Source organism: Silurus meridionalis, chromosome 20 (genome assembly GCF_014805685.1).
Source record: "Silurus meridionalis isolate SWU-2019-XX chromosome 20, ASM1480568v1, whole genome shotgun sequence".
NCBI lineage: Eukaryota > Metazoa > Chordata > Actinopteri > Siluriformes > Siluridae > Silurus > Silurus meridionalis.
This window is the reverse complement of record NC_060903.1, coordinates 3496572-3567942: the sequence shown is the minus strand read 5'-3', so window position 1 is coordinate 3567942 and position 71371 is coordinate 3496572. Positions and strand designations below refer to the sequence as shown.

General features: G+C 39.1%; 4 protein-coding genes and 1 long non-coding RNA gene across 14 annotated transcripts; 3 read left to right on the top strand and 2 right to left on the bottom strand.

Annotated features, from left to right (window-relative positions):
• The first annotated feature begins 13171 nt into the window (after window positions 1-13171).
• Window positions 13172-18429, top strand: them6 (thioesterase superfamily member 6). Its single transcript, XM_046877159.1, has 4 exons — window positions 13172-13214; window positions 13299-13372; window positions 17300-17804; window positions 18074-18429. Coding segments are annotated over exons 2-4 (615 nt in total). The 5' UTR covers window positions 13172-13214; window positions 13299-13370; the 3' UTR covers window positions 18182-18429.
• A 626-nt stretch (window positions 18430-19055) lies between these two features.
• Window positions 19056-25467, top strand: si:ch73-52e5.2 (protein THEM6). 3 transcript variants are annotated; one of them, XM_046877161.1, is made up of 3 exons: window positions 19056-19178; window positions 22075-22579; window positions 23116-25467. In XM_046877161.1, exons 2-3 carry the CDS (start codon window positions 22079-22081, stop codon window positions 23221-23223), a joined length of 609 nt encoding a protein of 202 aa, XP_046733117.1. In that variant the 5' UTR covers window positions 19056-19178; window positions 22075-22078; the 3' UTR covers window positions 23224-25467. The 3 variants fall into 3 exon arrangements, with proteins under 3 accessions (XP_046733117.1, XP_046733119.1, XP_046733116.1); XM_046877163.1 differs by having other exon boundaries at window positions 19056-20059; XM_046877160.1 differs by lacking the exon at window positions 19056-19178 and adding an exon at window positions 20646-21585.
• Window positions 25468-26144: 677 nt separating this feature from the next.
• Window positions 26145-40528, top strand: LOC124403375 (E3 ubiquitin/ISG15 ligase TRIM25-like). Its single transcript, XM_046877094.1, has 15 exons — window positions 26145-26941; window positions 28029-28124; window positions 28639-28872; window positions 30304-30457; window positions 30698-30757; window positions 31811-31906; window positions 32001-32052; window positions 32996-33102; window positions 33859-34454; window positions 36003-36089; window positions 36322-36555; window positions 36778-36937; window positions 37330-37377; window positions 37485-37550; window positions 39063-40528. The coding sequence occupies exons 1-15, from the start codon at window positions 26258-26260 to the stop codon at window positions 39611-39613; spliced, it is 3225 nt and encodes a 1074-aa protein (XP_046733050.1). The 5' UTR covers window positions 26145-26257; the 3' UTR covers window positions 39614-40528.
• Window positions 40529-40625: 97 nt separating this feature from the next.
• LOC124403422 (elongation factor 1-delta-like) lies at window positions 40626-53969 on the bottom strand. 7 transcript variants are annotated; one of them, XM_046877155.1, is made up of 9 exons: window positions 53812-53969; window positions 46547-46667; window positions 46127-46198; window positions 44370-44435; window positions 42632-42719; window positions 41533-41633; window positions 41205-41393; window positions 40845-41039; window positions 40626-40754 (listed from the first exon to the last, which is right to left on the bottom strand). In XM_046877155.1, the coding sequence occupies exons 2-9, from the start codon at window positions 46658-46660 to the stop codon at window positions 40716-40718; spliced, it is 864 nt and encodes a 287-aa protein (XP_046733111.1). In that variant the 5' UTR covers window positions 46661-46667; window positions 53812-53969; the 3' UTR covers window positions 40626-40715. The 7 variants fall into 7 exon arrangements, with proteins under 7 accessions (XP_046733111.1, XP_046733107.1, XP_046733112.1 ...); XM_046877151.1 differs by lacking the exon at window positions 53812-53969 and adding an exon at window positions 49404-49837; XM_046877156.1 differs by lacking the exon at window positions 46127-46198.
• A 499-nt stretch (window positions 53970-54468) lies between these two features.
• On the bottom strand, window positions 54469-60769 carry LOC124402860. 2 transcript variants are annotated; one of them, XR_006928802.1, is made up of 5 exons: window positions 59992-60769; window positions 58396-58483; window positions 57228-57597; window positions 56035-56135; window positions 54469-55765 (listed from the first exon to the last, which is right to left on the bottom strand). It is a non-coding gene; the product is annotated as an uncharacterized LOC124402860 (long non-coding RNA). The 2 variants fall into 2 exon arrangements; XR_006928803.1 differs by lacking the exon at window positions 56035-56135.
• Window positions 60770-71371: the final 10602 nt, after the last annotated feature.

Sequence of the window (71371 nt, the reverse complement as noted above, 5' to 3'; positions counted from 1 at the left end):
GGAATCTTATAAGATTTGTCTTGAAGGAATCATTGCCAAAACCAAGCAGAACTTTAAAGTATGAGCTTCATAAAGTGCTGCCAAATAATACGCCCAGAAGCCATAGTGTTAAACCAACTTTGCAGCAAATAATGCAATGATTCCAACAAGGATTATTTATACAGCAAAATACTGCAAAACAATACACTCCTTTTTAGACGTTTCGCTCATTGTTTGCATCTTTTCGATTATTTATCATTGTATTTACAGAGAAAATAAAATCTAGTTGCTTCTTTAGTCTGTATTTTCTGTTTTTTTGGTTTTCAGGATATTTGCTTTTTTCACTTAAGATCCATATATTCTTTTTTTTTTCTTTTTTATAACTGGCACATTTTTATAACCTGAACACTGCACCAAGAAAATACTGAAGAGGGTACAAAACTAAGTCTGAATACTCATAACCTTTGGAATAGGTTTTTGGACTATAAAAACGACCCCACTGTGAACATTGTGTCCATTTTAAACAGTGTTACATTGTGAACTTCAAGATTCTGAACCATACAACCAGAAAAGTGTACAAAATGCTATTAGTTCTTTTGTACACCAAACATCAGATCATCAGTGTAAAGGACTTTTTCCTTGCTGGTTTGATCTCCGGTTACATCATTAGTGATCTAAATCTACATTTAGATTCATATAATGCTTTAATTTTTTTGACAATGCAAACTTTCAAAAGTGTTAGATAAATAAAACATGACTGAATTTTGAATCAGGGAGGGAAGATGTCAATCAAACTCAGTCATTAAAAAATATTACCTTCACTCTTGTGCCGATTTTTCATTCAAACTTTTTTGGACGTTCACAACACTAGATCTAGATCGCTGCTCTTTAATATTTGATATGCACATGGTAGTTTGTGGACTTGCAGCTACTGCGTTGCCCGGGAAAGAGTACTCTAGCGGCGATAAAAAAAAGTGGAGATGTCAGAAAGACAATCTTTTATCTTCATCTTGACTATCTCTGCTCTGGGGGCTTTGAGAGTTTTTTCCCCTAGCTGGAGGATCGTTAATATTTGGGTCACATCAACGTCTGAGTGCAAGCAGGCAGGCAGTGGTGATCGAAGCCTGCCAATGAGAGATGAGCTGACCCACATTTGAAGCTTTCGAATGTGGTTTCTTGATAGTTTGGGCTCTACTGGGGGTCGTGTGTGGGATATGAGATGAGTTTAGGCTTTTGGAAATCTATGAACATCCTTTGTAAGTGTGTGTGTGCAGTAGTAGACAATGAATAATTACGTGATGAAGTTTGGTTTATACAAATCTCTGCATGCATGCAGGACATGTAGCGTGTGTGGGTGTATATATTAGTCGAAGTGTGTGTGTGTGTGTGTGTGTGTGTGTGTGTGTGTGTGTGTGTGTGTGTGTGTGTTTGTGTGTGTGGGTGTGTGTGGGTGTGTGAGTGTGTTTGATAAGAGCCTGTAAAGCCCCTGGGCTGCGTTGATCCATGTCAACCCAGATCAGTGTAATTAACATCAGATATAAATGTCAGGAGGACATGGAGGCGGTGAGACCCAGCTCAGCATGATGCGCACACCACATTTGAGCCACACACACACACACACACACACACACACACACACACACACACACACACACACTCACACTGAGCCTCCCTTTTTTCTGCATTGCCCACAGGATAGTGTTATCAATATCTGCAGAGACCTGGAGAGAGAATATGGCTGTGTGGGCGATTAAACAATAAAATTGCGCATGTGTGTGTGTGTGTGTGTGTGTGCTTGCTGTAATGTGCATATCCTTTTTTTTCTTCAGACAAAATGGTTTCAGGCATTATAATCCTGCCAGAGTAATGAAGAATTAATGACTGCAGTCGAGGCAGCGAAAGGTTGGGCATAACAAAAGGCGGACAATGTGAGCAGCAGTGGGCCTGACAGATGTTTCTCTCTTCAGTAATCTTGGTTTGGGGTGGAGAAGGAATTACAGCCCACACATGCACACGCACACACACATACATATGCAAATGAAATAATGGATGTCAGTTAGCCAGTGACCTTAAAAAAGGGCCAAGGATTAGTGTGTGTGTGTGTGTGTGTGTGTGTGTGTGTGTGTGTGTGTGTGTGTGTGTGTGTGTGTGTGCATATATATATAAAAAAATGAATCAATATATGTGTATACAGTACAGACCAAAAGTTTGGACACACCTTCTCATTCAAAGAGTTTTCTTTATTTTCATGACTATGAAAATTGTAGAGTCACACTGAAGGCATCAAAACTATGAATTAACACATGTGGAATTATATACATAACAAAAAATTGTGAAACAACTGAAAATATGTCATATTGTAGGTTCTTCAAAGTAGCCACCTTTTGCTTAGATTACTGCTTTGCACACTCTTGGCATTCTCTTGATGCCTACTTTGAAAACCTACAATATGACATATTTTCAGTTCACTTTTTTGTTATGTATATAATTCCACATGTGTTAATTCATAGTTTTGATGCCTTCAGTGTGACTCTACAATTTTCATAGTCATGAAAATAAAGAAAACTCTTTGAATGAGCAGGTGTGTCCAAAATTTTGGTCTGTACTGTATATTCCAAAAAACTGATAAATATAAGAAGCCTACAAGTAGCCAAAATGGCAGCTATTTTGCAAAAATGAGATGTTAGGAGATAAATAATATTTTGAAAAAATAAATTTGTGGACTATTTCTTTTCAATCAATTGCTATATAACAAATATATATATAATATAAAATATATATAATTGTACTCAAGTTCAAGTTTGAAATTGTCTTCTTTGAGTGGAAAAGTATTGGGCTGTTTCTTTAAAAAGTTGATTAGAATTAAATTGAGTAGATATCTCACTTTAGATTTAAGAGGCTTTTATTTGGTATAAACTTATCATTAGAAAATGCTTGATAAATGTTTCCTTTATTCATGAGATCTTAACTTTGGAAAACGTGATTTTATTTGACAAATAATTACATTTATAAACCAATAAAAATGTAAAAGAAATAAAAATCTTTATCCAGTCATTAGTAAAAGCTTTTCTGGTTGGGAGTGTGTTAGATCCAGAACCTAGATGTGAGTAATAGATGAGGATGAGGAGGAGGATGAGGAGGAGGAGGAAGAGAAGGGGAGAAGGAGGTGGAGGTGAAGAAGGATGATAATGATAATGATGATGCTGATAAAGATCAGGATGGATTTTATTTGCCTTAAGAAAACTAATTGTTAAGGTAATTATCTAGTCGGCCTTTTCTGGTCAGAATCTTGGTGGATCCAGAACCTGGATCCACCAAGGAATGGAATATATACTGAATAGGACACTCAGGATCAACCCAGAGACCCTGTAAATCTCAGGAAAAAATTACATAATAGATGATGATGATGATGATGATGATGATGATGATGGTGATGACGACGATGATGATGATGATGATGGTCTGATTTTTTTTGCCTTCAGGAAACTAGTTAGTGAGGCTGTGATTACCTGAAAAAAAAATCTACTGCATTGTGCCTGCTTTTGGGATTTCTAGAAAAGGAGAGAACTGCAGCTCAAGGCCAATATGAGACATGCTATGGAGGGGAAAATGCATGAATAATTTGCATACAAAGTAGAACAATGTTCTGTAATACCTTCTAAAAAAAAGTAATAACTCATCCAACCAATTATTTGGGCAAAGTCTGAGGATATAGGACTCTTCCTCAGGTAACCGCTCTCAGAAATAACAGAAATTGGTACAAAAGGGACATTCGTGCATTTCAATGGGCTCTTTGTGAGAGTATGGTCAATAAGTGATAATAATAATAATAATAATAATAATAATAATAATAATAATAATAATAATAAAGTGGTAATCATGTGGTAATAATGTGCAGTGGATGGCTAGTCTCTGCATACCTGAACATTATTGATCTGTTGTACCATGATTGGAAGATTCCAGATTTCGAAATCTTTTGGCAGGAGAACTCTGGTGGAAAAATGTGGCTAGCCAGAATACAAGCCATGCTGCATGGTGGACGTAAAGGAGTGTCCTCCCAACTTCCTTCATTCATTGTCTAAATCAATTTGAGACTAGCATTGGTATTACATTTCCATCAAATAGCTCTTGAAGCAGTGTGTTATTCCATGAAGCTGTTTTATACCCACCTATGCTTTGGCAACTGGTAGCCAGGAAACAAGAAAATCAGCAACATCTATAGTTCCTGCTATAATAAATGAGCTACATTACGGATTTGTATTACAGCGCATTCCCAATCATCAGGCAATTATTCGGATCGCCGACACAACACAAACAACACGTATTAATAACTCCTGCATCGCTGCACCACCCCCCAGAGTATCCTTTTTCAGTATCACCTCTTCATCCTCCACACCAGTACCAGTGCCCGCAGGACCACACACCGTAATTGGCACGTGATGAGGGTTAAAGAAAACACAGTGGTCCTCTTTGCGCACGGCAGCCCAGCACGAGATGCAAAAAAATCCGTGTGACAGCTCCTGTAAAGCCCCAGGAGAGAACGGTGACCTTTTCGAACAAGGAACGTGCAGCGTCAGTACATTGCATTACATTCGTCTGCAGGGAGCCGGTGGAGGTGGTTAAGAAATACAAATGTCCAAGCGGTGTCTTTGATGACAAGTTATCATCCGGGGCCAGACAGAAGAAATGTCACAGACGTCAATACATTTTGAGAAATTCAATTATAAGCCTGTCAGGCGAGAACATCGTGTAGGGAACTTTACATAACATTTTCTTTCATTTCCTGGGTTTAATGATTTGCGCTCCAGAAAAGAAAAAAATGTCCTGGGAAATTACTTCCTAATGTGTGAGTATGATAGTGGAATAGTATCCATGTTTGTAAGTGTTCCAGTATATTTGAATTGAAGTATATAAGCTTACTTTACTATTCGTCTAGTATTATATTATACTATATAGACTACTATAGTACTATTGTAGTCTACTAGACTATATGGACAAAAGTTCTGGGAAACAATGATAAGATACAAACTTAAGCAATAATCGTACAAATTCTTTTATCTTTTATTCTTTTATCCGGTTTATCTGTGTAAAACTGCTTTAAAACAAATCCACTGTGAAAAATTTTACAAATTTAAATGAATCAAACTGAATGAATCTACTTGCATAGTTGTCAAATTGCACACTAGCCTACAAAAGTATGTTACAACTAAAATATTAACCTTGTTGTACTACATCATAATTGTTCACTTTGCATACTAGCATTATTAGCCAATTAACATATTTTTAGCTTTTAGACATGCTTGCATGCTAGTTTACTAGCGCAATAAGCTACTAATACTAGCATTACAAACCTACAAAGAAGAAGGGCGCTTGTCACATATTTTTTTTTTTTACAGGTTAGTGAAATTTTTTATTCGCATATTCCAGTGATGCTAGGAAGCTTGGGTGGAGAGCAGGGCCAGCCATGAGACAGCGCCCCTGGAGCACAGAGGGTTAAGGGCCTTGCTCAATGGCCCAAGAGTGGCAGCTTAGCAATACCAGAGCTTGAACACTCAAGCCCAGAGCCTTAACCACTGCCTAATTGAATATTTAATTGCTAACTTGTATATTAACTTACTAATGTGCTTGCATACTAGCATAGCAGCTTAGCAAAAATAACAAGCCAAAACTCCAGACTAACCTAAGTGTATACTAGCCTGCACAAAAATCAACAAAACTTGAAAACTAGTCTATGTGCACAATAGCCTACTTGCTTACTTACAAAGATTTGATCCTACTTGCAAACTAGCCAACTTATATACTTGCTTACTAGTTTAAAGCCATTTGACTACTAGAACATTTTCCTATGTAAGAAATGAAAGACTGGTTCAACCCAGATTTCACTCCGAGATATATGGCAGAATGAGCTAAGCCCTAAACAGCTCAAATATCATAGAGGTACAGCAGTAATGTAGGTGTGTCAAAACCACAAGTGTTTGGGTGATAACGCCTATAAAAATATCAAGCAATTGTGTGTGTGACTGTGATTACCATTTGCAGACGTCCGACTACACAATAGTATCACCCATTTGGGTCATTACTTAATTCTGACACTTAATTTACATTTAAAAGCTAAAACTCATTTACATTACAAGCGAGAAGAACATTATAAAATATCAGAGCAGGAATTGTCCTGTTCTTTTTTTGACTCCAAATGAACCTAAAGTCCTTAATGTATTCTGTCACTGCTACACTGTAATAAACTTCTTCCTCTTTATTAAAATCTTTATTATGATAATTGTCTTCTTTGAAGGTTGGGGAATTGCCTACTTCCATAATAGCATTTTAACTTGATTGCATACAGGCATCGTAGCATTCTGTTATAATTCAGTGTATTTGCCTATCCGATCTATTCAACACAATGCGATTTAATACAATACAATACAATGGAAAAAATTCAATACAGTTATAGTTCGATTTAATTTTTTTGGTTTAGACAGACAGCAAATCATCAATTCTGACTTCTAACACATGGCCCTTTCACAAACACGCCTTTGTAGTGCAAAATAAATAAATAAATAGACAAAATAAAAGCAGACGTCTCCTGAAACGTGCAGCTCTACCTCTGCCATGTTAATCTGTATTCTATGTGACTCTTAGGAAACACCTCAGTGTGATATGTTATATTTAAATAGCAGCAGTGGTGCTGAGAGAACGTGCCTCCGAAAGTTTATTAAAGAAAAATCTATCTAGATGCAAAATATTGGTCACTTTCTAATAAAAGTATAGCTTATCTACTAATAATTATATAGAATTATTTATTTATTTATGCATTTATTCATTCATCTATTTTTTATTTATTTATTCATTCATTCATTCATTTATTTATTTATTTATTTATTTATTTATTTATTTAAATAAAACTACTAGGTATATATATATATATATATATATATATATATATATATATATATATATATATATATATATATATATATATATATGTATATATATATATATAAATATATATATATATATATATATATATATATACCCTAGTAGTTTTATTTAAAGAGAGAGAGAGAGAGAGAGAGAGAGAGAGAGAGACATTTTTTATTCTTCAGTCAAACATGAGTTGCATACTCTCGCTTTTGCTCTCACTCTCTCTTTCTCTCTCTCTCTCTCACTCTCTCTCTCTCTCTCTCTCTCTCTCTCTCTCTCACTCACTCTCTGTCTTGGGGATTAGGAGAAAAAAACCCTGGGAACCTTGCTATCACCAATGGACTCTGTCAAGTACAGGAGTGAAAAAGCAAAATCGTTCTGTTGCTTCTGAGACATGAAAATTGGGTAATCGCTGAGTAATAGCTAAATTGAGGAACATGAGGGCAATAATTGACGTTTTCCTCCAGAGCTATACAGGAAATGGCCCCGCAGGCAACACAGTGAACTTGACTTCTCTGATGTACATCGTGTTGAAAAGCTGAAAGCTCAAACAAGAGACAATGAACTCATTGGCACCTCAGATTCTTAAACTCGTGATTCCCTTCCCCTATTGCATTATGGGGAAACTCCAATATCTGTGCAGTAGGAGTTCAGTTGCAATTGTGAATTCTGTGCGTATATATTTATTCCTAATTCTTGAGCAAGAGCAAAAACACCATCCGCAAAACAATATCTATCAACACAGCACTGGAACGTTGGGTCTCTTTATTGCTTTCCAATCTGCGATTTCTCAATTCGCTTCATTACTATTTCAGAGACACGTTGCGCCACAATCGATGCGTCCCCATTAACGTGATGAACGGCGGCTTTTCAAAAGCTCTTCAGTCGGCGGCTGATTAAGTGGCAGGCAGTCAAGGCCGCACTGTGAAGAGCTCCTCGTGAAAGAACCATCTGAGCGATGAATATGCGCTTTATCTCTTCCTGAAATGACGTTTGCCAGCCTTGATATTTAAAGGGGTGTTTAATTCAGCCGTTTCCGGAACATTGGGCGTAAAAGCTGTGATTAATTAGTAGTTAGCGATGCAAACAGAAATCATACGCTAAAGGATTTTCAATTAGTGATACAATATGCGTGTGAAATCCACGTGTCTTTTTGTTGTTCAAAGTCATTTCATAGCAAGTGTTAATCTGCTAAGCATATATTATAACCTTCGGTTTTATTGATGAGCACCAGCTTTTTATTTCTGTGGCATATTTTCATTACTTTAATTATATATTATCATCAATATAGTACTATATACATTCATATAAATACAATGGTTTCATGGTGGTCTAGTGGTTAGGATGCGGTGCTCTCACCGCTGTGGCCCGGGTTCGATCCCCAGTCAGGAAACCAACCCCAGCCATTAGGGTTGCACAAACCTTAGTGCCGGTCCCAAGCCCGGATAAATGGGGAGGGTTGCGTTAGGAAGGGCATCCAGCGTAAAAACATGTGCCAAATCAAACATGTGGATGGTCCGCTGTGGCGACCCCTAATGGGAGAAGCCGAAAAAAAGTTTTTTACTATATAAACATTTCTATAGTACTACCTACATAAATATGAATATAATGCTATATACAAAAACATTATTACAAAACTATATACATTAACATTACTATAGGACAACTTATATTAATGTATATCATAACTGTATTCTTAGTCTGTGTCTTAATCAACCAGTACCACTATTTATCAATTAAGACTTGTAAGTCTCTCAGGATAAGAGCGTCGCCAAATGCCATTAATAAAAATGTAAATATGCTCGATTAGAGATGATATACAGTATCCCTCTTTATTTATAATATAACAAACAAATAAAAGACTATTGTATTATTGGAAAATAATCAAAAACGAAATAGTGTGACGATAAATGACACTAACTATATAACTATGACTGAACAAAGTTATAAAAAGTTATTATAAAATATATTTTTCTGATAAATGCACAGCCCAAAGTGGTTGATCCGTCTTTTACTACAACACTTACAATTACTATTGTTTTTGTCCTTTTATTGATACCTTTACAAAACAGATTATCCCTGTCATCACTTACATTATAGCAGTGATATGCATTCACACTCATCCGTTTTTCCCTTTTTTGCTCTGCAGATTTCTTTTTTTTATATATAATCAGACAAAAAATCTAGCTTGTCTGTTACACTAAAAAGTAAAGCCTCATTCCTAAAGACTAGTTTGTGACAGTAAAAAAAAAGAAAGTGCTGACATTGAAGACTCCTTCCATAAACCCAAAATAAACATCTGTACACAGTCTTTGTATCAATAATTACACCTTTGCAAGTCCCTTGTTTAGTAAGTTGCTATTGTGGAAATTATACTTTATATAATCTAAGCAAGTAGTTTAGAATGTTATAGAAACGACTCGAATGTCAAAATATGTTTTAAGTGTTACTATATACTAACATAATAAAAAATTTAATGAATATCAATATACTCTACAATCACCATAATCTCTTGACTGGCATAGTGAAGAGTTATTGTAAAGTAATACAGTATCATCTGCCAAAAAGAACATTCATTTATATGTTGTGCAGCTGCTAGATGTAATAGCTGTACCATAAATAACAGATGGTGTGAGGGTGAGGGTTGTACAGCTCAAAGTGTGCGAAATCTGTGCTAGAACAGGGAAACGCACCACAACGTGCAGTGCAGGAGACGCAAAGAGACATGACTGAGAAAGACTGCACTATGACAAGGTCAGAATTATATCCGGTCTCCTCTAATGCATCAATCATTCTGACGTCCTCTCGATTTTAGTGGATGATGTTCGGCTTGTCCAATTATTTTTCCCAGCGTAGAACGGCAGACGCTGATCAACTCAAGGTCACAGTGTTTGGAAAGAGATCATAGGGTATAGTGAGGTGATTTGGAGTTCTTATATATAGTGACGGATAAAGGCGAGAAAGAGAAAGCGGTACACTGTATATCTGCCCTTTTTATGAACTCATAAACTGGTGTATGTGCGTGTATATTCACACTGAGCTACACTCCGATCGGCCAATCAAGTAGCAGGAGCACAATGCGAAAAAAATCATGCACACAGGAGTCAAGAGCTGCACTTAAGGTTCGCATCGAAGATCAGAATGGGGGTGTTTGTCAATTGCAGTGGCATAGTTATTAATGTCAAATGATTTGATTTGAGTACTTCAGAATAAGCTCATAAACTGTAATTTTCACACACAAGTCGTTTACGCAGAATTGCACACAGAAAAACATCCGTCAAGTGGCAGTTGTACAGGCCTAGTTTTAGTGAGTAAAAGACCAAAGAAAAAAGCCAGGCTAGTTCAAGATGACAGGAAGACAATAGCAAATAAAAAAATCACTCTTTGCATCTGCGCTGAGCAGAAAAACAATGCAAAATACACAACCGCACTGAAGAACTGCACAAGGCTCTACTCCTGACACCTAAGAACTGAGAATGTGAGGCTACAGTGGATACATGCATCCTGAATATATTGAATATCTATTAACATTTGGCTTTTATTCTACAGGGAATGTGTTTCAAAGAATTTTATATCAAATGCCTCAGTATGGGTGTTAGTGATGGTAAAATTCACCAATTTGCACTGGAGATTTGGATACAACTTTAAAAAAAAAAACAATGTATTTATATATAGTTATTAGTTGATTTGCTATACTTTTATTATTTAAAATGTATGTAGATTTTTCCTCACTTAACTGTTTCTCAGGCGCGTTCTCTCAGCACCACTGCTGCTATGTGATTATGACGTATCACAGCGCTACGGAGACTGTAGTTCAGGGGCCTCAAACGCTAATTGCTGTGATTGACATTTCATTGGAGGGCGATTTTTTCATTTAAGCAAAAGTAGAAAGCGCAATATTTCTGGAAATGTACTTTATTTGTTAAAATGTTAGCTCTCATTTACTTCAAAATGTATTATTAACATATTTTTGTCACACTTAAAAAATTTGTGTGTGTTTATGTGTATATATGTTTTGAACTGCAGTATCAGCATCTTTTTTGGCTTCATGGAAAAAGCTGGGACGTTCGCTCTCTCTGCATCTGAGTGGTTCGTTTTTGTCTCTCGTTTTCCTGGTACTTCTTATACAGTTCTCCGTGTTTAGTCGTGTAATGATGCTTGAGATTATATTCCTTTAGAACGGCGACTTTTTCTCTGCACATCAGACAGGTAGCATTTCCACTTTTCTTTTCAGGTTTGGAAAGAGACATTTCATATTTTCTTTCGCAGCCAAAACCGAAGTCAAATCTGCATGCGCAGGTTTTTTTGTTTTACGAGTTCACATTTATTTATTTATTTTTTAATAGAATCATGCTTTTGTTTCAATTTAATATGAAGGGGTCATTTTGGGGGGGAAGTTTGAGACCACTGCTATAGCAAGACTCACATAGAATATAGATTAACATGGCAGAGGTAGAGCTGCATCTTCCTGCAGACAGAACAGAAAAAGTATGTAATGTATGTAACTGTATGTTATCTTTTTTCATATTTTCTTTTAGTTTTTGCACTATAAAGACCTGTTGTAAAAGAGGTCATGCATTAAAAGTCCAAAGGCAAAATGATTTGTCGTTTTTCTGAACCAAAAAAAAAAAAGCTAACTATCTGTAACATACTGACTAGCATACAGACTAGCATCGTATTTTTTCAATTGCATCATATTGCATTGAATCGCATCGTTTAGCTGCTTTATATGGGTTTTAAATCATATAATAATATAATATAAATAGTATAAAGACAGAAATAGAAAATCTTCGTATTTCTATTTTAAATCGGATGTATAAAAAGTGTGCATCATTTTTGTCTAATCTGTTTAAAAGAATCACTTAATTAATTTAATATAGAGATAGTTACGCTTTTAGAGTTAATTCAATTATTCATTCTTGTCCTGCCTCATTGCTTTTATAATGAGTTACATTTAATGAGGTGGATTCTATAAGCCCCCTTTTCCCCTACACAGCACATAGGGCTAAAAGACCCCATTTATTTAGTTGTTCAACAAGCTTCCACCTGTATGAGCAACAAATCTCCACTGAAAGGATTTTAAATCGTTTTTTTCACACCGAGACATTTATTAAGTACATCTTTCAGATGAGAAAGTACATGGTCATGGTTCTAAAAGTTGGACAAAGAGCCAACAGGAGTCTTTGAAGCAGACTTCTGAGTCTTCTGAGCCACATCTTTGTCAAGGTGGAAATCTGATTCCAAATAATTGCTCTCAAATGATATTGAAATGGAGATTTTTTTGGACAGTCAGTCTTAAAGCCAGCTGGAAGGACCCTCAGGGACAGTTAGGCATAGCCAATGGGTCTTTATTATAGCGTTATGATTTTTATCATTATTTAACATGATTTTCTGATCTTATGAACAATACCAAGAACCCACCATCAGCTCGGATCTGCTTCCAAAAGCACTAATGTTAAATGAAACGTAAACCTCACATTGTCCTTTCATATGCGTTCCATTACAATGCGTTACTGCAAGATTGCCTCACTTTTACATACCCTGCACTAAATGTATAGTTAATGTCTTTATCTTTATTTATTACTCTATCAATTTATTTTCCTAGTTTTTATAGTATTTTTTATAGCACCAGCACACCATGACAAATTCCTTGTATATGCAATTCACAATACTTAGCAATAAAGGTGATTCTGATTTTAAAAAATATTCATTAAAAAATTATTTTTAATGTACCTAAATGGATCTTAGCTGTTTTTTAAGTGTAAATCAGACTTTGATTCATTAATGCATCTATTTTGTGATTGTGAGAAAATTTTACTTTTTGGTATAAGACACATGAAATGGTTCAAAAACTGCTGACTAGACATTTTACTTTCTCTCCAACTATTTATTTGTTAAACTGTAAAACATCAAACTTTTCATTCACACAAAGAAAGAAAGAAAGAAAGAATTGTGAACGCTTAAACGAAGTAGATAAATAAATTAAAAATGAACTATGAGTAAAAAAAAAACATAAAAAAATCAATATATAGTATAATAAATTAAATAAATGTTAAAGAGGTCATTGTTTTTAATAGTTTTTCATGTAGATAAAATTTATCTATAATAATTTATTTATAGTGTACATCTGTACACTATTTTTGGTTTGGCCAAAAAAAAAAACATGGAGGAGGAGGTGGACTTTTGTGCATTGTAAGCCACGCCCCTTGTGCACTTTTAACCAATCAAGTTCTTGATCGTCTTGATTCAGGAAGTTCTTGAGAATTCTGAGGAGTCAGCATGGGTTAGAAGAAGCTAAATCTGTGACTGTCAAGGTGTGAATGCTAATCTAGTGTCTATGTGCACTTTTACAGGGTGTTATAACCCTTAATCCTGACTTCTGTAGTGTGCCTATATATGGAGCAGGATCTGTTTGTGACCTGACCACAAGCCTGTGTGTAGGACAGACTGCTGAACTGCTGAGTGCTGCAATGTAAGTTCGGTTTCTGAGAATGGGTCTGTTCTAAAATTGGTTTTTATTGCGTTTATAAATTGGTCTGAAGTTTCCTATAATGGCAAGGGGGTGAATTACAGACTCCAAACTAAGCTTTTTGGTCAAAGTCTAAACTCATTTGGGCTCGCGCACGCTTTAATATTGCTGTCGAAGCCGTGCTGCCGTCCGGTTTATTTGCCCAATAAACCCACAGGTTGGAAAAAGAGATCGGAGTGCAAGCCTGGGCATTAGTGCAAATTGGAGTGATGGGGCTTTTATGGTCGATATTCAGACCGGCACGTGCTTGTGTGCCTCATTCGGCTTGTTAAGCCTGGGGCCAATTATAATAACCCTGACTGTATTTGCGCGCGAGCGCCCTTTTATGCAGAAATCTGCTATTATTGCACATATATATTAAGTCTTCTTCCTAGAGTATTCACACGAAAAGTAAAAGCACACAGCCGTCTTTTGAGAAGGCTTTCAAGAGAGGAAATTTTCTGGTGAAAATCCAAAAATGGGCGAATATAATGATTTCCAAATAATGTCTGCACCTTGAAGTTAAAGTCTCCTTGACATCAGAGATGGTGTTTTGAAAGTTTCTGTACCCACGTGCAAAATCAAAGCATGGATTTGCATGATTCATCCTGTATTCCTCCAGCAAACATCCAATCAGAGGCTCCCTAGAAAGTGTATGTTCCCCCCAGGAGCCTATTATCAAACTGGGTTGGACAAATTTCTCAAATTTTAGTAGCTACGTAGCATCAATTTTGGTCGATCCCCAACCATGCACCAATTTCATGCACTTTGATTTTTCTATAGTCAGTGGGGGTGTCGCGTGCATAACTAACTACAATAACCTGTGTTGCTATTATGTTTAATTTCAGCTTTATTTTTTATATCGCTTTTAAAAACAGACATCAGCTTTAAACAGAGAGATTTGAAGTTTGAATGTTTAGTGCATAAAATTGTTCATTACAATTTTATTCCTAATGTGCGAGCCAGTGGTGACTGCGTCGAGGGAAAACTTGTATCTTTCCATTGATTATGAATGTGCATCCATTACAGTTCCATCTTCGTTAAGGTCTATTGTTTATAAATAGGTGCTTCTGTGCACAATTGTTTATGCAATCTACAGTCCTCGTTTTGGGTCCTCTTGTAGCGGATCCAAAATGAAGAAAGGGGCCGCTACAGAGGTTCCTGGTACCTCAGGAGTGTTCTATGTATTCATACAGGTATAATGTATATGAATACATACAGTATGTGTTCATATGTTATATGTTCTAGTCAAACCAGAAGTAAATTTTACAGGTGGCTAGTGTGGTGGTACTACATGCAGTACTAAGTGGCTAATGTGTCCGATAATCGGCGGACATGTCGCGGGCAAATCCAGAGATCTTGAATCAAGATGGCAGACAAATGTTAGTGAATGCATGTGGTGAATTTTTTTGTGAAAACTTCAGTTTGGTGAGGACGATGGTCGTATGTCTGTCGGTGACGATCCCGGGCCGTAGTGGTTTCCTGATGACGAAGTGAAGCATGCCGTCTTCGGATGGTTCATGCAAATCTTTCAATGGCGAATTTTTCCAGGTGTTTTTGCACTTTTTTGTTTTCTAAACACACAAAGTCCTGGTTTGACTTGTACGCCCCTCATAAGTGCAAGCTAAATTTATTGATGCATAGAAATGTTGAAAAATAAATGTGTCAAAGTTTGTATTCCTTCTGTGCGGTCGGTACTAAATGATCCACAGCCTGGTACCGGTCGTGGCCCCGTGATCGATTGCCATTGTTTTTAGACTATGGTTTTATCATGCTTGTTGGAGAAAGATGGTCGCATTGTTTTTCACAAATTTTTGATATTGACTCAAACGTGTGCATTTATTAGAGACTGAACAGAGTGCTGAGTTGTGTAATGTGTGTATGAATTAATAAGAGTGAGCAATTGGACCATTTCTACACAAAAACAGGTTGAGTTGTGTGAGAAGAGAAAGAAAAACGAAAGAGATCCAGTTTCTTGATCGCGTTTTAATCTTTAACATCAGTCTTGATGTTTGTCCCTCCTGCTATGGCAAATTAACGTTTCCTATCACTTGCATTTCCATACAGAAATGTAAAATAAGCTTTTGTGGGGAGGTAAGGAACGAGTCGCAGCACGGTACCGGTCCGAGGGACGGCGGAACAAATCTCATTGCGTACGCTAATTGTGAGTGGACTGCTAATTTTTCGAAACTTGAATACCGGCGTCCCATTTTTCACACGCCTCATTCCGGCTGAACTCGTCCGTCCTGTGCTTCTCACATCCTCCTCCGCTTCAGCGCGAGCACCGAGCGGTGTGGAATGCTCAGTGGACTCATTAACCCAACAAGCCTCACAAGTCGTGTTTAAAAATGATGGATTGGTATATTTTTTTCGTCAGTCGTGCATCAGCAGATGGTGGAAATGAAATGTAGTCTTGCGTCTGGATTCAGTTTTAATTCTCACTAGGGGCTGAAGATTCACTGATTTAATTCGGTGCATGGATGTGCTAATAAAAACGCAATACCGCGATTTGAAACAACATTAATCAGGTGGAATCGAAACCTGTTCGTGTATCAAATCTGACACACGATTGTTCCTGGTGTTTGTTATTTAGCAACATTAGCGTACAAATGTAGTTCTTGCTTTTCTCCATTTTATTTCCTCAGAGAAGTAGGTGCGTCCTCTGTGTCAGTTCCAGTAAAGTGGGCGTGGCCTCTGTCTTAGTAAAATGGGTGTGGTCTCTGCCAGTTCCAGAGATAGGTGTGTGACCTCTGGGTCAATCCATTTGACGGTGTGTCAATTTGAATAAAGGAGGTGTGATCTGTCATATCCAACAAGGGAGGTGTGGCCTGTGTGTCATTGCTAATAAAGTAGGTGTGGCCTTTGTCAGTTCCAGAAAAATAGGTGTGACCTTTGTGTCAATTCAAAAGAATGTGTGGCCCCTGTGGGTCTGTTCCTATGAAGGAGGTGTGGCTTCTGTGTCAGTTTCAGTAAAGTGGGTGTGGTCTCGATCAGTTCCAAATGAAGGTGGTGTGGCCTGAGTGTCAGTCTCACTGAAGTAGGTGTGGCATCTGTGCCTGCTCCTGTAAAGTGGGTGTGGCATCTATGTTGCTCATTGTAGGAGGCATGGCCTCTCAGTCTCAGTAAAGTGGGTGTGGCCTCTGAGATCAGTTCCAGTTAAGTAGGTGTGACCTCTGTGTGTCAATCCAAATGAAGGTCCACACTGAAGAACTGTGTGTCAGGCTCAATAAAGTGGGTGTGGTCTCTCAGTTCTAAGTAAAGGTGGTGTGACCTGCCTGTGGGTGTGGCCTCTGTATATGGCCCAGAGAAGTAGGCATGGTCCCTGTGTTTGTCTCATTGAAGGAGGCGTGGCCTCTGTGTCGGTTCTACTGAAGGTTATGGTCTGTGTCTCTGTCCCATTAGAGGAGGTGTGGAATCTATCAGTTTCAATAAAGCACATGTGACCCTAGTATCAGTCGTGGTAACGGTGGTGTGTTTCACAGGCACACATTATTAAAACAGTTCTAAATTGTATGTCTTTGATTTATAAATGTATATTTTTATGAATAAAATTTCTGCTAGCATTTATTGAGAAGCAAAAGCTTTGGGGGGGTGGAATCAGGTTTTGTAGAAAGATCAACATTTTTGGAGGTCCTTTTATAAATCGGTTATTCTTTAAAACATAGAGATGTTGCAGTGAATTTTTCTGAGTAAAGGAGCAATTTACAGTGTTTCTGATTTAAGATTTCACAGTTTCACCCCTTTACCCTTAAAAACCAATTAATGAAGCAGACTGAGGAGTGCCAGAGATGGTGAAGGTCTAAACTACAGACTGTTCTTTTAAAATGTCATTTTTTTTATTTTTTATCTAGTTTCAAGGGAATTATTTTTTTTTTTTCTTGTTTCTTGTAGGGGAGACCTGCTGTTGTGGGTGTTGGCCTTCTTGCTGGTGCTCTTCTGCTTCTTAGATGTGTGGTATTACCTTCGCCTGGTGGCTGTGTTACTCCGAGCCTGGTTTCTCTCTCCGGTGTTTGACATCACAGCAGAGCAGTCTGTCGGAGGCCACGTCCTTCTCCACGACATCGACATGTGCCACATGAACAACGCGCGCTACCTGCGCGAATGCGACTTCGCTCGCATTTCCCTGTACTCCCGCAACGGCGTTCTGAAGGCTGTAAGGGCCCTCGGGGGCACCATGGTGGTGGGTGCGACCACCGTGCGCTACAGGCGGCCCCTGTGCGTGGGGGAAAAGTTTCAGCTGCGCACTCGGATCGTCACGTGGGACGAGAAGGCATTCTATCTTGAGCAGCGCTTCGTGTCTAGTAAGGATGGAATGGTGGCTGCAGTCATGTTCTGCAAACAGAACGTGCTGCGTTCCAGTCCGGATAAAATCCTCCAACACCTGTGCAAGAGGAAGGTGGGTAATGTGGAGACATTAAGAGAAGGAAACGAGAGAATGGAAATGTTGACAGAAAAGAACAATGTGAAGGAGGGGACAATAAAACAATCTTCTCCACCTTCATCCTCATTGTAATCTCACACATTATTTGTGTGTAAATTAGCAGCAAGCTTTACACACTGGAGCGATGATCCTTAACATGACAAAGAAATATCTGGTAGCGTTATTGCAAAAGTAAAGGCACCAGACTCTAACTTCCTGATCCTAGCTTCTGATTTCTTCAACAGGTTGAGGTTCCTGATTTTCCTGAAGAGCTGCAGCACTGGATCAGCTTCATAACAGCCAGTAGTCAGGCTTTAAAGGCTGAGAGCAGACTAGAGAAGAAAAGTGACTGAGGATCAGCATTGAGATCTTTAGCAGACACTTACACGTTTACCTGCTGGACGTGAAATTCTGATCAATATATGAAACGTGTTAATGAATGTTAAATGTAATTCAGTAGATCATTTACATGAATCACACTGACGGGATATCGGATTCATTTTTGTCCATTTCTGTTTACCACATATGTTTAATATGTGGATGCCTTTATGTATTTCTACATTTTTGTTTGTTTGTTTAGTAAATATTTCTAGATTAATTTGATTTAAATGTGCAAAACGTTTCGGTTTTATTGGCGCATTAAAATAGCGGTCGTGCATGAACGATTTGTTCGTTTTAAACGAGTTTTTGATGTGACTTAGACGAACGAGTCGACTCGGAGTGATCCTTACATTTTCTACTGCGTAGGTTATGTGCAGGAAACCGAATCGAGTAGTTTATCTCTTGATTCTTATAGTCAGAGTCGTTCTTTCTTTTATCACGTGCCTCCCATTTACGCTACGCAAAGAAATAAATCAGGTTGGTTTTTTTTTTTTTTGTCGTTATTGTTACAATAGTTTTTGGAGTCACATGACAAAAGAACCAGCGTTATAGACCATAAGATATGAGGTGAAGCTACTCATTTAGTTTTTGATCATTTGTCCTTCGCTGTGTTGTCATGTTTTCATTATTGGAAGTATAGTTCAAAGGTTGTGTATGTAGATTTTGGGGATCTGGTAAATGAAAATTTTACATTTGAATGGCTTTTTTTTAATCAAAGAAACGAAAAAAGGAAAATTCGTTCATTTTGATGAACGAGATTCAAAGAACCGAGTCACTAAAATGGTTCTGTTTTCCCATCACTAGCATTGTACTGATTAAAACCTGTAAGAAAGTGGGGGGCGGGACTTTCAAGGCTGAATGAGAATGTTGGGAGCTCATTGGTGGGTTTGTAGTTCACGTGACGCGCAGGTTATCCAATCGCGAGCAAACGCGGAAGTGTTACCGTTCCGCAGCCGGCGTTTCATTAGCGTGAGTACATCAAAATGTTCTCCTATAACAACGATTTCTTGCAAAATAATTCAGATGGAGTTTAGTTTGAGCAATTTGAAGAAATATTTATATATATATTTATATATAGTATGTATATTTTTCATCGCTGTGTAGTGGATACAGAGGAATAGTGTTAGCTTTCATCAGAATGCACGAGCTGTTTTGACTAGCATGGACTTCCTCTCCTACTGTATCCTGATGCTGCATGTGTAATGGAAATGTTATTTGTTTAAACAAAAGAAATGTCATTAAAATACGCTTTTACATTTATATTTAACGGTTTTGCTCTGTAGGAATTAGTGTGCTGTTTTGGGAAGAAATAAATCCTGAGCTTAAACTCTTTAGCTACGTATAAAGATGTGTTTATGAATGCTAGTCAAGAAGGGTTTTCAAGGGAAGAATGGAAAGAAAGACTTTCTCATATGTGATCGAGAGGAAGAGGTACAACAGATGTTTTTTTTTTTTCCAATCAGCAAAAAAAAGAAAATGGCCACAGATGTGAGAATATAGTGGTGTAGATCATTTATACTAAACTAATTCACTATACAAACCAGGGTATTTTCATATTTCACAAATGTCATATTTTAAAAATGTGTATTTCCTGCTCTTCTCTCTCTCTGAGATAAAAGTACTGACTGACTGTACGTTTCTTTGTTGCTCCTCTGATGTTATTAACATTTGTGCCTTTAGTACATGGTGAACCCAGAGTGAGTGTTTAGAGTCAGCACTGAAAGCAGCACCAGGAGTCATCATGCTGCACAAATGACTTAAAGGCTGCACAATGTTCCTGTTTTATTCTGAAAAGGACCTGTAGACTAAAATAGGTCCTCTTGATGGTACCAATCAGGTGACAAGAAGAGGTACAACCTGTTCCCCCTTTTATATCATGGGTGAAGAAAAAAACACCATCAGCAGCAGACTTTCTCATAGGGGTGGGTGTTGTGTGAATATCACATGACTTACAGGTGTTTTGTACAACCGAGATGATATTTATGAAGGTTTCATGTGCAGTTGGTGGGAAACTGGGACTCGAGGTGGAGTTTTGAATGATTTCTGTCTTTCCTCACACATTCACCTGCTTCATGAATATGCAAACTTTTAGTAATAATGGATGAAGATGTGGAGGGGTGTTGGGGCTGAGCTATAAAAGAACTGACAGGAGTATCTATCTATCTATGAATATGTATCTAGCTAGCTAGCAAACTAGCTTTCTATCTATCTATCTATCTATCTATGAAGATGTGAAGGGGTGTTGGGGCTGATCTATAAAAGAACTGACAGGAGCATCCATCCATCTATCTATCTCTCTATCTCTCTCTCTCATTTCCCACACAATTTATATTAGTACCAAATCCTTTTTATTAAGTTCATTTTACATTAAAATGTCATAATTTGAATATATGTAATATTGGAAAGCATATATATTTATTCATTTATAAGTTATGATGGAACAAAATAATCATGTTCTTCACTGTTCTGACTTCACGAGCTGCAGATCAGTTTATAATTATTAGTGACGGGTCGTTCATGAGAAGAACGAGTGGTCTTAAAGAGTAATTCGATGAAAATCTCAGTAGATCATATGCAGGAAACAGAATTGAGTACAAATTATTTCGAGTTGTTCGTTCTTTTATCACGTGACTCCTATACACGACATGCACTGCACTACACAGGAAACAGAATTGAGTTCATCTCACGAGTCCTCTGGTTCCGAGTCGTTCGTCCTTTTGTCACGTGACTCCCATTGACGCTATGAAGGCGATTAAAGGGAGGAAATAAAGTTATTAACTCGTTCATTTTGATGAACGCGATTGAAAGAACCAAGTCACTAAATGATCCGATCACTAGTCAGCTGCGGTGAGAAGCTCAGGAGACCACAATTAGCAATGTGCTTTAGTATTGGCTTAGAGAAGGGTATCACTGAGTAACAGACAGGAGGTGGAGCTGGAGGTAGCAGATCTGAAGATGTTGAGGTTTTTATTGGGAGTGACGACGATGGACAGGATTAGAAATGAGTTTATTAGAAGGACAGCGCATGTAGGACATTTTGGAGACAAGGTGAGGGAGGCGAGATTGAGATGGTTTGGACATGTGGAGACCTCTGGAGCCAGCAGGAAGGGGAAAAACCAAGGAGGAGGTTTATGGATGTGGTGAGGGAAGACATGCAGGTAGTTTGGAGACGGATGAACCGATGTGGCGCCCCCTAGTGGGAGAAGCCGAAAGAAGATGATGAATTACGAGGCCATGCAAGTGTGCATGACGTACTTTAACCTCCAACGTTACCATAGCAACGAACCAAACAGAGGATGTTTTTGACAGCGTTTGACACTCCCGTCTCATTAAACACAAGATCAGGCGCATAGTATGATCACATTTTTTCCACAAAGTAAGTAATTGTAGACTATCATTAATCTTTAAAACCTCGTTCTCTGTCTCATCCAGATAATAATAAATGGCAGGATTTGGTACTCCAGGCATGTGTAGTGTTCTGATTTAAGAGCTGCGGTAATTCCATGTTATCAAATATATATAATATATTTTTAGCTTTTATAAATATTATAATATATATATATATATTTTTATTTTTTATTTTTTTTTTACTTAAAAAGTACGTGTTACTCATTTTGTTTTGACAAGTCGTTGCTTTAAAAATGGCATTCACAACCCCCCCCACTTCACCAGTCATAATGTAATGCCTGATCGGTGTGTGTGTGTGTGTGTGTGTGTGTGTGTGTGTAGGTACATATATATTAGGGTACATAAGGTGTTTTGCCTAAATCTTTTATGTTCAGGTTTGATATTTTGATATTATGTTCATGTTTCAGTGTCTGATTTGAGAGTCCACTGATTAACTCAATGCCATGTTTAATTTCAGAGACATGATGCTGTGGGTTCTGTCCGGCTTGCTGGTACTCTTCAGTACCGTTGACGTGTGGTACTTTGTGCGTGGAGCCTGGGCGGTCCTGAAGTACCTGTTTCAGGACCCTGTCCGAGACGTTCTGGCCGAGCAGGTGGTCCACGGCCGAGTTCTCCCTCACGACATCGATTACATGGGCCACATGAACAACGCTCGCTACCTGAGAGAATGCGACTTCGCCAGGCTCTCGTATTACACACGCACCGGCATGTTCAAGGCCTCCCACATGCTCGGGGCACGGATGGTGGTCGGAGCCTCGACCATCCGCTACCGTCGCTCGCTCGGACTCGGCGAGGCGTTCGAGCTGCGTAGCCGCATCGTGGCCTGGGACGAGAAGTCATTCTTCGTTGAGCAGCGTTTCGTCTCCAAAACCGATGGCTTCATCTCTGCTGTCATACTGTGCAGGCAGAACGTTCTTCATAGCACTCCTGATCAGATTTTGCAGCAAATGTGCAAGAGAAAGGTAGGTTCACTTTACATTTATGACATTTCAGCAGACACCTTTATTTTACTTATTTCATTCGTACAACTGAGCAGCTATGGGGTTGAGGGGGGCTCTCGGGGGTGGCTGGGATTTGAGCTCATGACCTTTAGAGCCAAAGCCCAATGACTTAACCACTATGCTACCATCACCCCACAAAAGCAACATATCAATACAGAATAAAAAAAAACAACAACAAAGATTTATATATAAAATAAAAACTTTAGTAGAGGCTGAGAAATAATTCCTAAATGCTTTTCTCAAATTCCACCATAATACTTTGGCAATTTTTTTCATGTACTAATATTTTTAAAATGCTCTGATATACACGTACGTTACAAATGTTATTGTATTTAATTGTTGAACACACATTTTTTTACATTTTGATATTTAAATTCTTCCACAAATTCCCTATTATTTTATAGTTTCAATTTACGGACGAAAGTCCAATGCCACTTTCAAGCCAAAGGTGTTTTGTTTTGCCTAGCTTAGCGTTGCGTTTGTCTGTCTGTCTTTAGGTGGATTGTCCTGATGTCCCCGAGGACCTTCAGCACTGGATCAATTTCATCTCGGCTAACAGTCAGGCACTGAGAGCCGAATGCGGCTTAGACGAGAAGACCAAGTAACGGGTCGCAGCCCGTTTGTTATTTATTAGTCTCAGCACTTTTTCTTTACGATATTTATTTTATGTTAGTATGTTAATAGGCGGAAAAAGGAAATCACGAGAGACCAGGGATGCATCGGAACTGGGTATGGGGCTGATCTTATGGGCATTTGCTCATATGTTAAAATAAATGCTCATTTACACAAGGCCTAGTATTACATTATCATATGAATAAACAGACAACAAGAAATAACAGCCACAGTCATTGTAATGTGAAAAAACATCAAGATATGCCACAACAGCATTTTTAATGATACAAGTAACCTGATATATCACTGTAATTAAACAGTAAATGTAATGGAGAGCATGAGGGTGAAACTCCTGACATGAGAGCAGTTCAGTTGTGCGAGCACTGAGCACCGAGGACGAAACTCAAGTAATGGCATCCTGCGCTCATTTATAATGGCACTGTTTTGTTTTTACTTCATAACCTATTAAACATGGCACTGATAGGATATGGCAGCTACCAGTTTAAACACAGCCACAGTGTGTCAAAAGTGTTTTTTTGAGACATGTGCATGTTCCTTTTGTTTCAATCAGTAGAAAGTAAAAACACAAGAATTGGACTATGAATGACTGGAGGAAAACTCTGTGAACAGATGAGACCAAATTGGGAATTTTATCTCTAATAGGAGAACTGATGTAAGACTGTGAATTAGCAGACTGCCTCACCCCCACAGCCAAACGTCGAGGTGGAAGCGTAATGGTTTGGGGTTGTTTTGGAGGCTTATTCCGGGTGAAAGGAACCAACATGGCAACCATTCCATACTTCAGCACCATGCGATTCCGTCTGGACTGCAGCCGAAGCGTACGTTGTCCAAGCTCTTTAAGCGTTATTTATAGACAAAACAGTATCTTTAGTGTTTTCCTGATGGAATGACCTGCCCAGTCACCGCACCTAAATCCTGTTGAACTGCTCTGGGATGAACTGGATTAAAGAAATCTCCAACCAGTGAAGAAGTTTTATAAGAGGCATGGCAAAGTATTTCTGATAACTTTCCGGATGCCCAGAGTGTGTAAAAAGCTGTATTCATGCTAAGGGAGGATTAAAAGGAATAAAATTGAACATTTGTATATATATATTTGATTGGGCAAAACTGATGATCTACCATTCCATGATCTGGTTTGTTGCATAGAAGCAAAAGGAACATGCACACCTCTCTCAAGAACCATAAAAGACTAGGTATCTCCACACTTTTGACAAGGCTCTGTTTATAAATATTGATATTTTACACAGAGTGACGATTATAGCTATCGATCATCCCCAATAGACGTTAAAGATTTCTACCTGTTATTTATTGTACTGAAGTCCTAGGAGGCCATGCCTTTTTTTTTCCTTTCTTGTTTTTTCACGTGATCGCGACTTAATTTTCTAGTGATCTCGACATAACAAAAGTTGTTTTTTTCTCGTGACCCACGTCGTGGACGAGCTCGCTGCCACAAACGGAAAATAAAAAGTATTACGAGAAAATTGTTTGTCAAGATCACGAGATTTGTCGTAACAAGGAAACAACTTTTGTTAAGATATACATTCGTGCGTCCCACAGTGGGGAAATTTTGGTGTTACAGCAGCAAAAAATGTGCATGTCGAAATCACGAGGAAATCAAGTCGTATAATAAGAAAAGAACAAGTCGAGATCAGGAGAAAACAAGAAAGAAAATCTATTATAATGCATAGCCTAAGTAGGATTGGGCATTATTCCGCTACATATAAGGAAATATAGTGATGTACTTGGCTGTTTATAAATCAGAATAAGTGCGTTTTCTGGTACTGTATTTGACACGGTTTATCTTTTTGCTGAAAAGGTAACGATTTGACGTTAGCACTTACTACAACACTGAAACGGCACCATGTATCGGGTCCAGATTTTTTTTTTTTGGGTCAAGTTCTGTATAATTAGACGATCCCAAGTTTGAAAAAGATGTATTTATAATCGACATTGGCTGCTGGTATAAAACCTGTCAGTCTGACTGTATTGTTTGTTGACTTTTTTGGGGGAAAAGAAGATTTGAATGTACCGATCAAATATTCTATTTATTTTAAATTATTGGCGAGAATGCACTGAAATGCGGTTCGACAAGACGTTAGCATGTTTTTAGCTTTAACGCGCACTATTATTTGACGCAAATGAGACGATGACCAGAGTTTCGCATTGTGAAATAAATGTTTGTGATGAGCTTAATAAAGATAATAGGACTTATTTTATGATTGTTTCACATTGTTCGCTTATTGTATTTCTTTTTGGGGTATAAAATATATTATTATGGACCTGAAATGTAATTTCAATGTTAATGTAGCAAAGCACGCACAGCTCAATAAACATGTACTACACGATTATAAATCTGGTCTCTCTGAAATCCAGAAAGAAAGAAAAAAACCCACCACCTCTTGGGTTTTGTGATTAATGCTGCCCTCTAGTGGCAGATTTCCAGGTTAGCTAGGTCAGGTACTGTAACTGCTCTTTTAAAGTGTTACAATATTAGCAGAAAAACATCCAACCCGCAACCAGACTCGTCTTATAAAGTCAAATAAATCGGATTTAGTTTGTCGAATACGCCAAATCTGTTCATTCTCAATTCGAATTAGTCAGAAGTTGTGGATCAGTTTTCTGGATCAGCAGCTCAGACAGGAGCTTCACATGCAGGGCAGCGTAGATGCACATCTGTATTGATTGTTAATGATCAGTAGATCACGCCACCTAGTAAAGTTTATTATAGATAGATAGCTAGATAGCTAGATAGATAGATAGATAGATAGATAGATAGATAGAGAGAGAGAGAGAGAGAGATGGGTGGGTGGAGAGAAAGCTGGACAGATAGATAGATAAATGTAACTCTAAATGGATAAAACATCTCACTCCCTCTTTCTTTCTATAATTTTTTTGTTTCATGTTTTTCCCCCATGTCCTTCTTTTCACATTCCTTCCCTTCTTATTTTTTAAGTATCGTATTCTTGGCAACAGGCTCCTCCCCTTGCTCCGACTGGCCACGCCCTCATGCGTCTGACGCACATAAACAAAGCCGTCAGTCTGTCACACGCTGAGACGCTGGTGTTTGTGTGTGAAATGGCGCACGCGGGGGTTTTTCTGGAACATGACCAGTTTAACTGCTCGATCTGTCTGGATGTGCTGAAGGACCCGGTGACGGTTCCCTGCGGCCACAGCTACTGTAAAGCCTGCATTAAAGGCTATTGGGACCAGGACGACTACCTGGGTGTTTATGGCTGCCCTCAGTGCAGGCAGAGCTTCACTCCGAGGCCCGTCCTGGGGAGGAACACGATGCTGGCCGACGTGGTCGAAAAACTGAAACAGACCGCGATCCGTGCAGCTTCTGCGCCGAAAGCCGAGCCGAGTGAAGCCGAGACGAGTGAAGCCGAGCCGGGGGAAGTGCCGTGCGACGTGTGCACGGGGAACCGCAGCCTAGCTGTCAGGTCTTGCCTGGTTTGCCTGGCGTCCTACTGCGAGGACCACCTGAAGCCGCACTACGAGTCTGCCGCTTTCCAGAAGCACAGGCTCACGGCTCCGACCTCCAGCCTGCAAGACAGCCTCTGTCCCCGCCATGACAAGCTGCTGGAGGTCTTCTGTAAGACGGAGCAGCGGTGCATCTGCTATCTCTGTTTAACCGACGAGCACAAGGGCCATGACACGGTTTTAGCCTCCACCGAGATAAGCGAGAAAAAGGTGAAGCTGGAAACAACGCCGTGCTTTTATTTGTGTTTATTTCATTTAGAAGAAAAAAAAAATACAAGTTTGAGTTTTCGCTGAATTTCACTTTCACAATGAATCACCATCCCGAATACAAACATTATCCGAATAAACAAACCAACAGAAATTTGATCGGACTTTATTCGATTCGATCGATTTCATTCACGCGTCCGATTAAATTCCTGTCTGCTGATTTAATTATCTCTGAACCCTGTAATAGCAATACGGGTTCCTTGTATGTCAAATGTGGACCAATCACACGACGCCACGTCACGATCTTTTTTTTATTATTATTTATGGACATTTTGAAATCGATACTATTTCTAGGACTCGCTTCGAAGAGTCGATTCCACGTACTTTTTATGATTCCTCGTTTGTAAAATATGTTATTTCCATACGACATTGAATTTTATTTTTCGGAAAGGGTTCGAACAAAATTATTTATAAAAATGTAACATTTGTAAGTGATTTTCACTTGTTACGTCGACTGTTAAACCAATCACACGATGCCACGTCATCGGCCTGTTATTGCGGACATTTTGGAATCGATTCTTTTTCAATGACTCGCTTCTGAGAGTCGATTCTACTTAGCTCGTTCTAAAAGATATTTCCATAATACATTATTACATGGTTTATATGATTGGACCCTAATGTGCTAAAGTGATATATCTGGACATTTCATTGCATGCAAATCTTTTTTTTTCTTGTGAACTCCGGGCCAATTACAATTAATAATAATTAAAATGTCCTTATACTGTGTGTAAGCTATTGTGCAACACAATTATACTAACAATTAAATCAAAGTCAAACATCTCCCTCTTAATTTTTTGTAATAGTTTTCAGGAATGGTAAGTTTACAACTTGGAATCTTTCCAAATTCCATCTAGATGAAATTTCCCATGAAACATGCGTCTCCCGTGGTGCCTTCTGAATAAAACATCTCAGAATGGTGTGCTCATCTCACTTCAGAATGCTCGTTGCAATTCCACTTTCTCGCACCACTTCGCTCACACCGCTGGCTACGATTTTCCAATATAACGTACGTATTACTGTGGATTTACAGGATGCTCTGGCGGAAACACAAAGGAAATTCCAGCAAAGAATTGAGGAGCGAGAAAAAGATTTGGAGGAGCTCAGGCGAGCCACTCAATCGCTTACAGTGAGTCTGACCAGGAAGTGCATCTCCTTCATGATCTCTTTAATCATTCTCTCCAGCTTCTATCTTTTAAGCATTCATTTAAAGAGCACATTGTCAGCCCTGAAAAGTTTGTTGACACCTGAATGTTTTTGAATATCTCAATACACAATTATTAGTAATGTGCTGGTAGAATAGCCTCCACTCTTCTGAGAAGATGTTCCACTAGATTTTGTGGGGATTTGTGCCGATTCAGCTATAATAGTGTTCTTAAAGTCAAGTAGTGATGTGGAGGCCTGGGGTGCAGTCAGAGTTCACATTCATCCCAAAGGTGTTCAATAGGGTTATAGAGCTCCAAGATCTTTCACTCCAACCCATGGAAAGCATATCTTCACCAAGCTGGCTTTGTGCATTGTCCTACTAAAACAGGTTCAGCTCTCCTAGGTCATAGTCCAATTCTTTTGTCAGTACAGTGTAGATTGAATTGATCCAGTTTAGACGTTTTGCTTTATTTTCCTTGTATTTCCGTCACCTCCAGCGGTCGGCGAAGGCGGCCCTCGAGGAGAGCGAGCGCATCTTCACCGAGCTGGTTTGCTCGATCGAGCGGCGGCGTACGGAGGTGAAGGAGCTGATCCGCGCCCAGGAGAGAGCGGCCACCAGCCAAGCCGAGCAGCTTCTCCGCCAGCTGGAGCAGGAGATCGGCGAGCTGAAGAAACGAGACACCGAGTTAAGCCAGCTCGCTCAAATCGAGAACCAGATCTCCTTCTTGCAGGTAGAACTTGCAGGTAGAACTTCTGAGACTTGTAGAGGCTTGCTCTGGCCCAAGCACGAGCTAGCAGAACATCTACAGGGTTGTAGTTTTTATTTATTTTTTATTTTTAATTTTTTTAACCAACTAGTAAATAGAAATGCACAATTCTAGAAACATTTATATAAACATACAAAAAAAAATAAAACCAGGGAATTTTGTACAACGGCTTTTTAGTGCTACGTTTAAAAAAGATGACGAGGAAAGAAAATGTCACGTGCCGGCGTTCAACTCCTTCAGGGTCGATTTCCTTGATGATCATCTTCAGAGTTGAGAAACATTTTCTTAATGTCTGTCCGATTTTTTTATTATTTCTGAATACATTGTTTCCTACAGAACTGCTGCAGTGTTCGTTTATTAAAACTGTAACTCTGAGCTGATGTGGCAAATAAAAAGGATTTATTTATATTTTCTATATTTCAGTTTCATTCAATTTTTTTTTTCTTTCAAAATATATTGACACTTATCGTTATTTAGCCTTTTTTTTATAATATTCCAACTTTATCATCATAATTTGGACTTTCTTAAAATATTTAGAATTTTTTTCCTCGTATTTTCACTATTATTGTAATTTAGACTTTTATTTTCTTGATATTTCAACTTTATTCTAATAATTGTGAAGTATTTCGACTTTCTCATAATTCTGACTATTTTTTAAAACATTTCGACTTCTCTCACAATTTTTACTTTATTTTCTTAATATTTCAACTTTATTATTGTAATATGCACTTTATTCTCAAAATATTTAGATTTTATTCTTATAATTTTTCATTTTTTCAGATTATTTTTACTTTCTCATAATTTTGACTTCATTTCCTTAATATTTCAACTTTATTATCATAATTTGGATTTTATTCTCAAAATATTTCGACTTTCTCGTAATTTTGACTTTATTTTTCAAATATTTCAACTTCTCATAATTTCAACTTTATTATCGTAATATGGACTTTATTCTCAAAATATTTCGACTTCATCCTCTAAATATTTAGCGTTTATTCTCACAATTTTTACATTATTTTTCAGAATATTTGGACTTATTCTTGTATTCGTGGTCTTAGATCTTTATATCTTTTTAATGTGGCACTAAAACGCCGTCGTAAAACTCAGTGATGTACCACAGAGCGCAGGAAAACCTGTCTGCCTGTGGATATCAACACTTTAATCTCATACTGTGAGCAACTGCAACCGGACCGTTTCCCAAAGAGGATCATTTATTTATTCAGATTCTGAGTTTGAAATGTACTAAAGGTTTAGATTGGTTTATTAAGTGTTCACGGATACTTGGATGTGGATGTTCTCTGTAAACAGGAAGAGATTATTTGCCTTCATTGGCATTTACATTTTTATTACCGTAGCTCAGCATCACTAATCTATAGAACCATTCTCTCTGCTTAGAACTACGGATCAGTGTGTGTCCAGCCGGTGTGTATGGACGTTCCCTGCATCACCGTGGACCCCGATTTCGGTTGCGTGATGAGCGCCTTGTCAGAGTTCCAAGCCCTGATCGACGACGTGTGTCAAGGTGGATTTGTGAATATTTCTGAAAAAGGTAAGCAGATAAAAAAAATAACGTGACTCCGACCCACGTGTCAGTAAATCGGAAGTCTAGTTAGTAAATTATGATGTGTTCCTCATGATCATAATAATGTTCTGTAGTGTAGTTTAAGCAAAAATCAAAAGATTCTGTCAAGAAGTCTGAATACCCCAGTGAACAAATACAATGCTTTTTGGTCATAATTGGTAAAAAAAAACATTGCTAACGTATGTAACAAATGCCTTTGTTTTGAAGTCAGTGACGTTACCATCATTCAGAATGCCATCCCGAAAGCAGACTCCGAGTCGAACACAGGTGAGCGTGCAGGAGACATCAGTTTCTCACGATTTTTCTCATGATTTATTGCTGAAAATAATTTTGCCACGTCTGAGCAGCTTCCAGTGATCCTAAAAAAATCCTCACAAATCGTATTGAGTGCATTGATGAGCAGATTTACAGTATGGCTACAGTGATGTACTGATCAGAATCAGCAGTCCGAATCATGTGTCTGCTTAAATGGTGATGGTGGTCTCAAAGGCTTTATTTGCAAGGCACTTCTGTTTAGAAATGTTCTCCTGGAAAACTGCGTTTGTGCTGCGTGTTGTGTTGCTTGTTTTCTGCCTGAAATCATGTTGCTGTAAATGTGGATTTCTCGCCAGGAGTATCAGAAATGAAGGTCAGGGAGTTATTTTTGAAGTACGGGAGTCTGAATACGGGAGTCTGAATACGGGAGTCTGAATACGGGAGTCTGAATACGGGAGTCTGAATACGGGAGTCTGAATACGGGAGTCTGAATACGGGAGTCTGAATACGGGAGCTTGAATCGAGCATTTGAATTCAAGATTGAGAAATCAGGGAGTAGGAATCGGGGAGTCTGCATACTGGCATTTGAATTCAAGAGTGAGAATTGGGGAGTCTGAATCGGGGAGTCTGAATACTGGCATTTATATTCAAGAATGAAAATTTGGGGGTCTACATACGTCTAAATAATGGCATTTGAATTCAAGAGTGAGAATTGGGGAGTCTGCATCGGAAAATCCTCATACGGGAGTCTGCATATGGAAGTGGGATTCAGGGTGTATGAATTGGGGAGTGTGAATACGGCAGTCTAAATCCGGGAGTCTGCATTTGGGAGTCTAAATATGGCAGACTGAATCTTAGCATTTGAATTCAAGAGCAAGAATTGGGAGTCTGAATATTAGGATTTAAATGCAAATGTACACTTTTTTTCATTAAAACGTCAACACCATGTACAATTCTTACAATATTTAGTAAGCACTGTACAAACCTCTTACCGGATGTTCAGTAATTCACTGTGATCCTATTAATACAACTGCTCTTTTATTAATACATGCTTCTCCTTTATAGTTCTCCAGACACCCCCAGTCTTTCAAGGGTTTTTTGGCCAAAGCACTTTTAATGTTCCCATGGCATTCGGTGCTTTCACAATATCATCACCAAATGGTGAGTGTGTGGAGATTTTATTTTTTCAATTTTAGTTTTGGATCTATACAGTACCATCACTCCTTTATTTCTTTCTCCTCTTTTTCTGCTGTAGGCTGCAGAACGGCTCCTCGACTGAGACTCCATCAGCGGAGAAGACGGCGATAGCGACGCAGCCGACCCGTCTAACACGCGCATCAGTATTCAGCGTTTCAGTGTCACTGACAATTATATAATATATGTTTAAAGATGATTCTTATTTAAAGAAAGAAAATACTTCAAAAGATTATCATGTATTATAAATGGTGAAAAGATTTACGAGTGATTATTTTTTTAAAAATCGCAAAAATTGAAAAGGAAACGGCACACAGGCTTTAGGAGAACCTGTAGGATTCTGTTTCAAACGTCGACGTGAGTTATTTATCTGCCGTGAAACGATTATTGCGGACAATTTATTAACGATTCTAATGCGGAGTAACAAAAAAATTGCTTTGTTTGCGTTTTAATTCTGCCAAGTTTTAGTCATTAAGCTTGTGGTACGTGCTTTAATGTTTGTGAATTATATTTTACAAATTTTTTTTTTATATTATACGTATATAAAATGACAACACCAAATGCTTATTTTTCACAACATGGAAAATAAAGTGTTTCTGGAAACAGCTTTGTATTTGTACAAAGGATTTTTTGGACAAATTAACTTTTATTTATTTATTTTTTATTTTTTTAAATAGTCATCTATGGTTTTATGGTTAATTAATTTCCTTATACCTGTGCATCGATACATTCATTGTTGTAATCGAGAAATCTAGATTAAGGAGTCATAATGTGAGAGTCTGAATTATAGAGTCCAAAACAAGGAGTCTGAATCTGGGAGTCCAAATCATGGAGTCTAAAAGTGTTTGTTTGGATCAGTGACTCTGAAATCAAGAAGTCAGAATGCAAGAGTCTGATTTACGAAGTCCAAATCAACAAGGATGATTTTGGGAGTTCAAATCAATAATTTTGAATGTGATCATTCGGATCAGGAGTCTGAAATCAAGATATCAAACGAGGGTCTGAATTATGGGGTTTAATCAAGGAGTGTGAATCTGGGAATCTAAAATCAAAAAGTGAAAACAAGAGTCTGAATTGGAGAGTCCAGATCATGCAGTCTGAATCAAGTCAGAGTTCAAATCAAGTCAACAGGAAGTCTAAAATCAAGAAGTCAAAATGCGAAAGTCTGAATTACGGAGTCTATATGTGCCATAGAAGTTAAAATGTGATCGTATGGATCAACAAATCAGAAATTGAGAAGTCAAAATGCGAGAGTTTGAATTACGGAGTCCAAATCAAGGAGTGTAAATGTGATTTGAAATTAGATCGGAAATCTAAAATCAAGCAGCGAAAATGCTAAAGTCTTGAATAGGGATGTCAAATTAATGGGTCGGAATCTCGGATTTTAAAACTAGGAGTCAGAATGTGAGTATTTGGATCAGGAGACCCGAAATCAAGAAGTCAAAACGAGTCACGAGCTTTTTTTTATTTTTTTGCTTATAATGCATATCAAGTCCACATAGTCAGTAAGTAATAAAGTAGTTCTAATGGATGTAGCGAAAAAGTAAGTAAAAAACGATCTTTCCTGACAAACAGGACGGGTTGGAGACAAAGAAATCCTGAAGTGTTCCTTAAAACACCATACAGCCCACGGTGTTTTGCTTCATTTTTTTTCATTTCTTAGACCAGGTAACTGAGCTACATGACATGTAATCAGGTCTTGAAATGTTTGCTGTTCCATAAAACATTGTCCTATCAGTTCTATGTAAAGCAGCCTGTGCACCTGCTACACTTCCATGCCTGTAGCACAGGGAAGTGACCCTCCACTGTTCGTGTCTGGCCTCTGATTGGTCGCTGCAAGCTGTTTTGAGTGCAACCTGGATCGCCTTTCACCTGTGCAGCTGTTCCCACGCCCAGTGTGTGTGTGTGTGTGTTGAAAGACTTTGCACTGTGTTTCCCTTATCTGTCACTGAAAATGGCAGCCGCAGCTACTATCTCAGTGGACGAGGACCAATTCTGCTGCCCCGTTTGCTTGGAGGTGTTGAGGGATCCGGTGACTATCCCCTGTGGCCATAGTTACTGCATGGACTGTATTAAAAGCTACTGGAAGAAAACTGAGCACAAGTCGGGATACACCTGCCCTCAGTGCCGGAGAGGCTTCAGCCCGAGGCCTGCTCTGGCCAGGAACACGGTGCTGGCAGGTCTGGTGGAGAAGCTGCGAGAGAAGCTGAGGGACGCCGGGATCCAGGAGGCTCCTCCGGTGGAGTGCGATACATGTCAGGGGAAAAAGCAGCGAGCCGTAAAGTCATGCTTGAAGTGCCTGGGCTCGTATTGCGAGACTCACCTCAAGCAGCACAAGACGCACAAACTAACAGACGCAACCAGGCAGCTGCATAAGCGAGTGTGTAATCGACACGGCCGGCTGTTCGAGCTGTACTGTCGCACAGATCAGCAGCTCGTCTGCACACTCTGCGTGACAGACGGACACGCCGGACATCACACGTTGCCAGCCGTCGAGGAGAGGACCGAAAAACAGGTGGAGGGGACATTTTGATTGGGATTTTACTCAGTGATCACTTTTTATTTTCCACAGACAGTTTTCCAGGAGCTTCCATTGTAATCCGTGCACTCATTGATTAACCAGCCATTATGTCATCACGCGTGAATGAGAAAGCAAACTTTATTTGCTGAGGGAGGGGATGAAAGGGCGGCGGTGTAACGTCCCGTGCACTGATTCGGGGAAATCCATGAACGTGTACTTACATTACGACCAAAATAATCAAATGTGTTTCAACAAATAAGATACTAGAAAGCAATTAAATGTATGTGAAATCGATGACATACAGTAACAAATGTTCAAAAAAGGAAACGTAAGTAAGATTTTAAGGCTCGTGTCTCCTGCATGACCTGTCTGACTTTGCCAATGATCAATAATTAACTGCACAACTCCTGTCGCGGTGTCCAAACAGAATTAGCAGTACTGATTACAAGTTTATTAGCTAAGTGCAAACATGTTTGCTGTGCTTTGGATACAAGAGAGGAGTTTCTTTAACACGGAAGACTTTTTCCTTCTTGCTCATTATCCTGGAGTTGTTCTTGCTTGTCAAAGCATTTTCCCTCCAAATACGAGCAAAAGTATTGGGACACCTGACTTTTTCCATCCATATGTGTGTCTTTTTTTCCAACTGTTACTACAAAGCTGGAGGCCCACAATTATAAAGGCTTTGGATGTCACATGATAAATGAATTGTGTTTAAATAACACGTTAAATAAATAAAATAGGAAAAAAAATCTAGTGGAAAATAGAGGATAAACATTACATATACACATGCAATCATTAAGAGAAGACAAGTTTGACTTTTTATATTTATATAAATATATATTAGTATAGGGCTGTTAAATTGAACGCGTTAACACAAATTCATTATCAACAGCACGAATTTTATTAATGTGCGATTAACGCAGCACACATTTCTGTTTGACCCTTTTTATTAAAGTATAAATATATAAATATAAAAGAGGCAAAATTAAAACCTTTAATGCACACATTTATGCAGGACGTCCTTTCTTTACTCAGATATAAAAAATAAATATATACAGTACAGCGAAAAATTATTTTTAATCACTAAACATTTGTTTTAATGATGTGCCAAGTCTCATATCAAGCACCAAAAACCGCCATGATTTTTCTACTTCTTTTTCTTCTCTTTCTTTATTGCCATTACCGGGATCTACTGTGGTAATGGATCAGAGACTTAAATCCTTATTACCCAGACTAAAGAACTGCCATGATGCACACATCCGGCAATTAAAACAGTCCGTGTGGAAACATAGCAAAAGTTTTGTGTGTGTGTGTGTATATATATATATATATATATATATATATATATATATATATATATATATATATATATATATATATATAAATTATATATATATATAATCTCATCATTCAAGTGTAAACTCAACCTGAAAACTCAAACTTGTCTTCTCGGAATGACTGCATGTAAAATTGATAATTAAGTGACTATTATGTGTCTGAAGAGTTTTACTGAATGCCTTTCGGATGTTCCTCCGACAACAGAGGCAGTTAGAAGAGGCCTTGAGGAAATCGAAACAAAGGAGCAAGGAGAAAGAGAAGGAGCTCCGGAATATCATGAAATACCTCAAGGTAAGTAGGAGCGATAACAACAACCGTTCTCGTTTAATGAATGAAAAACTTGAGAAACCCCTATAGATATTTGTGGAAAACATTACACTCTCATTCATTCTGAGACATCGATGCTCAGTGGTTAAGCTTCTGGGTTATTGATTTGAAGGCCAGAGTTTTAAATCATCATTCAGCTCCTTATAAAATCCTTGACCCCAAACAAAAAGCATGTTACTGAATCTTCGCTCCTCAGCGCTCAGCACAGGCCGTGGAGGAAGACAGCGAGAAAATCTGCACCAAGCTGCTGCGCTCTATTGAGAGGAAACACGGAGAGGTGAAGGAGCTGCTCAGAGCTGAAGAGCGAGCCGCACTGGCCCAAGCTGAGGGACTCCTCGAGAGCCTGGACCAACAGGCTGAAGATACCAAAAGGAAGGAAGCTGAGCTGGAGCTACTCTCAGGCACTGATGATCACATCCACTTCCTGTTGGTAAACCTTGTTTTGTCTTTAACAGGTGACTTGACTGGTTCAGTTTGGATCAATGTAACAGAGAATGTCACTGGTGAGGAACAGGAGAGGATCTATCTAAACTGATAGAAGATATCTGAGTTCCATTCAACAATCCGGAGATACGGATTACGAATCAGAAATTGTAGCCTTGATTTGAGAACGTGGTCTAACTTCAGGCTTTTGCCGTCTGTTTGTGTTTAGAAATGCAAACCCCTATTGGTTCCTGCTGATCCTGACGAGCTTCCGGATGTCGACGTCCATCCGTACTTCTCGCTGATGGTCCTGAGAAAAGCCATTACAGAGCTGAGAGCACGAGTGAATGACGTGTGTGACAGGGAGTTAGCAAGGATCTCAGATTTAAGTGAGTCTTGCATCAATGTCGAGTGAACTGAAATTCTTGCTTTAAAATGCTTTACTTTATGAGACAGGTCACTTTTATGGACGGCTGAAGGAGCCAAGGACTCAACAGTGTGCCCTCACAGGAAAATAGCCAGTGGTGATGTTGCTATATCACCGGTAGAGTAGTATAGCTGGAAGTGGTGTAGGATAAACTTTGGGTGGACTTCTGATTGGGAGGTTGTGAGTTCAAAGCCCAGCACCACTAAGCTGCCACTGATGAGCCCTTGAACAGGGCCCTTAATTGCTCAGTTGTGCAAATGAGTTTAAAATTCTAAGCATTTCTGAATAAGGACGTCTGTCGTTTTCCGTTAATGTAAAGCTGATCTTGTCTTGTGTTTTTCTTTGTGCTTCCAGTTAAAGATGACCAGAGTCTGCCAGCTAAAAGCCCCACTCCTGAAACCAGTAAATCCCAACACACACCTTAAAAACTTATTTCTAACTTCTTTAATGAATATTAGAGCAGAAATGAGTACTCAAGCTGACCGTTTTCGTACACGCCTTCCTTTCAGTTTCTCCTGTGAGAAGTGTGGACCAGGGACAAAGTGAGCCGAGGTCAAGAGCCGACTTTTTGCAGTGTAAGCATGGTTTTCTCAGAGATCTGCTCATTATGAACTTATGAAGTGTTTTAATTTGCTACTACAGCAATTAGAGCTGTGGTGCCAATGTAGCTAATGAGTCTCATCTGGAATATTTTCTGTAAATAAAGACTTCAATTCCACTCCATCTTCAGTAACGTGGAATAAGACTTTGAGTCATTCATAAAAGGCACTAAGTTTTTACTACATTCATAGCTGTACATAGCCATTTTTGGACCAGCGGTTAAGACATCAGACATCTGATCGGAAAGTCATGAGAAGGCAGGACTTGCTAATCCGGCATTGCTATGCTCTTGAACAAGGCCTATAAAAATCAACTGGTCAGGTGTGAAGTGTAAGTTATTCTGAAGAAGTGTATCCGAAAAAAAAACTCTGTCAAGCTAAATGTCCAAATGTTTGGGGAGGGGATTTTCTCCGTAATTTAGTTTTGTGCTACATTTACACTAATCCGGATCGATTAGAAAACGCTGTTTCATTTAAAAACGCTCTGCATCCACACTATTGTTTTCATTGTTTTCCAAAAGTTGCTCATTCACACTAAAACGTTCACACTGTGAAAACAGTGCTTTCAAATGCATCCAATTTGGAAAGCGTTTTCAAAAAGAAGCGTTTGTTGATTAAAAAAACGACGTCTCAGTGTGGACGGGAGGTCAAAATGGAGGAAAATATATGCTTTTTTAAACGAAAACATACCAGAGTGGACTTGGCCCTGGCCTATTCCCATCTATCTGTCAGCATGGGAATGTGGGCCGCTTACCCACCTTTTGGAACTGTACCATCAGGAAGCAGCATAACATTTGAATGGAAGCACTATCACCCACTACCGCATACCCGAGTTCACCTTACTGGTGCAACAGAAAAGTGTTTGTGACATCGTTGGAAGATCTGAAGGTTTAAAATCATTGGAAAGATTTAAATAGTTGGCTGTACTCTGTTTAACTGGGAGGGATGTAATTCTCTACTTTGCACCAAGGGGGCATATGTGAGTTAATGTATCTGCAATAAAGTAAATAGCTTTTTCCTCCAAATGCGTTGTACTGTCCTGTAACACCGCATGAGGATCAATCAGAAAGAATCTTTACAGTTTTAGGGTAAGAGGTAGCTTAGGATGTTGGACTTCTGATTGCAAGGTTGTGAGGTTAAATCCCATCACTTGCACTACCACTGTTGGGCCCTTGTGCAAGGCCCTTAACCCTCAAGTGCTTTAGTGTTTTGGATAATTGCAAGTCGCTTTGGTTAAGAATGTCTGCCAAATGTCATCAATGTAAAAGAAATGGCTGCTAGGTGAATATTGTCCAAGAGCAATTCAATAGAAACCGAAATAACTGCAAGGTTGGTCCGAATTCCTCAGAAGCCGGAGAGGGTCTTAAAAAAAAATAGTCCAGTGTATGTAATGTTTAGAGTAAAATGTCTTACCATATGACACTTTACCAGAGCAAATTTTCTACATACTCATCGACAGCCATATTGTCATTATTTCTTTATCTACAGTGTGCTGTGAGGTGACACTGGACCCAAACACTGCCAACTCCTTCCTCTGCCTTTCAGAGGGAAACCGAAAGGTCAGCACCTGCTACGATTCCCAGCACTACCCGGACCATAAGGAGAGGTTCAGCAGCTGGGCTCAGGTGCTGGCCAGGGAGGCCATCTCCACACGCCGTTACTGGGAGGTGGAGTGGAGCGGCAGCGGTGGGATTGGGATCGGAGTTTCCTATAAAGGGATAAATCGGCACAGTGGGAGCGCCGATGGAAAACTGGGCTGCAATTCCAAATCGTGGAGTATAAACCTTTGCAACGGCCATTGTACATTTCAGCACAATAAAACCAAGCTGGAGATCCCATCTCCCATTTCTGCCAGGATAGGAGTGTACGTGGACCACAAGGCAGGGATTCTAGCCTTCTACTGCATTTCTCCAAGAAGGGACACAATGAACTTGCTGCACAGGATATTCACAACGTTCTCTCATCCTCTGTATCCCGGATTTTGGCTTGGGCCTGGTTCCACACTCAAGCTGTGCTCCATCCTTAAATTTTCAGCTTAGGGAATGGGCAGAGCCACACATGCATTTCAAGTGGACTTCTTGTAGATCTTCCATTTCTAATAACCAGTATGATTGAAAAGCTTATTTAGTATCTCTAGATCTGTATTGATCTAGAGATGTATGAAGTATTTAAAAGTTTGGTTACTAGTTTGTAACACCCCAACAGATGGCAGCACAAGGCTGCACACACAGTCACAGGGAGCACCGACTTTTTTAAGTGTGTGCACCAAAAGATATCATCCTGTGTACATCAGGAGCTGTGCAAACTGTGCCATTGCATCGTGGACAGTATGATGGATCAGCAAACCGGATGCTCCACGACGATAATGCAGTCACGAGCTCTCCTCACACGCAGGTTTCTTGCCCAAAACACGATCTCAATTCTGCACCCACCCAACTTACCAGATTTGGCTCCTGCAGACCTCGCCCTCCTCCTGAAGATGAAGATTCAGCACTAAGGTCGAAGTTTTGCCACCATTTTCGAAATAATGACTTCCAGGACACATTCCAGAAGCGGCAGGAGCGTTGAAAGTGCTGTATTGCTGTGCAAGGGGACTATTTTGAAGGTGATAGTGTGTAAACATAAATATGTGTATCATGTAAACTATTTCCTGCTTTAGATAACTTCACATGAACAGCCTTAAGGTGGCTGTGGAGCTTTATAGTCAAAACCATGAAGATAAATTTGGACTGTAACTAATACAGTCTGCTACAATCGCTTAGGGTTGCAGTTGCCATGTACAGTAACCAATTGATCAAGTAGGAATAGACTTTCTTTGTCACCCAGATGGGAACAGCTCCCTCTGGAGTCTGGTTCCTCTCAATGTTTCTTCCTCGTACCGTCTCAGGCAGTTTGCTACTGGTTCACTCAATAGGGATAAATGTATAGGAACAAATTGACGATGAAAAAAAATATATATTTGGAATTTATTGCATTCTGTAATGCTGAATGGGGAGAATGTCCATTGGTATACAATTAAATGTGAATAAAAAGAAATCAACACTCTGTCTGTAAGGCTTCGTAACGGTTTATTTGGTAACTGTGCGATAGAAAAGCAGCAGGCAGCCGTTTGAAATGAGGTGATGATTGTCAAGCATGAGCTCAAATCTTGTTGAAGGCGGCGACATCAACGCTCTGGACCTGCACGCAAAATGGGAAAAATTAATGAACGACATTCCTGGTGCTACGTAGCGTATCGTGTTGGCGCATTGGTATGAACACGGCACTCACGTAGTCTTCGAATTTGGTGATTTCCTCCTCGAGTATGTCCACTCCGACTTTGTCGTCCTCGACCACGCAGTTGATCTGCAGCTTTTTGATGCCGTAACCGACGGGCACCAGTTTGGAGGCGCCCCAGAGCAAACCGTCCATCTGTACCGAACGCACACACTCTTCCAACTTAGCCATGTCTGTCTCGTCATCCCACTGAGGGCAGAGAGGGCAAGAGGGTTATAATGGAATAAGAAACAAACAAAGGGTTAAACAAATAGATAGATAGATAGATAGATAGATAGATAGATAGATAGATAGATAGATAGATAGATAGATAGATAGATAGATAGATAAAGCAGTAACTGTGTGAGAGCGTACAGGTTTGACGTCGAGTATGATGGAGGACTTGGCGATGAGAACGGGTTTTTTGGCCTTCTTTGCAGCGTACTCCTGCACCCTCTGGGCCTTAATGCGCTCTGCCTCTTCGTCTTCCTCGTCGCTCCCGAACAGGTCGATGTCGTCGTCCTCATCCTTTACCACCACAGAGGGTTTGGGAGCTGGAGCAGCCTAACATCGGGAAAAAACAATTAGACCTAAATTAATCTGTGATCGGATAGAGTTAGACCTCGAGAGAAATGAGATCTCGGAGAAGAAGCAGACGTCCCAAAGTGTGTCAGGAAAAAAACTGTGCAGTTTCTTCCTTCACCTGTGGCACGGACGCTGCCTTGGGAGCCTGACTTGGACTCTTCTCCAGCACGCACAGTCTGCTTTCTAGTTTGGACACCATGGCCCTCAGGTCATCCACCACTGAACAAAACACAACACACACAATGCTATGATTCAGGACGATACAATAATTTTTTGCCTTCTGTAATTGTTTCACCACAATTGTTTTGAGTGCAGTTTTAGCTTCAGCTTTTTATTTTATTTTATTTTTTTATTATATCTGAGGCCAAAATAGTAAGTAGGTAAGTATGTTAGTAGGCAGGTGGGTAAGGAAGTAAATAGGTAAAGTAAGTAAGTACCGTAATTTCCGGACTATTAAGCGCACCCAAATATAAGCCGCACCGCACTGAATTTGACGAAGATTTTTATTTTGAACATAAATAAGCCGCAGGTGTCTACACTGAAAATAATGAACGTTACACAGGCTTTAACGAAAGACAGTGTCTGTTACACGGCTTGTATCTAAACAGTAGCCTACCAAGAAAGTCATTGTTCACTGTCTTCCTCCTTCCTTTCACAACTATTTTTCTTTTGGCATCGTCGTGCGTTCAAAAATCACCATCGGTGAAGCTTTTCTCCCGATGCCGTGCAGCTCAGAACACTGGTGAAGTGCGTTTTTTCATGCCCGGTTGTTTTCAGCATGACGAATGATTCGCATTTCCTGTAGACAGTCCGAGTGAGCGGCAGGTCAAACGTCAGAGGAACCTCATCCGTATTTACGATGTGGTGCGGCCCGATTCAGTGGGAGCGCATCTGATTTAATACAAAGAGTTTCATTGGTTCACCTGAACCCGTTCGGCAATTTAATTGGTCTAATGTTATGGGGTTCAGTTTTTTGTCTTGAAGTTTGTGAAACTGGGAAAAACCCAGCAAAAATCTATAAATTAGCCGCTTCGTTGTTTAAGCCGCGGGGTTCAAAGCGTGAAGAAAAAGTTGCGGCTTATAGTCCGGAAATTACGGTAGGTAAGTAAGTAGGTAGGTAGGAAGATGTCAGACTTTTTTTTTTTTATGCTTTTGGCTTCTAGATTACATTTTTTAAAATAAATAAATGAACAAATAAATACAGATCAGCAACACACCTTTGTGAAGGTTCTTGTTGTCCAGCTCCAGGCTCTTTACACGCGATACCAGCTCACTCTGATCTTCTGATCTGCTCACATTCTGACTCTAGAGGCAAAAACAAATCAGAAATGCATAACAATAAAAAAAATAATAAAACCGAATGAACCCACAGCCCAGAGGAACAAGGACAAGAGTGCACAATTTTCCTGACACACTTCATTACTGAATGTATTGAAATCCACACCATGCAGTGGGCAAATGGAATTCGCATCAGCACAAAGCAGCATCGAAACCACAACCTGTTTGCTTTAGTTTGGTGCGCACTTGTTTTTTTTTCCCCGTCTGTTAAATTCCACATGCCCTGAACATCATGTCTGTAACACAAGCGGTAACGGGGACATGTGAGAGACTGAGATTCTGGACGTTTATTTGAGGGTCGTGTCAGTTCCTGCATTGGCAGAGCAGTGAAAAGACAATACAGGGTGTAGAGTGGAAATCCACAGCTGGCTCATTTCACTGCTCCCCACGAATCACCATTATTTACTTTCTGCACATGTGGAATGAGATTCCTGTTCAATAAATTTACACAACGCAGATTTGATCACAGAACACCAGTGGGACACAAACCGAGAGGGTGCATGTAGTTTGTGGAGACCATGTAAAGCATATCTTGATGGAGCTGACTATGTGCGCACGGGCACTGTCATGTGCTGTGACATGTTCGGGTCATATAGTTCAGGTGAAGGGAAAATGTTATGCTACAGCAATTGCATTCGACTGTATAGAATGAATAGTGTTGATAGGAAAATAATCATCAATGAATAACGAGTCTTTTTTTTTTTTTTAAACAGCTCATCTAGAAGGGATTTACTCTATATGGCAACTAACAATTTCGCATTAAAAAAAAAAAAAAGGCCAAAAATTTATTTTTCTTTATATGTCCATAAATACATACATGTATGTATGTGTCCAATTCAGTTGTAATCTTATACAGGGTTTTTGCAGGTTTTAGAGTCAAATTTAAGACTATTTAAGACCTTTTAAAAAGCATTAAAGAAATTTAATACCGATATCACGACATCCGAAACACACGCGAATACATTGTTAGCAAGTACGTAGTTTCATGTTGGTCTCATTTGTAGTCGTAATACAGCAAGGCATATTTGGACCAGCAAAAAAAAAAAAAAAAAACACCACCACCAAGAAAACATTCTAAAGTGCTGCTGCATTTCATCGAGCATTAAAGGCAGCGTTTCATGAGCATTCGAAAATTAAGACCTGCTTACTCATTATTTAAGACCCAGAACAGCAAATCTAAGACATTTCAAGGCTTAACATTTTTTCTTTTTTATTTGAGGCTCTTTAAGACCCAGCAGAAACTGATCTTCAATCCCAACTCTTGAAACTAAACAAAAACGCTGTCCTGAAAGCTGCACTGGGTCGAAAACTCATACATATAAACACCATTGCGTTGTACACACCAGCGAGGACGTTCTGTCGGGGGACACGAGGCTGATCTGGTGCGCTCAGCAAAATGCAAACGCAAACCTAAAGCCTAGTGTCGAGTGACAAATGTCCTTGGAGAACAATGTACTTCCACAGAGTCTGAAGAACCTCTAAAAACAGCATGCATGTGTAGACTTATTCAGATAGCAGACACAGGGCACATGCATATTACACACAAACACACACCAAGCAGGGAGAGTGTGTGTGTTCTGCTCCTCTGTTTGTCCCATGCGAGGCCGTGGCACTTACAGACTTGCGCTCCCGAGGCTTTTGGGTGCGGGAGTGTGGTTTAACCGTCTGCAGCGCCGCCTTCACCTGCCCACACAACCCCCCCCGGGGCAAGAAACACAATAGAACAGAAGGAAAAGAAAAAAAAAGAGAGAATGAAAACGCATAGACATGAGGTTACATAGTGTGCTTTCATCAATACAGTGAAAGAAAGGGAGAGAGAAAGAGAGAGGGAGGGAGATATTCTTGCACAATTAAAACAAAACAATATTGTGGTAACAAGAAACTAAACTATTTCATTTAATCCATCTATAGTATTTCACATAAGTGAGTACATCCCCCAAAGTTCAGCAACCAGTTTACTAGATCTTCTCAAGGGACAAGACTCTAGAAATTAGACTTGTATATATTTTAGTAGTCAATGTGCAGCTTTGTTAAAATAGCTGGCAACAAAAGTGAGTACACCCTGAGTGATAACAGCTGTGCATCGCTTTTACCGTCCTATTCATCATGTTCACGTTTTTATCTGCTTGATAGGATGATACAAATGTGTGTATCTTGTATTCAAGCAGTTCAAATGTGGTGCTTTGAGTCAATTCTCTCATACTGACCACTGGAAGTTATACATGGCACCTCATGGGAAAGAGGATTTAAGAATTTGAATCTTTGCTCTTCGCATAAATGCCGAGGCGATAAGATCTGTTCCTGAAACTGTGTTACAGAACAGTGTTCAGGGTTTTCCAAGACGAGTTCCACTCGGAAACGGACCTCGTAAGGGTCCATCAAAGAAGTCGAGTCCTTGTGCTGTGCATCAGATGAAGAAGTTGCTTCAAAAAAACGGACGCATGAGTGCTGCAGCACTGCTTTAGAGGTTGCAGAAGCGGGAAAAAAAAAGTCGGAATGGAAATAAAGTCAGAATTAGAGCTTCCATTTTGTTTACCTGTCCGGAGCGCTCCCGAGTTTAACGGGTCGTGCGTCAGTAATAATTGTCCGTGGGGCAACAAAGTGCTCCGTATGCAGGGAAGCTAAAGAGACTAAACGAAGCATCGAGGCAAATCATTTGTATTGTTCCAGCCCTTAACCCCAACCATGTGTACTGGACACATAGCATTAATACCAGTGAAGTTTCTGGAGCTGCTGGAGAAGCTGCACAAGATCTGTGTGAGGTTTTTTGTAGAAAATAGGGAAGATGCGTTTGAAAGAGATAAAACTGAGATGTTTACAGACTGAACAAACACACAGAAGCTCTGATTAGTTGCAGGTGTGCAAAATTGCGAGCGGGCAAACACGTGCAGCGACAAAGCAGCCGGAGAGCCGGGGACGTCTGCAATATAAAATGTGTCCAGAGTCACGGCAAAGTTGGGAAAATTACAGCTTTTTATTATATATTACTACTGAGTGATACGGTTTAGTAACTACCAATGAGGGTGAAGAGAGGAGAGCATGTGATCAGTCTTCTGATTTGCAGCTTTACAATCAGAACTGCTCCAAATGAACCAGTGACCATAAACCACACTGTTAATACAGTGTTTGTTTTTTTTAATCAAAGACTGTGCAACAGTAATTTAAATTACAACGGTGCAATAACAATGTAAATTGTGTAATATTACCCAGTGCAAACTGATTAATAGTGTAACTACTACTATTGTTTTTTTCTATTTTTACTCTACATATTTTGTGCCATGTTTCTGCTTCATATTTGCTGCTGTGACAGAAATTTCCCCAGTGTGAGAAAAAAAATAAAGGTTTATTTTATGGTACGAGGGAGCAGTACTCACTCCGGCTAGGGACTGCTGGATAGCTTGACGGGCTTTAACCACATCCTGCAGGACGCCGTTAGCGTCTGTCTCCTGAAAGGGTACAGCGGGTAATAGAAAGCAGAGTCAAAGGAGCATGCGTGGGGTCAGAAAGGAGAAAAGTTAGTACAAAGCAGCTTTGCGACGTGTTGGGGGATTCAAGCGCTTTGGAAAAAAACAAAAAGAAACAAACAAACAAAAAAAAGAGTGAGAGAGACTGCTCTTTCCTTTTTTAGCCACAGACAAACACAAACCAGCTGAACAAAGACGCTCTCATAATGTGACATCAAAAATCCTAAATACTTTTAGGCAGGAATTTCATAAATTTAGAGAACCATCAATGAGAACAAGGCCACGGGAACAGCTGGACTCGTTTACAGTACGCTGTGTATATCGAGGTACCTGAGGAGCTGAAGGTACGCCGTTGATTCCCTCGTAGAAGCATCGCTCTGCCTCGTCGTATCTGGATTTGTCGAACCAGATCTTGTCTTGGGCCAGGCACTGAAGTCCACTCATGATGATGCTGGGATAATAGAGGACAGAAAACATGGCGAGGGCGATAAATTGGGTTAGAAATGATGACAGAATGCAAACAGACAAGTCGTAGCTTGCGCTACAATGCACAATGTACTTTTACTAGATCTTAGTGCTGCGTTCGACACTATAGATAATGATCTTCTAGATCGCTTACAGAATTACATCGGCATTCAGGGACAGGCATTAAGCTGGTTTAAATCCTACCTGTCTGATCGTTACCATTTCGTAGATTTAAATGGAGAGCTATCCAGGCTAATGCTAGTTAACTATGGCGTGCCACAAGGTTCAGTTCTAGGACCCCTGCTCTTCACAATATACATGCTTCCCTTAGGAAATATTATTAGAAGGCATGGAATTAGCTTCCACTGTTATGCTGATGATACCCAATTATATATCCCATCTAAACCAGGCGATATAGCTCAATTAACTCGGATAACTGAGTGTGTTAAGGAAATAAGAGATATGGATGACCCATAACTTTCTACTTTTAAATTCTGATAAGACTGAGATTTTGCTCATCGGCCCAAAAACTAGAAGCACCAGCATCTCAACCTGCATTTTAGCGGATGTTCTGTAACCACTAGTTCAACAGTAAAAGACCTGGGAGTTATATTAGACAGCAACTTATCTTTTAAAAATCATATCAACCAAGTTACAAAAACAGCCTTCTTTCACCTTAGAAATATTTCTAAGCTAAGAAATATGTTGTCTATATCCGATGCAGAGAAGCTCGTCCATGCGTTCATGACCTCCAGAATAGACTACTGTAATGCGTTACTAGGTGGATGTCCTGCGTCATTAATAAACAAGCTTCAGTTAGTTCAGAATGCGGAAGCAAGAGTTCTTACTAGGTCAAGAAAATATGACCATATAACCCCAATCTTATCATCCCTACATTGGCTTCCGGTTAAGTTTCGAATAGACTACAAACTACTGCTACTCACTTATAAAGCACTAAATGGATTGGCTCCCATGTATCTCTCCAGTCTTTTAACACGCTACAATCCATCACGCTCCCCAAGATCTCAAACCTCTGGGCTTCTAGTAGTTCCTAGAATAGCAAAGTCCACTAAAGGCAGTAGAGCATTTTCACATTTAACTCCTAAACTCTGGAATAGTCTTCCTGACAGTGTTCGGGGTTCAGACACACTCACCCAGTTTAGGTGCAGATTAAAAACATATCTTTTTAGCAAAGCCTACACATAACATACGTCTCACATCATAACCTTGTGCTCCAGAACATCTGATCACATGCACATTATCAACTTGTGCTGTTAATATCATGAACAGCAGCTACGCCAATTCCTCTCCACTGCTTCTCTTTCTCTCCCCATCCCGAGGCTTCCTGAGGTTTGGCCAGCTCCAGTCACGTCCCACCTCATGAAGACTTTGGACCTTTAAAGAAGTAGATGCCAAACTCGCAAACATCCTGAACCATCTAGAGACGTACCAGTGCCAATTGGATCCCAGTACATTTGTGGAGTTTTGACATTGGACCTCCTGCAGTGTTTAAAGGCTCTGGCATGGAGAAGCTGATGCTGGATCTGTGATGATCACAAATGTTGAGCTCAGTAGCTCCTACTTTTATACCAAAGACTGTAGAAAGGACATTTACTTATGATCTTATACTCCAGTACTCATGTTAGTTCTCACTTTCCAGTGTTCTGTGTTGTTGAAAGATTTATGATCAAACTCTTGATGTCACCCAAATGAGGATGGGTTCCCCTTTTGAGTCTGGTTCCTCTCAAGGTTTCTTCCTTATAACATCTAAGGGAGTTTTTCCTTGCCACAGGCTTGCTCATCAAGGATAAATGCACACCATTCACCTTGACTGTTGATTTCTGTAAAGCTGCTTTGAGACAATGTCTGTTGTGAAAAGCGCTATAGAAATAAACTTGACTTGACAATGTACCCGTAATATCCAATTTATGCCTTTATTTAATCAGGCACGTGAACAGTACAGTTACCAGTGGGCCCCGAACGATACAACCAACATCAGTCATCGCTTTCAAAATCCTCGTTTTTAAATGTATCCAATTCGAAGATCGTTTTCAAAAAGCTACGTGGACTGACACCGTGTGGACCGAAGGCCAAAACAGAGAGAAAAATGTGTTTTCAAACACCAGCGTATTAATGTGGACACGGCCTCACTGCTCCTTCCCGGCACCTAGTTGGTGATTTGTTAGCAAATAGTTAGTGAGATTATCTACAGAATTACTTAGAGTAGAATATATTTGGCCACATCGCTCAGCCCTAATGGAGACAACTCTACAAACATCTGGTGGTGATACTATTTGGGAAAATAATCCCAGGTTCTACTGGTTTTTTTTTAGGTTTAGAAAGCTGGACCATCAGAGTTTAATTACCCAAAGAACCCTTTGCTTCTTTTCTGTTCAAATCTTTTAGACATCACACTTTGCACCACATACCGGTAGAATTCAAAAGCTAAAATGTAAAGAACATGGGTTTTAACAAACGCTAGGAAATTCCATTGTGTTTGTTTTTTTTTTTTGCTGACCAGGCCTGAGCTGAACAGTGGAGGTCCAGAACCTTCATTGTTATCTATTGCATAGCATTTTGCCCATTTGCCCCCCTGCAGCACATCGAAACCACACAAACTAGGCTGAAGCTTTAATACTTTGTTTCTGGTTTGTCACGAGAATGCAACTAACACACAAGCAGACAATCGAGAGCTTAGCATATGCCATGAAAGGTGGCATACTTGTCCTTTTTTCTCTGAGTGGGACGCTCCGTCTCGGAGAAACCCCTCTTCCTGCGTCCCCTCTGTGGCTCGGAGGATGAGCGCTGGGTTTTTTTAGCGCTGTATGAGCCAGAACGAATCTGGTTCCCCTCCTCTGGGCTGGGCGGAGCCGGATTCCGTTTCGCTCTGAACACCAGGGAGCGGTGGACAACTTGCTCTCTCGGACTCGTCCCCGAGCTCGAGGGGTTCTGGAGGTATTCCTCAGCTTGCTCGTACATGTTGCTGTTGAACCACACAATCTCGCCTCTCGAGCCATGCACGGGTCCGTACGCATCGGGGAAGTACTGGTCTTCTGCATGACTTTCCGAGTAGGATGAGCGCTGGGTTCGCCCCCTGCCACCTCCACGGGGGGTGTGATGAGTCACGCTATTGGTCGAGCCCTGCCTGTGTCCACCTACTTCCCTGGGGCGGGATTGAGAACCCCTCTGATTGTCCATCTTGTCGCGTGATAGAGCAGAGGCAAAAGGAAGAAGTGATGGATAAGGGGAGAAGCCGACTCGTTCAAAAATTCAAAAACCAATCAAAAGAAATGGATGCACCAATTGAGCGTTAGCAAAGCACCAATTTTGGCCCAAAACACTGACTTAAGACTCCAAACATCGCCGTAGTTCATGCCACAAATGAAGCTCGGTTAATGCATGTTCTTTTTGCAGCAGTTCAACAGCTGGCCACACTGCAGACGTCTTATCTCTGATACGTATTATTACAAGGGGTGGACAAATCAAAAATTTAATAGCGATCCCACAGGGCAAGCAAAAGCTCAGCTGTAATGTCCAGTCATGTGTATAACTGCCCAAATGCTAAAACATCTAGCAAATGTAAACTAATATATTACTATATATTTCTACAGTGTAATACAATATAATACTATATTCTAATAGGGTCGCAACATTTCAGGAATTTAAGACTGGAAACTTTCTATGGAAATGAACAGGAATTACCTTGTAATCTGTATTTTAGTTTGCACACAATATGTTTATATTTATGTTTGTATATGATACGGTTTATATACAGTTCTCAAAATTTCTAATTAATTCCAATAAATTCCTGCCAAGTTTCCAACTTGAAATATTTTCAAAATTCCCCATATGAAGTTCCGATGGAACGTTTCCGGAAGTTTAGCAGAAAAAAGTCCAACAAGTATATGACCATAATCCTGCTCACGTGATGGAAAAGTAAGTTGAAGGCCAACATTTACACCATTAGATGAGGTATTTATGGATGAATCACAGGTCGGACTAGCCCCTGAATATTCCTGATTCTGAAAAGGTCTGCACCATCGGTCTGTATTACTAGATCATTTATCAAAAACAGGACCATTATCAGTAGCATTATTCAGCCAGAGAGCATGCAGTAGGTTAAGGAAGCATGCGTTATAAAACCAAATGCGCGCCATTTAAGACAATTGTCCATCCAGCAATGACTACAGTTTAACAAAAAAAAATGAAAAAATATACAATTTTAACACCCATGACACAAAATCTTTGTGTCCTGTGGGCTGGAGATACGAATTTGTCCACCCCTGTAATAACCACTTGTATTCTATATGACCAAAAAAGGCTATTCATCACACCCATATGTGGTTCCTCCCTAAAATGTTGTCACGTTAAGAAGCAAGTGAGGGTATAATGTGCCTGTAAGCAGTAGGTTTAGATTTTTCCTTTAATTGGGATATTCAAAAGGCCAAAACCTGTCCTGGCACCTGTTCCCCACAGTGCACTTTTGGGATAAATGGGAACGCTAAATGCCCAGACAGACCACCTCAACCAGAATCAGTCCAATTTACATTTACATGAATTACCAAAAATTCACACACCAAAACCTAGTGGAAAGTCTTCCCTGAAGAATGGAGCTTATAATAGCAGCAAATGAGGAATAAAGCTGGAATGGGATTCTAAAAACAAGAGTTATGGTCCAGAGTCTACAAACTTTCGTCCAATATTCTATAGGTGGATTAATTTCTCCTCGCTAAACTGTTTCTCTGGCGCGTTCTCTGAACCACAACGCTACGGAGACCGAGGCGTGTCCCGAGAGTCACATTAGCATTGGCACAGATTAACATGGCAGAGGTAGAGCTGTAACTTCCTGTAAACACAACAGGAAAAGAATGTCTGGATTTATTCAAATTTCTTTTGCTACAAAGGCGTGTTTGTGAAAGGGGCCATGCGTTAGAAGTCAGAAGGCACCTAAGGAAATTGATGATTTGCTGTCGATCTGAATCAAAGAAATAAAAGCGAAACATCTGCACCATATTAAAATGCATTGTGTTGAATTAAATCGAAACCGGATCTCACTGCATCGTAATTAAAGTGAATCTCATCGCAATAGTAGATGCTTCATATGTATCTAATGAATCGTCGGCTATGCATCAGCTGTGGTTATGGAGATGCAAATCCCTAATATGCAGATTATTTCATCTTCAACTACGAGAACTCCAGCAAAACCAATTCAACACAAGATGCAACAATATTCATCATGCATACTGAATGGACAAAAGGGTTTTTTTTGTTTTTTAAACACAAGTGTACAAAGCTCGAGCTCTATACAAGTTCTACATAACCACCAACCATGCTGCTGCTGAAGAAACATCCCAAGTGCCCTCACGCCAAATCAAAAACAACCGACAAATAAAACCAAAGCTTTACATCGAATCGAAGTAAAATTGAAAACACTCTTGCATACATTCGAGTAGCAGTCCACAAATGCACACTAACGCTCTGTTATTGATCGTCTAGATCTATTATGGTCTGTATGACTTTGACGCTTCCTTGTTTGCACGTCATGTCGGAGTGCACATGCACACGAGACCACAAGCATTCAGACACTCACCTTCTGGCGTGCTCAGAGGAGGAAAAAAGTGAAGCCCGGCTTTTTCAGAATCTCTCTAATAACGAGCATTGCAACCGTTAAAACAGGAGAAACAGGTGTACACAGGAAGTGCAAAAGTTTAGGCACCGCGATTTCATGACAATGAAATGAACGAATTAAGGTTACACCCCCATTGTAAATGTAAATTTGAGATATTTCGATAGAATCAAAAGTGACGCAAAAATGTTTCCACATTACATTTGTTAAATTGTTATTGAAAAGAAAGAAAAAAAAAAATCATCACTGAAGCAAGTGTGCAGTAATTCTTATTAAGAAAATAATCACAAAACAAATCCACTTTTTTCCAACATAGGAAAGTGGAGACTCCTTCAAAAAGATGACAAAAAAAAATAATTATATATTTATAATATTAAATATTTAATTATACAGTTTGTTGAATCAGTCTACGACCGGTCTATGATTTCATGCGTATGAAAAAAGGTGCATTAATATAAACTTTTAAACATCTTTCTCTTTTTAGTTCTTACAATTTACTTTTTGATACTGTATATTTTACTACTTTTATGTTAATTCAATGTTTGTTCAGCACCGAGGTTCAGCCTGGTAGATGTTAGCTGCTATATACATTAAGATTGATTGATCTTTAATCTCTAACCAATTAGAATCGAGAACTTGGAGGCGTCGTGGTGCAACATAAATATATAAATAATGGATTTTCCAAAGAATTTTCTCGTAGGTGAAAATAAATCTGATGCCTACAGAATAATCCATAACAATAACAATAATAATAACAATAACAATAACAATAATAATAATAATAATATTAGACTTGGTTATTGAATAGACATCCAAAAAGTAGTAAAATGTATTTTTATAGACTTTAAGTTTGTATGTAAAACCATGTGAATGAAGTTGACATTACTTTATATTGGGGCAATGTTTATATAAGTTCCTTAAGTTATGCACCACATCCTTATTAATAATAATAATAATAATAATAATAATAATAATAATAATAATAATAAAATTGGCTTGATTGTTGAATAATTATCCTGTCAGTAATGTTTGTAATGTATTGCAATAACCTGTGCTAGTTATGAGATATATATAAATATACACACACACACACACACACACACACACACACACACACACACACACACACTAAAAAATGAGTACATATAGAGTATAATGCGAGTTATGAGTTTTGCATGGTCACATGTTGCCACAACTGTAAATAAGTGCTTATAATAAAATGTTTAGATAAATATATGTAAATAAGTGTTTATATATATATATATATTTGTATCAGTTGTAATTAGAAGTAAGTATCAGGTTAGCGGGTATGTGCTCTGCTCAGCTCAGAGGCTATAGATAGACTTCCTGACAGCTTCAAGCCATTTCAGTTCCAGCCACGTGGCGACAAAACCAACATTAAAACATTTTAAACATCTCTAGAAACAGGTTATAAACGACATTTGTTCTTTCTTTAACACACCGCCTTCACCTCGTCGCTATACAGACAGTTTATTTCACTTACTTCTAAAGTTTCCGTGTACGACAGAGGCCTGACTGAGCGTCTCTCACACCACAGTTTGCTCGGAAAAGGGCTCGCTTCGTACGGCCTGCTGAACTTATCCACGAAAGAGGGGAGGCTGACAAATTTGCCAAATCCTTTTAGTCGCATATTGGATGGCATGCATTGATTTGAAACAGTGAATGTATTGTTAAGATGAATTTCTTTTCTCAGTCGAATAATGAGTCGAGAGAGAGAGACATTTTTGCAAAACATGAAAGTTTAAAAACAAATTGTTCACCCCCCTACAGAGAAAGTGGTATGTTCCGTTAACTTTGTATGGTGCAAACTTTGTGACGGGAGAAACAACGAGGGAAAAGAATATAAATAAAAATAATAATAATAATAATAATATATATATATATATATATATATATATATATATATATATATATATATATATATACACACACACACATATATCAAATATATCCAAGTATATTTTCTATAGTATATCGTCGTTTGAGTCAAAATGGTCGCTTTTGTAAGATATATATATATATATATATATATATATATATATATATATATATATATATATATATAATCTTACAAAAGCGACCATTTAAAATATATATTTAAAATATATATTATTATATTATATATTATATAACACATATTTTGGCTTGGGCCTGGTTCCACACTCAAGCTGAGCTCCATCCTTAAATTCTCAGCTTAGGGTGAATCCACAAAGCATCTCAAGTGGACTTGTTGTAGATCTTCCATTTCTAATAACCAGTCTGATTAAAAAAAGTTTGTAAAAAAGTCTATCTAGTACCTCTATATCTGTATTGATCTAGAGATGTATGAGGTATTAAAATGTTTATATACGTTTTATACGTTAATAGTTTTCAACACCCCAACACACACAGTCACAGGGAGCACCGACCTTCTTAAGTAAGTGTGCCAAAAGATATCATCCTGTGTACGTCAGGAGCTGTGCAAACGGTGCCATTGCAACGTGGACAGTATGAAGGTTTAGCAAACTGGATGCTCCACGACGATAATGCAGTCACGAGCTCTCCTAACACGCAGGTTTCTTGCCGAAAACACAGTCTCACTTCTGCACCCACCCAATTTACCAGATTCGGCTCATGCAGACTTCGCCCTCCTCCCGAAGATGAAGATCCAGTTTAAAGGTCGACGTTTCAACACCATTTTCGAAAAGAAGACTTCCAGGACACATTCCAGAAGTGGCAGGAGCGTTGGGAGCACTGTATTGCTGTACAAGGGGACGTACTCACGAAATGGTTTACATGGAACTACCACGTGTTCCATGTAAACCATTTGCTGCTTCAGATAACTTCACATGAACAGCCTTGAGGTTGCTGTGGAGCTTTATAGTCGAACCATGAAGATAAATTTGGACTGTAACTAATACAGTCTGCTACAATCGCTTAGGGTTGCAGTTGCCATGTACAGTAACCAATTGATCGAGTATGAATAGACTTTCTTTGTCACCCAGATGGGAACAGCTCCCTCTGGAGTCTGGTTCCTCTCAATGTTTCTTCCTCATACTGTCTCAGGCAGTTCGCCACTGGTTCACTCAATAAAGATTAATGTATAGGAACAGATTTATGATGAAAATTTTATATTTAAAATGTATTGCATTCTGTAATGCTGCATGGGGAGAATGTCCATTGTTATACAATTAAATGTGAATTAAAAAGAAATCAACACTCTGTAACTGTGCGATAAAAAAGCAGCAGACAGCCGTTTGAAATGAGGTGATGATTGTCAAACGCTCTGGACCTGCATGCAAAATGTGAAGAATTAATGAACGGCGTTCCTGGTGCTACGTAGCGTACTCCTGCACCCTCTGGGCCTTAATGCGCTATGCCTCTTCCCCTTCCCCGTCGTCCTCGTCGTCCTCGTCCTCATCCTTTACCACCACAGAGGGTTTGGGAGCTGGAGCAGCCTAACATCAGGAAAAAAAAACAATAAGACCTGAAAGAATCTTTGATCGGATAACATTAGACCTCGAGAGAAATGAGATCTCTGAGAAGAAGCGGACGTCCCAAAGTGTGTCAGGGAAAAAAAACTATTTTTACCATTGATTCCATTTCCTACATCTTTTCTAATAACACTCCTGCTGTAGAATTCAGTACATACTACTAACACCCATCTCAGGATCTCAGACACGCATCATGTAATTATTGTGGGTGTCTGTGCAGTTTCTTCCCTCACCTGTGGTGCAGACGCTGCGTTGGGAGCCTGACTCTGACTCTCAATACTCTTCTGCAGAATGCTGTATATATTGAACGCCATGGCCTTCATTTTAGCAAACACTGAACAAAACACATCACACACAATGCCATGATTCATCCTGTGGCACTAAATAAAACTTTATGTATTTTTTTTTTTTTTAATTACATTCAAACCATTATTGTTGCTGGAAAGGACGATACAATAATTTTTTGCCTACACAGGTATGATGTATTTTGAGTGCAGTTTTAGCTTCAGCTTTTTTTTTGTCTTACTATATTTAGTAAGTAAGCAAGTGGGTAAATAAGTAGGTAAGCAAGTAAGTAAGCAAGTGGGCAAGCAAGCAAGTGGGCAAGCAAGTGGGTAACAAGTAGGTAAGCAAGCAAGCAAGTGGGTAAATAAGTAGGTAAGCAAGTAGGTAAGTGCAAGCAAGTGGCAACAAGCAGGCAAGGCAAGCAAGTGGGTAAACAAGCAGGCAAGGCAAGCAAGGCAAGCAAGCAAGTGGGTAAACAAGCAGGTGCAAGGCAAGCAGGTAAGTAAGTAAGCAGGTGTTAGTAAGCAAGCAAGGGTAAACAAGCAGGTGCAAGGCAAGCAGGTAAGCAAGGCAAGCAGGTAAGCAAGCAAGTAAGTAAGCAAGCAGGTGTTAGCAAGCAAGCAAGGGCAACAAGCAGGTGCAAGCAAGCAGGTGTTAGCAAGCAAGCAAGCAAGTAAGCAAGCAGGTAACAAGCAAGCAAGTAAGCAAGCAGGTAAGCAAGCAAGCAGGTAAACAAGCAGGCAAGCAAGCAAGCAGGCAAGCAAGTGGGTAAATAAGCAGGTAAGTAAGCAAGCAGGTAAGCAAGTAGGTGTTAGTAAGCAAGCAAGTGGGTAACAAGTAAGTAGGTAAATAAGTAAGAAATGGGTAAATAAGTAGGTAAGTAAGTAAGCAGGTAAGTAAGCAAGTAAGCAAGTAAGCAAGTAAGCAAGTGGGTAAATAAGCAGGTAAGCAAGTAGGTAAGCAGGTGTTAGCAAGTAAGCAAGGGCAACAAGCAGGTAAGCAAGCAAGCAAGCAAGTAGGTAAGTAAGGAAACAAGTAGGTAAGGCAAGCAAGTAAGTAAGTAAGCAAGCAGGCAAGTAAGCAAGCAAGTAAGTAAGGATCTGTTGTGTAGGACTTGATGTTGATATCCCTTGATACATACTTGAGGCACCGATGAGACTCTGTGGGATGGTCTATTCAGTGGTGGAACCCTCTGCCACACTACTCCTCAGTCCTTCCTTCTCCTGAGGTGGCTCCTTCTCAACTCAGTATACTGAGGCACCGCTAAGACTCTGTGAAAAGGTCCACTGAGTGATGGCACCCTTTGGGTTGTCAAGTGGGCGCCCGCCTTCCTGGGTGTTTCGCTGATAGGCCCACGACACCTCCAGAGAGTTCGGCAGTGAATCCCAGCGTCCCAGGTTCACTCCCTATATGCCATCAACTCGCTTAAAGACCCAGGCGGAGTCTTTTCTCTTCACCCACAGCCACTGGCTTCCCTTTTCCGCAACTGCAGAGAGGTCTTTGACTGCCTGCTGGTAAAGTAGGTAAGTAGGTAAATAAGTAGGTAAGTAAGTAGGTAAGTAGGTAAATAAGTAGGTAAGTAAGTAGGTAAGTAGGTAAATAAGTAGGTAAGTAAGTAGGTAAGTAAGTAGGTAAGTAAGTAAGTAGGTAAATAAGTAGGTAAGTAAGTAAGTAAATAAGTAGATAAATAAGTAAGTAAGTAGGTAAGTAAGTGGGTAAATAAGTAGGTAAGTGGGTAAGTAAGTAAGTAAGTAAGTAAGTAAGTAGGTAAATAAGTAGGTAAGTAAGTAGGTAAGTAAGTAAGTAAGTAAGTAAGTAGGTAAGTAAGTAGGTAAGTGGGTAAGTAAGTAAATAAGTAGGTAAGTAAGTAAGTAAGTAAGCAAGTGGGTAAATAAGTGGGTAAGTAAGTAAGTGGGTAAGTAAGTAAGCAGGTAAATAAGTAAGTAAGTAAGTAGGTAAGTAAGTAAATAAGTAGGTAAGTGAGTAAGTAAGTAAGTAGGTAAGTAAGTGGGTAAATAAGTGGGTAAGTAAGTAAGTAGGTAAATAAGTGGGTGAAGTAAGTAAGTAGGTAAGTAAGTAAGTAAGTAAGAAGGTAAGTAAGTAGGTAAATAAGTAAGTAAATAAGTAGGTAGGTGGGTAAGTAAGTAAGTAGGTAAGTAAGTAAATAAGTAGGTAAGTGGGTAAGTAAGTAAGTAGGTAAGTAAGTAGGTAGGAAGATGTCAGCCAGTTTTCGTTATGCTTTTGGCTTCTAGATTAAATTTAAAAAAATAATAAATATATAAACAAATAAATACAGATCAGCAACACACCTTTTTACATGTTCTCTTTGTCCTGCTTCATGGTCTCTGCAAACGATTCCAGGTCACTCTGATCTTCTGATCTGCTCACATTCTGACTCTAGAGGCAAAAACAAATCAGAAACGCATAAAAATGTTAAATAAAACCGAATGAACGTACAGCCCAGAGGAACAAGGACAAGAGTGCACAATTTTCCTGACACACTTCATTACTGAATGTATTGAAATCCACACCATGCAGTGGCCAAATGGAATCGGCATCAGCACAAAGCAGCATCGAAACCACCACCTGTTTGCTTTAGTTTATCATCATGTCTGTAACACAAGCGGTAACGGGGACATGTGAGAGACTGAGATGATGATGATGATGTAACTCCTGCGGTCTGGACGTTCATTTAAGGGGTCGTGTTCCTGCATAACTTCATTTATGCACAACTTTTACATTTTGTTTTAAATTGCACTACTGGTTTGTTGGTTTAAATTTTGTCTTATTTTTATTGTGACTTTGTTGCTTTACGTTTATTCATTTACTTTATTTGCACATTTGTAGATTTACTTTATTTAATTTGTCTTCAACAAATAAATGCTGGTTGTAGGTTTATTTTACTTCATTTATACACAACTTTTACATTAGTTTTAAATTGCACTACTGGTTTGTTTGTTTGTGTGACTATTTGGCTTTGCTTAATTACCATTTTATTTGTGGCTGTTAAGTCTTATTCATATTTACTTTACACTTTGTACATTTATTTTTTTATTCATTTGGGTTATTTTACACCATTTATGCACAAGTTAATTTTGTTTCAAATTTGCACTATTGTTTTCTTTAGTTTTAATTTTTGTTGTCACACTTCTTTTGTCATTTTTCATATTTGCCTTTCACGCTATTAAAATCTTTTTGGTCTTTCATAACTAGCTTTTGTTTGGTTTCTTTTAATTTATGCACAACACTTTTACATTTGTTTTTAATTGCACTATTGGTTTAATTTTGTTTATAATGTAGTTTTTCTTTGCTGTGTGTTATTCTTGTATTTTGATTTGATTGCTTTGGTATAGTTTTTTATTACCATGTTTTTTTTGTAATGCTTTTTGAATATACACATTTTACATAGTTAAATAATTTTGGTACAGTTATGGCTTTTTTTGGTGGGCTTCTGGATAAGTTGTGGGTGGGTTCTGGGGTAAATATGGTCAATTTGGGCCTTTTATGGTAGACATCTGGGGCTTCTGGATAAGTTGTGGGTGGGTTCTGGGGTAAATATGGTCAATTTGGAAATTCTGGCTTTGCAGCAGGACAGCTGTGGCTGATTTCTGGAGGTGTGAATGGGTTGTGGCTGAGTTATGGTCTGCTTTTGGCTAAAGTCTGGATTACTTCAGGCATGCAGCTTTAGAGCCAATTAAGGAGCGTAAACCGTGGTGGTATGTGAGCCAAAAGAACAGCCTGAACTCAGCCCTTTCTGGCCCAGAAAAATGTGCTATCTGGGATTGAGCAGTGAAAAGACAATACAGGGTGTAGAACTGAAATCCACAGCTGGCTCATTTCACTGCTCCCCACGAATTGTTTACTTTCTGCACAGGTGGAATGAGAATCCTGTACAATAAATTTACCTCGGCTCTCGGCGCAGAAGCTGCACGGATCGCGGTCTGTTTTATTTTATCCATCGCGTAGACCAGCATCGTGTTCGTGCCCAGAACGGGCCTCCTAGTGAAGCTCTGCACTGAGAGCAGACATACACGCCCTGGTCCCAATAGCCGTAATGCGGGCTTTACAGAAGTTGTGGCCACAAGGAAGCGTCACCGGGTCCTTCAGCTCCTCCTGACAGATGGTGCAGTTATATTGGTTCTGTTCCACAAACCCTGCGTGCGCCATTTCACAACAAACTCGAAAATATGATATATGATATATATGATATACATACAGTATATATATATTATATATTTTTTCCTCCTTGTTTTTCCCGTCACAAAAAGTTACCGGAACATACCACTTTCTCTGTAGGGGGGTAACCAATATGTTTCTAAACTTTCGTGTTTTGCAAAAATGTCTCTCTTTCTTGGCTCATTACCCGACAGAGAAAGAAAAACTTCTTAGAAATATATTTACTGTTTTAAATCAATGCATGCCATCCAATATGCAATTTGGCAAATTTGTCAGCCTCCCCTCTTTCGTGGATAAGTTCAGCAGGCCGTATGAAGCGCGCCCTTTTCCGAGCAAACTGTGGTGTGAGAGACGCTCAGTTAGTGATGGGAAGTCCGATTCTTTTTTGCGAATCAGTTCTTTCGGACAGTTCGTTTCAAAGAACCGGTTCAAAAAACCGGTTCACCAGTTCTTTTACGTCCTTACGTCATGACGTCATGCATATGCAAATATACACACTAAATACATTTAAATAAGTCATGTCTATTGCATGAGGGCATATATTAAAACATTTCCATTTAATATAAATTCTACTTGTGAAAGTGTCATGATTTACTCTAATAATAGTACATTTATTCCTCCCTTTTAAACAATCAGCTGGTTTTAAGGAAAAAAAAGGAATCACATTTTTGTGCAGCATCCATGATTATGATCATACAAACATAAATAAATACAAAAGACACAGACATTTATCTCATTATAAAAGCAATGTAATACTTTAAAAATGCTTCTTTCGCTCGTTTCATAAACTGTAATATAGCCGACCCAAAGATCCTCTTACAGCGATCAGAAAGTAAATAAGTCATAAACATATTTTCACTTTCTGGTGTTTATTAAATTACTTTAAAATATTCAATCCATTTCGTCCCGCTGAAATTACACGCATGCTCAGTATCGTTGTTATATGTCGGACGTGTCGGTTTTTGATTCTGTGAACTGGAGATTCAAAAACTAGCAACCAGTATATGAATCGAGTCTGGAGAACCGCGGTACCAGCATGTGTAGTGTTTGGTTAGCCGCGCATGCTCCGTGTTAACAGCTCATGATCGTTCTCAGGATGTCGGACATGTCCGAAAGAAACGGTTCTTAACTCGGAACAGCAGTATGTGTGCTGCTCGGAATCGGCAGGTATGCGCATGCTCAGTGATGATCACTTGTTCAGCAGCATGTTCCAGTTTAATGTGTGTACTGTTGGAGAAACTGGAGAAGAACCCCATTCTCAGGGATATTTATTAATTTTGAGTCGGATAGACGGTCATACACATTCAAAAGTGAGTAATTTTGTTGATTAATGCTGATTTGAGACGCGAACGATTCAGTCCGATTTGGTGAACCGGTTCGACCGATTCACTAAAAAGAACCAGTTCAAATGAACGATTCGTTCACGAACCGGACATCAATAGGTATTACTGCGTGTGTGGAGACCCAGGAATATGTCCTTTTTATTTTCTGCTGTTCATTTCTACGTTTCTTTGACCATAACCCATAATGTCAACCCATAACGCTGTTGCAAAGAATAATAAAAAAGCATGAGTTTAGGAAACCTGTCTGTACTTATATGATTTCTGTTGTAACTGGAGTTAGTGAGCTTGTTACAACAGCTTGTATCTAAACAGTAGCCTACCAAGAAAGTCATTGTTCACTGTCTTCCTCCTTCCTTTCACAACTACAGTGGTATCTTGACCTACGAGTGCATTAATGTAGGAGTTTTCCGAGGTACGAGCGGTCACTCGGTCGATTTTTTTACTTGTTACGCAAGCAAAAAATTGAGGTACGAGCTCAAAAAAAAGAAATCCTGGATTAATTTTTTTTTTTTTTGTAGTTTTGATCAGAACTGAGGTTGATTTAACAGATTTAAGTGAAAAAAGTGGAGAAAAATATTAATCTGACATTTTTTTACAGCACTTAATATTAGTGGCTTTTTTCAGCCCGAGCAAAAGATCAGGATGGAATTAATTCATGCTGCAAAAAACCTAACCATGTATAAAAGCCAGTTTTTCTCCAGTCTTTGACACATCCAAACCTGTGATAAATGGTAAAAAAAAAAAGTCCAGTTTACAATTACATTTTATATCAAATTTCAATTATTGTGTTTTTTTCCCATTTATGTGACGTCACTAATTGGCAATTTAAAAAATCCTGGATTAAAATGTTTTTTTGTAGGTTTGATCAGAACTGAGGTTGATTTAACAGATTTAAGTGAAAAAAATGGAAAAAAATATTGATCTGAAATTTTTACAGCACTTAAATTTAGTGGCTTTTTTCAGCCCCGAGCAAAAGACCAGGATGGATGCAGTACGGTTGGGCAAAGGATATATATATATATATATATATTACATACATACACACACACACATACATACAGATATATATATATATATATATATATATATATATATATATATATATATATATATATATATATATATATATATATATATAAAACTCACAAAATCGATCATTTTAGTATGTTGTCTCAAAGGACGATATACCATAGAAAATATACTTGGATAAATTATATATATATATATATATATATATATATATATATATATATATATATATATATATATATATAAAATATATGGCGACGATGTATATATATTTTTCCGTCACAAAAGTTACCGGAACATACCACTTTCTCTGTAGGGGGGTGAACAATATGTTTCTAAACTTTCGTGTTTTGCAAAAATGTCTCTCTCTCTTGGCTCATTACCCGACAGAGAAAGAAAAACTTCTTAGCAATAAATTCACTGTTTTAAATCAATGCATGTCATCCAATATGCGACTAAAAGGATTTGGCAAATTTGTCTGTATGGCGACGAGGTGAAGGCGGTGTGTTAAAGAAAGAAAAAATGTCGTTTATAACTTGTTTTTAATTACAGCTTATATAAATATATAAACACTTATTTACATATATTTATCTAAAACTTATTTACAGTTGTGGCAACTAGCACAGTTTATTGCAATACATAATGCAATACTGACTGAATAATTATTCAACAATCAAGCCAAATTTGTAATTTTATTATTATATTATATAGGCGTTCCTGGTGCTACGTAGCGTACTCCTGCACCCTCTGGGCCTTAATGCGCTATGCCTCTTCCCCTTCCCCATCGTCCTCGTCGTTGTCCTCATCCTTTACCACCACAGAGGGTTCGGGAGCTGGAGCAGCCTAACATCAGGAAAAAAACAATAAGACCTGAAAGAATCTTTGATCGGATAACATTAGACCTCGAGAGAAATGAGATCTCTGAGAAGAAGCAGACGTCCCAAAGTGTGTCAGGGAAAAAAACAAGTTTTACCATTGATTCCATTTCCTACATCTTTTCTAATAACACTCCTGCTGTAGAATTCAGTACATACTACTAACACCCATCTCAGGATCTCAGACACGCATCATGTAATTATTGTGAGTGTCTGTGCAGTTTCTTCCCTCACCTGTGGTGTGGACGCTGCGTTGGGAGCCTGACTCTGACTCTCAATACTCTTCTGCAGAATGCTTTTTAAATCGGACGTCATGGCCTTTATTTTAGCAAACACTGAACAAAACACATCACACACAATGCCATGATTCATCCTGTGGCACTAAATAAAACTTTATGTATTTAAAAAAAATTACATTCAAACCATTATTGTTGCTGGAAAGGACGATACAATCATTTTTTGCCTTCTGTAATTGTTTCTACACAGGTATGATGTATTTTGAGTGCAGTTTTAGCTTCAGCTTTTTTTTTTGTCTTACTATATCTAGTAAGTAAGTAAATAAGTAAATAAGTAAGTAGGTAAGTAAGTAGGTAAGTAAATAAGTAGGTAGGTAGGTAAGTAAGTAAGTAAGCAAGCAAGTAGGTAAGTTCTGGGGCCTTCCCTCTTTCGTGGATAAGTTCAGCAGGGGAAAAGTTTTGGTCTACATTGAGCCCACTTTTTCTTATGAATGTGGAATTTTCCTAATAAAGCAAGCAAATGTATAATATATTGTTGTCCACAATTCAACAGCACATCAAATACACATAATTCTATCCCACTTCCCATTTGTTTATTAATATAGAATTCTAGATCTTTCCAAAATAACCTTGAGTAAATACAATGAAAAAAAGATGCAAAATGGTTTATTTTTCTTGACCACAGAATTCACAGAAATATGAAATATTCAGCTGAAATCTTTCCAAAACATGCTTATCAGGATCAATTCTATGGAGTATTAGACAGTAGTAGACACTTCCTTAATTTTGTTATTTATACAAAACCTGTTTGGCAGTTTCCATACTTTAACCCAAGAAATATAACCAAATAAAGAAGAGCAAAAAGACTGTGCTGCAGGTAAAAATACAGAACCGAGAGCATTCCTTATTATCTTATTACAACACTGTTGTTTTAAAACATCAACATTTTTAATAAAAATTATTCAACAATCAAGCCAAATTTGTAATTTTATTATTATTATTATTATTATTATTATTATTATTATTATTATTATTAAGGATTTGGTGCATAATTTAAGGAACTTATATAAACATTGCCCCAATATAAAGTAATGTCAACTTCATTCACATGGTTTTACATACAAACTTAAAGTCTATAAAAATACATTTTACTACTTTTTGGATATCAATTCAATAACCAAGTCTATTATCATTATTATTGTTATTGTTAAGGATTATTCTGTAGGCATCAGATTTATTTTAACCTTCAAGAAAATCCATCATTTATTTATTTATGTTGCACCACGACGCCTCCGAGTTCTCGATTCTAATTGGTTAGAGGTTAAAAATCAATCAATCAATCAATCTTAATGTATATAGCAGCTAACATCTACCAGGCTGAACCTCGGTGCCGAACAAACATTCTTCTTCTTCTTCTTCTTCTTTCGGCTGCTCCCATTAGGGGTCGCCACAGCGGATCATCTGTCTCCATACCACCCTGTCCTCTACATCTGCCTCTTTTACACCAACTACCTGCATGTCTTCCCTCACCACATCCATGAACCTCCTCCTTGGCCTTCCTCTTTTCCTCCTACCTGGTGGCTCCATCCTCAGCATTCTTCTACCAATATAATTCATGTCCCTCCTCTGCACATGTCCAAACCATCTCAATCTCGCCTCCCTCACCTTGACACAAAAACATCCTACATGTGCTGTCCCTCTAATAAATTCATTTCTGATCTTATCCATCCTCGTCACTCCCAACGAAAACCTCAACATCTTCAGCTCTGCTACCTCCAGTTCCGCCTCCTGTCTTTTACTCAATGCCACTGTCTCTAATCCATACAACATCGCAGGTCTCACCACAGACCTATAAACTTTCCCTTTCATTTTTGCAGATACCCTACTATCACAAATCACTCCTGTCACTCTTCTCCACCCACTCCACCCTGCCTGCACTCTTTCTTCACTTCCCTAACACACTCTCCATTACTTTGCACTGTTGACCCCAGGTACCTGAATTCCTCCACCTTCTCCAGCTCTTCTCCCTGCAACCGCACAACTCCACTGCCCTCCCTCTCATTCACACACATGTACTCTGTCTTACTCCTACTGAGTTTCATTCCCCTTCTCTCCAGCGCATATCTCCACCTCTCCAGGCTCTTCTCAACCTGCTCCCTACTCTCACAACAAATCACAATATCATCCGCAAACATCATAGTCCAGGGAGACTCCTGTCTGACCTCATCTGTCAACCTGTCCATCACCACTGCAAACTGGAAGGGGCTCAGGGCCGATCCTTGATGCAGTCCAACCTTCACCCTGAACCAGTCTGTCGTTCCTACTGCACACTTCACTGCCGTCACACTGTCCTCATACATGTCCTGCACCACCCTCACATACTTCTCTGACACACCTGACTTCCTCATACAATACCACAACTCCTCTCTTGGCACCCTGTCATACGCCTTCTCTAAATCCACAAATACACAATGCAATTCCTTCTGTCCTTCTCTATACTTCTCCATCAACATTCTTAAAGCAAATAAGGCATCTGTGGTGCTCTTCCTCGGCATGAAACCATACTGTTGCTCACAGATGGTCACCTCTTCTCTCAGCCTGGCTTCCACTACTTTTTCCCATAACTTCATGGTGTGACTGATCAACTTAATTTCCCTGTAGTTACTGCAAGACTGCACATCTCCTTTATGCTTAAAGATCGGTACCAGCACACTTCTTCTCCATTCCTCAGGCATCTTCTCACCTTCCAAAATCCTGTTAAACAATCTGGTCAAAAACTCCACTGCCATCTCTCCTAAACATCTCCACGCTTCTACCGGTATGTCATCTGGTCCAACCGACTTTTCACTCTTCATCCTCTTAATCGCTGCTCTCACTTCCTCCTTACTAATCCTATCTACATCCTGCTTCACCAACTCCACATCATCCAACCTTCTCTCTCTGATTTTCCTCATTCATCAGCTGCTCAAAATACTCCTCCACCTTCTCAACAGTTTAAATCCACCTCCAATGTTCCTGGCCTTACTCCCTTTCCACTTGGTCTCCTGAACACACAGCATATCTACTTTTTTTCTCTCCATCATATCAGCTACCTCTCTCCCTTTACCAGTCATAGTACCAACATTTAAAGTACCAACCCGAACCTCCACTCTCCTACACTGCTCTTTTCCCTGCCGTCTCTGTAGACGTCTTCCTCCTCTCCTTCTCCTCCTTCGGCCAACAGTAGCCCAATTTCCACTGGTACCCTGTCGGCTAACGATACCTGTGGCGGTCGTTGTTAACCCGGGCCTCGACCGATCCGGTATGAAATTCTCATTTGTGAGCCGCATATTTAATTTGGCACATGTTTTACGCTGGATGCCCTTCCTAACGCAACCCTCCCCATTTACCCGGGCTTGGGACCGGCACTAAGAGTGCACTGGCTTGTGCATCCATAATGGCTGGGTTGGTGCTGAACAAACATTGAATTAACATAAAAGTAGTAAAAACCTCCATCGTTCATTTCATTGTCATGAAATCGCGTTGCCTAAACTTTTGCACTTCCTGTGTACACCTGTTTCTCCTGTTTTAACGGTTGCAATGCTCGTTATTAAAGAGACTCTGAAAAAGCCGGGCTTCACTTTTTTCCTCCTCTGAGCCCACCAGAAGGTGAGTGTCTGAATGCTTGTGGTCTCGTGTGCATGTGCATTCCGACATGACGTGCAAACAAGGAAGCGTCAGAGTCATACATGCATTTGTGGACTGCTACTCGAATGTATGCAAGAGTGTTTTCAATTTTACTTCGATTCGATGTAAATCTTTGGTTTTATATAAATCTGATGCCTACAGAATAATCCTTAACAATAATAATAATAATAATAATAATAATATTAGACTTGGTTATTGAATTGATATCCAAAAAGTAGTAAAATGTATTTTTATAGACTTTAAGTTTGTATGTAAAACCATGTGAATGAAGTTGACATTACTTTATATTGGGGCAATGTTTATATAAGTTCCTTAAGTTATGCACCAAATCCTTAATAATAATAATAATAATAATAATAATAATAATAATAATAATAATAATAATAAAATTACAAATTTGGCTTGATTGTTGAATAATTTTTATTGAGAATGTTGATGTTTTAAAACAACAGTGTTGTAATAAGATAATAAGGAATGCTCTCGGTTCTGTATTTTTACCTGCAGCACAGTCTTTTTGCTCTTCTTTATTTGGTTATATTTCTTGGGTTAAAGTATGGAAACTGCCAAACAGGTTTTGTATAAATAACAAAATTAAGGAAGTGTCTACTACTGTCTAATACTCCATAGAATTGATCCTGATAAGCATGTTTTGGAAAGATTTCAGCTGAATATTTCATATTTCTGTGAATTCTGTGGTCAAGAAAAATAAACCATTTTGCATCTTTTTTTCATTGTATTTACTCAAGGTTATTTTGGAAAGATCTAGAATTCTATATTAATAAACAAATGGGAAGTGGGATAGAAATATGTGTATTTAATGTGTTCCTCTTTTCCTCCTACCTGGTGGCTCCATCCTCAGCATTCTTCTACCAATATAATTCATGTCCCTCCTCTGCACATGTCCAAACCATCTCAATCTCGCCTCCCTCACCTTGACACCAAAACATCCTACATGTGCTGTCCTCTAATAAATTCATTTCTGATCTTATCCATCCTCGTCACTCCCAACGAAAACCTCAACATCTTCAGCTCTGCTACCTCCAGTTCCGCCTCCTGTCTTTTACTCAATGCCACTGTCTCTAATCCATACAACATCGCAGGTCTCACCACAGACCTATAAACTTTCCCTTTCATTTTTGCAGATACCCTACAATCACAAATCACTCCTGTCACTCTTCTCCACCCACTCCACCCTGCCTGCACTCTTTCTTCACTTCCCTAACACACTCTCCATTACTTTGCACTGTTGACCCCAGGTACCTGAATTCCTCCACCTTCTCCAGCTCTTCTCCTGCAACCGCACAACTCCACTGCCCTCCCTCTCATTCACACACATGTACTCTGTCTTACTCCTACTGAGTTTCATTCCCCTTCTCTCCAGTGCATATCTCCACCTCTCCAGGCTCTTCTCAACCTGCTCCCTACTCTCACAACAAATCACAATATCATCCGCAAACATCATAGTCCAGGAGACTCCTGTCTGACCTCATCTGTCAACCTGTCCATCACCACTGCAAACTGGAAGGGCTCAGGGCCGATCCTTGATGCAGTCCAACCTTCACCCTGAACCAGTCTGTCGTTCCTACTGCACACTTCACTGCCGTCACACTGTCCTCATACATGTCCTGCACCACCCTCACATACTTCTCTGACACACCTGACTTCCTCATACAATACCACAACTCCTCTCTTGGCACCCTGTCATACGCCTTCTCTAAATCCACAAATACACAATGCAATTCCTTCTGTCCTTCTCTATACTTCTCCATCAACATTCTTAAAGCAAATAAGGCATCTGTGGTGCTCTTCCTCGGCATGAAACCATACTGTTGCTCACAGATGGTCACCTCTTCTCTCAGCCTGGCTTCCACTACTTTTTCCCATAACTTCATTATGTGACTGATCAACTTAATTTCCCTGTAGTTACTGCAAGACTGCACATCTCCTTTATGCTTAAAGATCGGTACCAGCACACTTCTTCTCCATTCCTCAGGCATCTTCTCACCTTCCAAAATCCTGTTAAACAATCTGGTCAAAAACTCCACTGCCATCTTTCCTAAACATCTCCACGCATCTACCGGTATGTCATCTGGTCCAACCGACTTTTCATCCTCTTAATCGCTGCTCTCACTTCCTCCTTACTAATCCTATCTACATCCTGCTTCACCAACTCCACATCATCCAACCTTCTCTCTCTCTGATTTTCCTCGTTCATCAGCTGCTCAAAATACTCCCTCCACCTTCTCAACAGTTTAAATCCACCTCCAATGTTCCCGGCCTTACTCCCTTTCCACTTGGTCTCCTGAACACACAGCATATCTACTTTTTCTCTCCATCATATCAGCTACCTCTCCCTTTACCAGTCATAGTACCAACATTTAAAGTACCAACCCGAACCTCCACTCTCCTACACTGCTCTTTTCCCTGCCACCTCTGTAGACGTCTTCCTCCTCTCCTTCTCCTTCTTCGGCCAACAGTAGCCCAATTTCCACTGGTACCCTGTCGGCTAACGATACCTGTGGCGGTCGTTGTTAACCCGGGCCTCGACCGATCCGGTATGAAATTCTCATTTGTGATCCACATATTTGATTTGGCACATGTTTTACGCTGGATGCCCTTCCTAACGCAACCCTCCCCATTTACCCGGGCTTGGGACCGGCACTAAGAGTGCACTGGCTTGTGCATCCATAATGGCTGGGTTGGTGCTGAACAAACATTGAATTAACATAAAAGTAGTAAAAACCTCCATCGTTCATTTCATTGTCATGAAATCGCGTTGCCTAAACTTTTACACTTCCTGTGTAAACCTGTTTCTCCTGTTTTAACGGTTGCAATGCTCGTTATTAAAGAGACTCTGAAAAAGCCGGGCTTCACTTTTTTCCTCCTCTGAGCACACCAGAAGGTGAGTGTCTGAATGCTTGTGGTCTCGTGTGCATGTGCATTCCGACATTAGGTGCAAACAAGGAAGCGTCAGAGTCATACATGCATTTGTGGACTGCTACTCGAATGTATGCAAGAGTGTTTTCAATTTTACTTCGATTCGATGTAAATCTTTGGTTTTATATAAATCTGATGCCTACAGAATAATCCTTAACAATAATAATAATAATAATAATAATAATATTAGACTTGGTTATTGAATTGATATCCAAAAAGTAGTAAAATGTATTTTTATAGACTTTAAGTTTGTATGTAAAACCATGTGAATGAAGTTGACATTACTTTATATTGGGGCAATGTTTATATAAGTTCCTTAAGTTATGCACCAAATCCTTAATAATAATAATAATAATAATAATAATAATAATAATAATAATAAAATTACAAATTTGGCTTGATTGTTGAATAATTTTTATTGAGAATGTTGATGTTTTAAAACAACAGTGTTGTAATAAGATAATAAGGAATGCTCTCGGTTCTGTATTTTTACCTGCAGCACAGTCTTTTTGCTCTTCTTTATTTGGTTATATTTCTTGGGTTAAAGTATGGAAACTGCCAAACAGGTTTTGTATAAATAACAAAATTAAGGAAGTGTCTACTACTGTCTAATACTCCATAGAATTGATCCTGATAAGCATGTTTTGGAAAGATTTAAGCTGAATATTTCATACTGTGAATTCTGTGGTCAAGAAAAATAAACCATTTTGCATCTTTTTTTCATTGTATTTACTCAAGGTTATTTTGGAAAGATCTAGAATTCTATATTAATAAACAAATGGGAAGTGGGATAGAAATATGTGTATTTGATGTGCTGTTTTATACAGAACGTAAAAACTTGAATTGTGGACAGCAATATATTATACATTTGCTTGTTTTATTAGGAAAATTCCACATTCATAAGAAAAAGTGGGCTCAATGTAGACCAAAACTTTTCCCATTTTCTTAATGACTTCAAATTGTATATGAATCTCTTGAAAGAAACAAGAAACAAAAAAGCAC

What these genes read in the sequence shown, in the direction of transcription:
- LOC124403375 (XM_046877094.1), top strand. Translation starts at nt 26,258, where the DNA reads ATGCGTCTGACGCACATAAACAAAGCCGTCAGTCTGTCACACGCTGAG. An exon ending in CCGAGATAAGCGAGAAAAAG is followed by an intron (nt 26,942 to 28,028) that starts GTGAAGCTGGAA and finishes GTGGATTTACAG; the next exon opens with GATGCTCTGGCGGAAACACA. An exon ending in ATCACATCCACTTCCTGTTG is followed by an intron (nt 36,556 to 36,777) that starts GTAAACCTTGTT and finishes GTTTGTGTTTAG; the next exon opens with AAATGCAAACCCCTATTGGT.
- LOC124403422 (XM_046877151.1), bottom strand. Translation starts at nt 49,660, where the DNA reads ATGTACGAGCAAGCTGAGGAATACCTCCAGAACCCCTCGAGCTCGGGG. An exon ending in ACTCAGAGAAAAAAGGACAA is followed by an intron (nt 46,668 to 49,403) that starts GTATGCCACCTT and finishes CTATTATCCCAG; the next exon opens with CATCATCATGAGTGGACTTC. An exon ending in CAACAAGAACCTTCACAAAG is followed by an intron (nt 41,634 to 42,631) that starts GTGTGTTGCTGA and finishes TGTTTTGTTCAG; the next exon opens with TGGTGGATGACCTGAGGGCC.
- them6 (XM_046877159.1), top strand. An exon ending in AACACCTGTGCAAGAGGAAG is followed by an intron (nt 17,805 to 18,073) that starts GTGGGTAATGTG and finishes TTTCTTCAACAG; the next exon opens with GTTGAGGTTCCTGATTTTCC.
- si:ch73-52e5.2 (XM_046877161.1), top strand. Translation starts at nt 22,079, where the DNA reads ATGATGCTGTGGGTTCTGTCCGGCTTGCTGGTACTCTTCAGTACCGTT. An exon ending in AGCAAATGTGCAAGAGAAAG is followed by an intron (nt 22,580 to 23,115) that starts GTAGGTTCACTT and finishes GTCTGTCTTTAG; the next exon opens with GTGGATTGTCCTGATGTCCC.